General features: G+C 40.9%; 3 protein-coding genes across 9 annotated transcripts in view; all 3 read right to left on the bottom strand.

The window, feature by feature from the left end:
• Nucleotides 1-11,969: 11,969 nt before the first annotated feature.
• Nucleotides 11,970-25,470, bottom strand: LOC111962026 (guided entry of tail-anchored proteins factor CAMLG). Its single transcript, XM_023984775.3, has 4 exons — nt 25,164-25,470; nt 15,633-16,105; nt 15,407-15,472; nt 11,970-12,864 (listed from the first exon to the last, which is right to left on the bottom strand). The coding sequence occupies exons 1-4, from the start codon at nt 25,324-25,326 to the stop codon at nt 12,664-12,666; spliced, it is 903 nt and encodes a 300-aa protein (XP_023840543.1). The 5' UTR covers nt 25,327-25,470; the 3' UTR covers nt 11,970-12,663.
• Nucleotides 25,471-32,670: 7,200 nt separating this feature from the next.
• On the bottom strand, nt 32,671-59,667 carry LOC111962025 (G protein pathway suppressor 2). Of its 6 annotated transcripts, XM_023984774.2 has the most exons (13): nt 56,856-56,978; nt 55,014-55,131; nt 53,988-54,097; nt 53,784-53,896; nt 53,432-53,511; nt 53,211-53,290; nt 52,743-52,920; nt 52,358-52,441; nt 52,093-52,169; nt 51,778-51,873; nt 51,395-51,478; nt 47,965-48,035; nt 43,722-44,064 (listed from the first exon to the last, which is right to left on the bottom strand). In XM_023984774.2, exons 2-12 carry the CDS (start codon nt 55,105-55,107, stop codon nt 48,006-48,008), a joined length of 1,026 nt encoding a protein of 341 aa, XP_023840542.1. In that variant the 5' UTR covers nt 55,108-55,131; nt 56,856-56,978; the 3' UTR covers nt 43,722-44,064; nt 47,965-48,005. The 6 variants fall into 6 exon arrangements, with proteins under 6 accessions (XP_023840541.1, XP_023840542.1, XP_023840539.1 ...); XM_023984773.3 differs by lacking the exons at nt 43,722-44,064; nt 47,965-48,035 and adding an exon at nt 32,671-32,744 and having other exon boundaries at nt 56,856-56,979; XM_023984771.2 differs by lacking the exons at nt 47,965-48,035; nt 56,856-56,978 and adding an exon at nt 59,649-59,667 and having other exon boundaries at nt 43,880-44,064.
• A 10,525-nt stretch (nt 59,668-70,192) lies between these two features.
• The window catches only part of LOC111962024 (CTD nuclear envelope phosphatase 1A), an 8,957-nt gene continuing 7,060 nt past the window's right edge, over nt 70,193-72,089 (bottom strand). For both annotated transcript variants that reach the window (XM_070442919.1, XM_023984767.2), the window contains exons 8-9: nt 71,104-71,188; nt 70,193-70,983 (exon numbers count right to left, since the gene is read on the bottom strand). In XM_070442919.1, the coding sequence (XP_070299020.1) occupies nt 70,923-70,983; nt 71,104-71,188 (146 nt within the window). In that variant the 3' untranslated portion in view covers nt 70,193-70,922. The remainder of the gene's footprint in view (nt 70,984-71,103; nt 71,189-72,089) is intronic.

The following is a 72,089-nucleotide window of genomic DNA, read 5'->3' as shown; positions in this document are numbered from 1 at the left end:
ACATGGGGACAAAGATCGTACTTTTTGGAGAAATGTCCACTGGTCTGATGAAACAAAAACAGAACTGCTTGGCCATAATGACCTTCGTTATGTTTGGAGGAAAAAGGGGGAGGCTTGCAAGCCGAAGAACACCATCCCAACCGTGAAGCACGGGGGTGGCAGCATCATGTTGTGGGGGTGCTTTGCTGCAGGAGGGACTGGTGCACTTCACAAAATAGATGGCATCATGATGAAAGAAAATTGTGTGGATATATTGAAGCAACATCTCAAGACATCAGTCAGGAAGTTAAAGCTTGGTCACAAATGGGTCTTCCATGTTGACATTGACCCCAAGCATACTTCCAAAGTTGTGGTAAAATGGCTTAAGGACAACAAAGTCGAGGTATTGGAGTGGTCATCCCCGAGCCCTGACCTCAATCCTATAGAACATTTGTGGGCAGAACTGAAAAAGCATGTGCGAGCAAGGAGGCCTACAAACCTGACTCAGTTACACCAGATCTATCAGGAGGAATGGGCCAAAATTCCCCCAACTTATTGTGGGACACTTGTGGAGGCAACCCGTAATGTTTGACCCAAGTTAATCAATTTAAAGGCAATGCTAACAAATACTAATTGAGTGGATGTAAACTTCTGACCCACTGGGAATGTGATGAAAGAAATAAAAGCTGAAATAAATAATTCTCTCTACTATTATTCTGACATTTCACATTCTTAAAATAAAGTGGTGATCCTAACTGACCTAAAGATAGAGACTTTTTACTAGGATTAAATATCAGGCATTGTGAAAAACGAAGTTTAAATGTATTTGGCTAAGGTGTATGTAAACTTCAGACTTCAACTGTATGTACTTTATTTTAAGAATGTGAAATGTTCATTCTGCTATGCCGTGCGTAAAACAACTCACGCTGGGGGCGACCGTTAATTGGAACTCGTGTGAAAAGGTTGAGTATGCGGAATAACAAGAGTGTTCTTGCTTTCAGCAAGCCCACTCGTGCAAGACTGCACACTTATTATAACACCTCTATGAGATAACCTTATTTCCTTTCTGCATGAATGCAGCTAAGCCAATCAGGCAGTCTACACAGACAGAACACTTCTGCCAAAATTGAATCATGAATGAATGCGTTTGCGTACCTGGGCCAGACCCTTTTGTGAAATTACACAGTCATGACTAGCTGAGTTCATGTCGCATACACAGAGTCACATTTGCCTAATTTGGCGTGAACAAAACCAAAACACTTAGGAAGACTTCTTAATCCCTGTCCGAGGAATGATTTAACAGCTAGTAAGGTTTTAGATACACAGCTGTAGAGTCTAACTTGTAGCTATCATCATCTTAATTACTCTCATTGTATGTGAAAGTTCTCTGTCCCTTACTTTAAAACAAAACTTTAAAGATGCCTTTAAACAATCTAAATAAACTTACCGACAGAAGAGGCAGGACTTGGTCCTAGGGAGAGAGTCTGACCCCCTTGTCCTACATTCAGGCTAATGTCAGCCGACAGGTGATTGGTTACAGTCATTATCAGTGACTGTCTGTGATATAAGCCACCTTGTCTTCTTTAATGACAAAATTGGGTTGACTTGACAGCAATTATGTTGGCAAAAACTAAGACAGATATGGAAACAGACTACTGACGTTATCTTACCGTGCAACTGGTTTACAGTTTTGCGGAGGAAGTCCCACTCTTCTTCCAAAGCCTCCATCTTGATCTTCATCTTCAGTGTCTGCAATTTTCACCTGTTCAGTTGCATGGTCAGAGGGACTTGATACAGACACTACAATTCAAACAAAGGGCATTCGTCATAACGTCATAAGATGTTCTGCAGAACAGTTGTTTTAAAGATGTCATGAAACAATGCAAACACACTGACCAACAGACGAGGCAGGACTTGGTTGTCCTAGGGAGGGAGTCGGACTACCTTGTCCTAAAGGGAGAAACAAAGAGAACCTTCAGGCTGTCAGCCAACAGATCATTGGTTACAGCAAGGATTCCCAACCACTAGGCCGTGGACCGGCCTGCCCTTTTAATAGTTTAAAGCCTGGCTAATGCACATATCTGTGATACACACAAACAGGTCGGCTAACCATTCTTTCCTCCGCAATATTCAAAACACAAGCAATCAAGATGGATTTAGGGCCTGCTTAGTAACACATGTAAAACATGGTTGAGCCATTTGTCTGTATGGGTCGACCTGTGTTCACTGACCCATAGTCAGTCATGTCTAAACGCAACAGCCCTACTTTTTAATTTTGTTTTCCGTGAACGGCCCTGCATGCTTACAACCTGTGTCGTAGGTTTAGTATGAATGGGTCTGACAGGGGTTAAACAACTTCAAATATACAGGGTAAAACCATGGTTCTTGGTGTGAAAGGGGTACCATTATACCCTCTCTGATTAATTCATTGTTGCAGCACTTCGGAACTGAAATGTGAACTGAAGCTTACTTACAAAGGTTCTACCTACTAGCTAGCGCTTTGCAGTGTCAATATTACAAACTCGTCACATAAACAATATCAAAGAGCCAACAGAGTCTGGTTGAGAGAATGCCAAGAGTGTGCAAAGCTGTCATCAAGGCAGAAATATATTTTGATTTGTTTAACACCGTTTTGGTAACTACATGATTTTGGCTACCAAGCGGCGCTGCATCTCAGTGCTAGAGAAGTCACTACAGACACCCTGGTTTGAATCCAGGCTGTATCACAACCGTCTGTGATTGGGAGTCCCATAGGGTGGCGAACAATTTGGCCCAGCATCGTCCGGGATTGGCCTGTGTAGGCCATCATTGTAAATAAGAATTTGTTCTTAAATGACTTACCTAGTTAAATAAAGGTTATTTAAAAAAATCCATGTGTTATTTCATAGTTTTGATGTCATCATTATTATTCTACAATGTAGAAAATAGTAAAAATAAAGAAAAACCCTGGAATGAGTAGGTGTGTCCAAACTTTTGACTGGTACTGTAGCTGTTATTGCCAGAGGTTTGGACTTGCTTTAATATTGGTCTTTTAACTAATTTACCACCTGGTGATGTCACAGTCAGACCAAAACTCCATCCAACCAAAACAGGCTGAAATATCAGGAAGTCTTTTCAAAAAGCTCTTACTAAAAGGGCATTATCATCATTTTCACAATTTCACAGTATTATTCCAACTTCATAGTGTGGAATACAGTGCCTTGCACATGTATTCAGACCCCTTGAATTTATTTCAATTGCATTGTGTTACAAAGTGCTAATAAAATTGATTCAATTGTCATTTTTTGTCAACAATCTACACAAAATACTCTAATGTCAAAGTAAAAATTCAAAAAGATAAATTGCATAAGTATTCAGTGCCCTGAGTCAACGAATGTTAGAAACACCTTTGGCATCAATCACAGCTGTCTTTTTGGTGAAGTCTATAAGAGCTTTGCACACCTGGATTGTGCAAAAATTTTCAAGCTCTGTCAACACGTTGAGGATCGTGGCTAGACGGAAATGTTTAAGTCTAGCCATAGATTTAAGTCAAACTGTAACTTGGCCACTCAGGAAGTTAACATTTAAAATGGTTAGGGTTGGGGTTAGGTAAGGGTTATGGTTTAGGGTATAGGGATGTCTTAAGGATCCCAGATAGCACTAACCCTAAAATGACTGCCCTCGGTAAGCACAACAAGCTGGTGTGAAAGACCAGTGTCCTGTTGTCATAACTCTCCTAATGACAACGCTAATATTTGTGAAAACTCTTCACATTTGTGTTCTGTGGGTGTCATCGAGTAGGCTGATACCTATGGATCTTCAGTCCATGACTTCCTTAGGTAAGGCTGTACATTGCAGTATGAAAGTTCAATACGCACAATCGGCTGAATGGTGAATTGATTTCCCACAGGTCCCTAACATAAGCTACGGCGCTAAAATTTGTGTAAACACTTAAGAATTGTAATCTGTGGATGTCATGGAGTAGGCTGATACCTTTATTTAACCAGGTAGGTTAAATGGTGGGTGCTGTTATGGTGACCAGTGAGCTGAGATAAGGTGGGGCTTTACCTAGCCTCTACCGCTTCTCTCTCCCGGATCCGGGATCCTCCTCATCAAAAAAGCTGACTAGCATAGCCTAGCCTAACGGGACAGGGATATCATATAATATCATTTTCATGAAATCACAAGTCCAATACAGCAAATGAAAGATAAACAACTTGTGAATCCAGCCATCATTTCCGATTTTTAAAATGTTTTACAGCGAAAACACAATATGTATTTCTATTAGCTAACCACAATAGCCAAACACACAACRGCATATTTTCACCATGTTTCCACCGCATAGGTAGCTTTCACAAAACCGACAAAATAGAGATAAAATTAGTCACTAACCAAGAAACAACTTCATCAGATGACAGTCTTATAACATGTTATACAATACATGTATGTTTTGTTCGAAAATGTGRATATTTGAGGTATAAATCATAGTTTTACATTGCAGCTACCATCAAAAATAGCACCAAAGCAGCCAGAATAATTACAGAGAGCAACGTGAAATACATAAATACTCATCATAAAACATTTATGAAAAATACATGGTGTACAGCAAATGAAAGATAAACATCTTGTGAATCCAGCCAATATTTCCGATTTTTTAAAGTGTTTTACAGCGAAAACACAATACAGAATTATATTAGCTTACCACAATAGCCAAACACACAAACGCATTTATTCACCGCAAAGGTATCTTTCACAAAAACCAGCAAAAGATATAAAATTAATCACTAACCTTTGGACAACTTCATCAGATGACTGTCTTATAACATCATGTTATACAATACAATTATGTTTTGTACGAAAATGTGCATATTTATAGCTACAAATCCTGGTTATACATTGTGAATACGTAGCATCGATTCACCAGAATCTCCAGAGATATTTTGGACACTCACCTAATCTGACCAAAGAACTCATCAAAAACTTGACATAAAAATACTTGTTGTATGGCAAATGAAAGATACACTGGTTCTTAATGCAACCGCTGTGTTAGATTTTAAAAAATAACTTTACCATAACATACAGCTTGCGTTATTGAGAGACAGCGCTCACCAAAACGGCGGAGAATAGAACTCAACATTTAAACAGAAATACGAAATAACATCATAAATGTTTTCTTACTTTTGCTGAGCTTCCATCAGAATGTTGTACAAGGAGTCCTTGGTCCAGAATAAATCGTTGTTTGATTTTAGAATGCCATTTCTTCTGTCGAATTCGCGCCACAATGCTAGCCAAGGTTGCTAACATTCCCATCCTCTCTTGACGCAAAGAACGGAAAACTCCAAAAGTCCCATTAACGTTGAATAAACTGATAAAACTCGGTTGAAAAAACCTACTTTATGATGTTATTATCACATGTATCAAATAAAATCAGAGCCGGAGATATTCGCCGTGTAAACCGAACGCTTTTCAGAAGACAGTGTCGAGCTCCGCCGCGCGCCGTCGAAGACAAAGAAAATTCCGGACCTGTCACTCCAAAAGCTCTCATTCAACCTCAGATCAAGCTAGACACCCCATTCCACCTTCCACTGCCTGTTGACATTCTAGTGGAAGGCGTATGAAGTGCATGCATATCGATAAATAAAAGCCAGTTGAATAGGCAGGCCCTGAAACAGAGCCTCGTTTTCAGATTTTTCACTTCCTGTATGGAAGTTTGCTGCAAAATGAGTTCTGTTTTACTCACAGATATAATTCAAACAGTTTTAGAAACTTCTGAGTGTTTTCTATCCAATAGTAATAATATAATATGCATATTGTATGATCTAGAAAAGAGTACGAGGCCGTTTCATTTGGGCACGATTTTTTCCAAAGTGAAAACAGCGCCCCCGTATTGACAAGAAGCTAGCAAAGGCTTATAGATGACCTGGAGCCAGTGGGTTTGGATTTGGCGGGTTTGGCTTTGGTGACAAAACGGATGGCACTGTGATAGACTACATCCAGTTTGCTGAGTAGAGTGTTGGAGGCTATTTTGTAAATGACATTGCCGAAGTCAAGGATTGGTATGATAGTCAGTTTTACGAGGGTATGTTTGGCAGCATGAGTGAAGGATGCTTTATTGTGAAATAGTAAGCTGATTCTAGATTTAATTTTGGATTGGAGATGCTAGTGAATCTGGAAATCTAGTGAATCTGGAAGGAGAGTTTACAGTCTAACCAGACACCTAGGTATTTGTAGTTGTCCACATATTCTAAGTTAGAACCGTCCAGAGTAGTGATGTTAGACGGGTGGGCGGCTGCGGGCAGCGATCGGTTGAAGAGCATGCATTTAGTTTTATTTGCATTTAAGAGCAGTTGGAGGCCACAGAAGGAGTGTTGTATGGCATTGAAGCTCGTCTGTAGGTTTGTTAAAACTTCTTGCAGATCAGTGAGACGCTAGCGTCCCATTTCGACAATTTCCTGTGAAATTGCAGAGCGCCAAATTCAAATTAAATTACTAGAAATATTACATTTTCATGAAAATACAAGAGCAATACATCAAAATAAAGATTAACTTGTTGTTAATCCAGCCGTCGTGTCAGATTTCAAAAAGGCTTCACGGCGAAAGCAAACCATGCGATTATCTGAGGACAGCGCCCAGCACACAAATGCATAACAAATCATTTTCAACCAGGGAGTTGCGACACGAAAGTCAGAAATAGCGATATAATATATGCCTTACCTTTGAAGATCATCTGTTGGCACTCCAAAAGGTCCCAGTTACATTACAAATGGTCCTTTTGTTCGATAAAGTCCTTCTTTATATCCATAAAAACTCAGTTTAGCTGGCGCGCTTCAGTCAATAATCCACTCGGTTTCCCTCCTTCAAAATGCATACAAAATGAATCCCAAACGTTACCAATAAAGTTATCCAAACAAGTCAATCAACATTTATAATCAAACAATAGGTACCCTAATATACAAATAAATGATCAAATCTAAGACGAAGAATCGTTATTGTCTTTACCGGAGAAAAATACCAAAGAACGTGCTCTCATTCGCTCGTTTGGAAACACTACAGCCAAAATGGGAGCCACCTAGAAAAACTTCAATTTCTGGCTCATTTTTCCAAAAACCAGCCTGAAACTCTTTCTAAAGACTGTTGACATCTAGTGGAAGCCCTAGGAACTGTAATCGGGCACGATTCTGCCCTATTATAAAAGTGCCAGCCATTGAAATCAGTGGTAGGATGATTTTTTTTTGGGGGGGGGGGGGGTTCACCTGCCATTTCAGTTCTGTTATACTCACAGACATTACTTTAACAGTTTTGGAAACGTTAGAGTGTTTTCTAACCAAATCTACCAATTACATGCATATCCTAGCTTCTGGGCCTGAGTAACAGGCAGTTTACTTTGGGTACGCTTTTCATCCGGACGTCAAAATACCGCCCCCTATCCCAAAGAAGTTAATGGTGTCGTCTGCATAGAGGTGGTTCAGAGAATCACAAGCAGCAAGAGCGACATCATTGATGTATACAGAGAAAAGTGTCGGCCGAAGAATTTAACCCTGTGGCACCCCCATAGAGACTGCCAGAGGTCCGGACAACAGGCCCTCCGATTTGACACACTGAACTCTATCTGAGAAGTAGTTGGTGAACCAGGCGAGGCAGTCATTTGAGAAACCAAGGCTGTTGAGTCTGCCGATAAGAATGCGGTGATTGACAGTCGAAAGCCTTGGTCAGGTCGATGAAGACGGCTGCACAGTATTGTCTTTTATCGATGGCGGCTATGATATCGTTTAGGACCTTGAGCGTAGCTGACGTGCACCCATGACCAGCTTGGAAACCAGATTGCATAGCGGAGAAAGTATGGTGGGATTCGAAATGGTCGGTGATCTGTTTGTTGACTTGGCTTTCGAAGACTTTAGAAAGGCAGGGTATGATAGATATAGGTCTGTAACAGTTTGGGTCTAGAGTGTCTCCCCCTTTGAAGAGGGGGATGACCGCGGCAGCTTTGCAATCTTTAGGGGTCTCAGACGATATGAAAGAGAGGTTGAACAGGTTAGTAACAGGGGTTGCAACAATTGCGGCGGATAATTTTAGAAAGAGAGGGTCCAGATTGTCTAGCCCAGCTTATTTGTAGGGGTCCAGATTTTGCAGCTCTTTCAGAACATCAGCTATCTAGATTGGAGAAATGGGGAGGCTTGGGCAAGTTGCTGTGGGGGGTGCAGAGCTGTTGACCGGGATAGGGGTAGCCAGGTGGAAAGCATGGCCAGCCATAGAAACATACTTTTTTTAATTATCGATTTATCGGTGGTGACAGTGTTTCCTAGCGTCAGTGCAATGGGCAGCTGGGAGGAGGTGCTCTTATTCTCCATGGAATTTACAGTGTCCCAAAACTTTTTGGAGTTTGTGCTACAGGATGCACATTTCTGTTTGAAAAAGCTGGCCTTAGCTTTCCTAACTGCCTGTGTATATTGGTTCCTAACTTCCCTGAAAAGTTGCATATCGCYGGGGCTATTCGATGCTAATGCAGTACGCCACAGGATGTTTTTGTGCTGGTCAAGGGCAGTCAAGTCTGGAGAGAATCAAGGGCTAGTAGTGAGCCATTCTACTGCCAATGTTTGTCTATGGAGATTGCATGGCTGTGTGCTCGATGTTATACACCTTTCAGCAACGGGTGTGGCTGAAATAGTCGAATCCACTAATTTGAAGAGGTGTCCACATACTTTTGCTATGTAGTATATCATCCAATTTCATGAAAAACACGTTTTTGACTGTGCAGGACCTTTTAAGGATGTCTCATTGCAATATGTTTCAGGCAGGAATTCCTGATTTTTAGAAATAACATTTGTTTAATAGACTAGTAGTGTAGCCGTCGGGACTCCACCACTCACTTTGTTCCCGGCTCTCCCTGTGCGTCCGGCCCTGTGAACGTAGTCCTCGTAGTGGATGACCAGGATCAGCTGCTTGATGTCCAGCCCCCTGGCTGCCCCAGAAGTGGCCCTGTTCTGAAAGTCATTGATGATGCTGCCTCTGTAATACTGGTCAATACCTACAGGGAAAGAGATAAACAAAAGCTTGTTATCAAAGGACAGGGGTTCAAACCCCTGACATGTCAGAGACAAAATGATTATCGACCACAAACATGCTTTAATTAATAAGATATAATAAGAAAAGAATGGTCTAAGATACAAAATGAGCTCAGCCAGGTGACTTTCAAACCGTGGATTGACAGTATGCATCCCAATACTCAGCATAATGCACTACTATTGACCAGAGAACCGTTTGGGACAGAGACTCAGACTAATGACGCTAGAGCACTACTCATGTGTTTGCATGACATTACCACTGTGCAGAGACATGCAGGGGTAGGAGGCCTTCATCAGATATTTTAGCAGCCTGTCAGCGTGCTCCTGTTTGTCCACAAAGATGATGACTGAACCCTTCTCCTGGTAATGTCCCAGGATCTGCAGCAGCTTCAGGAACTTCTGGTCCTCCTCGATTACCAGCTAGATGTGGCCAACAACAGTCATTTAGCAACTAAGCAATTATACTACGATTTAGGCTTACTGTTTTTATGTTGTTTTCTCTCTTTTTGAATTACTGTGTGTATGAATCATGTAGTAACCAAAAAAGTGTTAAACAAATTAAAATTTGAGATTCTCAGCTCACGATAACAACACCCACACCTAGCACGTGCTCCAGCAGGTATATCTCACTGGTCATCCGCAAAGCCAAAACCTCCTTTGGCTGCCTATCCTTCCAGTTCTCTGCTGCCAATGACTGGAACGAATTGCAAAAATCGCTGAAGCTGGAGACTTTATATTTCCCTCACTAACTTTAAACATCAGCTAWCTGAGCAGCTAACCGATCACTGCAGCTGTACATAGCCCATCTGTAAATAGCCCACCCAATCTACCTACCTCATCCCCATATTGTTTTTATTTACTTTTCTGCTCTTTTGCACACCAGTATTTCTACTTGCACATCACCATCTGCTCATCTATCACAACAGTGTTAATTTGCTAAATTGTAATTACTTCGCTACTATGGCCTATTTATTGCCTTACCTCCTCAATGCCATTTGCACACACTGTATATAGACTTTCTTTTTTTCTATTGTGTTACTGACTGTACGCTTGTGTATTCCATGTGTAACTCTGTGTTGTAGTTTGTGTCACACTGCTTTGCTTTATCTTGGCCAGGTCGCAGTTGTAAATGAGAACTTGTTCTCAACTAGCCTACCTGGTTAAATAAAGGTGAAATAAAAATAAAATAAATAAATGCATGCCGCCGGCATATCTGTGTCAGATGGCTACAGCGTCTGCTATACAGATATAGACATACAGAGGCTAATTCATACATTTTCGATCAGTATATTTTGTATAAATATAAGCATTATATTGATAGATTATAGGAGTAACTCTGGTAGGCCTGAAACAAACTTCCTCACCTCAAGTTCAACTGATGGAGTGAGTTGGAGTGCCGGGATGCAATGCCTTCATATCATAGGCCTGCAGTAGGTAAAGCTTAATAATAGACACCACACCAAACCTCCACAAACTATTCTAAACTTTATTAGGGTCATATCAAAAGTAAGTCAAGCCATTGTTTATAAGGAAAATAAGAGCAAAAGAGCAAATGTAAACCAGGGGAAAAACCACACCACCCTCGCCTGCCCAATAAAAAAAACACCCAATCCTGCACAAAGCAAAAAACATTGTTTTGGACCACCTCCCCTTTGTAAATGTCGATCTGTCCCTTAGACAGCGCTAGCTGCGCAACTAGAGATCCTGGTTKGAGTCCAGGCTCTGTCGCAGCCGGCCGCAACCGGGAGACCCATGGGGCGGCGCAAAATTGGCCCTGCGTCGTCCGGATTATGGGAGGGTTTGGCCGGCAGGGATGTTCTTGTCCCATCGTGCACTAGCGACTCCTGTGGCGGGCTGGGCACAATGCACACTGACACGGTCGCCAGGTGTATGGCGTTTCCTCCGACACATTGGTGCGGCTGGCATCCGGGTTAAGCGGGCGTTGTGTCAAGAAGCGGTGCGGCTTGGCTGGGTTGTGTTTACGGGACTCCGTACGTACGGGAGTTGCAGTGATGAGACAAGACTGCAAATACCAATTGGATACTACAAAATTGGGGATAAAAAAAGGATTAAACAAAAAAGAAAATTAAATGCAGTGATTGCCGAAATGATTCAGCAATCATGATTTGAAAAACACTGTTTCCATCATAATTTGTCACAATAAAGGAAGTTCTACATATGAAAAATCCACCCGTCTAACGGATAATGTTGATCTTTTGAAAATGTCTCCTATATTTGCTGTTTCAATACACGTCGCACTTTTTTGTTGTTGTGTCATTGCTTTTGTCAAATAAACCCGGGTCAATGGAAACCTGCCCACTGATATCACCCCAAATGAACAAGGTCACATATGTACACTTAGCCTACATCTCAGGTCGAATGAAGCAGCATCATTGAGATAGGAGTTTGATGACTGACTGATCTAAAATCAACCAGAGACAATTGTGAAATGCTCCAAGGTTTTATTGGTTTAATACAGCATATTCATTCCAGTATGTTATTACCAGAAGCAACATTAGCTTCTCTGTATCTTTGTGTTGATATCGATTTCAATATTTCACATGAAATAATAAATTATGAATACAGCATTTACACAAAAAAAGATATAAATAATTGCAAAAAATTATGAAAAGGAAACAAGTAAATCTGACAAACGAGAGATCACACCAATGAAGTTACATAGAAAACCTGTCTCAAACTGAATCAATTAATTTGGACGCAATGAGGGATTAACAGATGATGTAACATGCCACAGAGAGAGTTTGAGTGAGGCTGGGATAGCTAGAAAAGCAATACATGACATTTCCACAATCAGAGTTATCCAGCACAGATATATACAAGCTTATAAGATCCCACTGCCCCACATTGAATAGCAGTGACAACACACACTTTCCAAAAAGACAATCCTAAACCAACCTTTTAATTTTTTTACATTTTACCTTTATTTAACTAGGCAAGTCAGTTAAGAACAAATTATTATTCACAATCACGGCCTACCCCGGCCAAACCCTAACGACACTGGMCCAATTGTGCGCCGCCCTTTGGGACTCGCAATCACGGCCGGTTGTGATACAGCCCAGGATCGAACCAGGGTTTGTAATGATGCCTCTAGCACTGAGATGCAGTGCCTTAGKCCGCTGAGCCACTCGGGAGCCCTATCCTTCTCCTAGCCCAGATTAAAAGGTAAATGTAATAAGAGTTTAGACATGTACAGATAAAGTCAACCATGTCTTTAAGCATACAAGGGTGAAAAGATCATAGGCAATATTCAGAAAACCCTGAATGACAAATGAGATAAATCAATTCACTAGAAACAAAACAAAAATTGCAAAGTAACTGGACCCCTTATATAAACACTGTAGAGAGCAAAATAAATGGTAACTTAAAGCAGCTCCTATCGACAAGATGTAGTCGAGGGTCAGAACACAAATGAATGTTATGTTACCTTGTTCAACCTGTTATTTCTGTCTTCTTCCCTTATCTACCTGCGGACATTGCACTTCGACCCCCTCTCCCCTATGGGTTCTACTGATTCGGGAGGGGAAATGGTGTGGAGAAGGAGGTAAGGTAAAGGATCAGTATCAGGGGGTCAGCATAATGTCCACCTCTGTGACACCGCCATAGCACAGGGACTTCCTGTCCATCAGGGAGTCTCAGCCTCTTCTGGACCAACCAACAGCAGGATCTCGTGACTGAGGATGAATGTAAAGAAGTAGACACAGAGGTCAGCGAAGACGTCGCCCATCTTCTTGTAGGTGGCCATGGAGCGGTTGATGACCTCCGCAGGGATACCAGACAACAGGAGCGCGGCAGTCAGCACTGTGGTTTGCATCTTCTTCTCAACCTGGTGGATGATGGAAGGTTTTTACACGTGTATGCATGCACAATACACAGGTTATGACCATATATGCCTGACCCATTTGGTATACACTATATATACAAAAGTATGTGAACACCCCTTTCAAAATGTGTGAATTCGGCTATTTCAGCACACCCGTTGCTGACAGGTGTATAAATCGAGCACACATCAATAGAATCTCCATAGACAAACATTGGCAGTAGAATGGCCTTACTGAAGAGCTCAGTGACTTTCAACGTAGCACCGTCATAGGATGCCACCTTTCCAAGTCAGTTCATCAAATTTCTGCCCGGCTAAAGCGGCCCCGGTCAACTGTAAGTGCTGTTATTGTGAAGTGGAAACGTCTAGGAGCAACAACGGCTCAGCCGCGAAGTGGTAGGCCACACAAGCTCACAGAAAGGAACTGCCGATTGCTGAAGCTCGTAAAAATCATCTGTCCTCGGTTGCAAAACTCACTACAGAGTTCCAAACTGCCTCTGGAAGCAACGTCAGCACACTAACTGTTCGTTGGGAGCTTCATGAAACGTGTTTCCATGGCCGAGCAGCCGCATACAAGCCTAAAATCACCATGCGCAATGCCAAGTATCGGCTGAAGTGGTGTAAAGCTCGCTGCCATTGGATTCTGGAGCAGTGGAACGCATTCTCTGGAGTGATGAATCATGCTTCACCATCTGGCAATCCAACGGATGAATCTGGGTTTGGCGGATGCCAGGAGAACGCTATCTTCCCCAATGCATAGTCACAACTGTAAAGTTTGGTGGAGGAGGAATAATGGTTTGGGGCTGTTTTTCATGGTTCGGACTTGGGAAGGCCTTCTCCTGTTTCAGCATGACAATGCCCCCATGCACGAAGTGAGGTCCACTGTCAAGATCGGTGTGGAAGAACTTGAGCGGCCTGCACAGAGGTATGGGATGAATTGGAACGCCGACTGTGAGCCAGGCCTAATCGCCCAACATTAGTGCCGACCTCACTAATGCTCGTGGCTGAATGGTAGCAAGTCCTTGCAGCAATGTCCAAACTAGAGGTTGACCGATTAATAGGTATGGGCGATTAATTAGGGACGATTTCAAGTTTTCATAACAAATCGGTACTCAACATTTTTGGACGCCGATTATGGCTGATTACATTGCAATCCACAAGGAGACTGCGTGGCGGGCTGACCACCTGTTACGCGAGTGCAGCAAGGAGCCAAGGTAAGTTGCTAGCTAGCATTAAACTTATCTTATAAAAAACAATCTTAACATAATCACTAGTTAACTACACATGGTTGATGATATTAATAGTTGAACTAGCTTGTCCTGTGTTGCATATAATCAATGCAGTGCCTGTTAATTTATCGAATCACAGCCTACTTCGCCAAACGGGTGATGATTTAACAAAAGCGCATTCGTGTCAGGGTATATGCAGCAGTTTGGGCCGCCTGGCTCGTTGCGAACTGTATGAAGACCATTTCTTCCTAACAAAGACCGTAATTCATTTGCCAGAATTTTACATAATTATGACATAAAATTGAAGGGTGTGCAATGTAACAGCAATATTTAGACTTAGGGTTGCCACCCGTTCGATAAAATATGGAACTGTTCCGTATTTCACTGAAAGAATAAATGTTTTGTTTTCGAAATGATAGTTTCTGTATTTTACCATATTAATGACCTACGGCTCATATTTCTGTGTGTTTATTATATTATAATTAAGTCTATGATTTGATATTTGATAGAGCAGTCTGACTGAGCGACGGTAGGCAGCAGTAGGCTCGTAAGCATTCAAACAGCACTGTCCTGCATTTGCCAGAAGCTCTTCGCAATGCTTGAATCACAGCGCTGTTTATGACTTCATGCCTATCAACTCCCAAGATTAGGCTGGCAATCATATAGTGCCTATAAGAACATCCAATAGTCAAAGGTATATGAAATACAAATGGTATAGAGAGAAATAGTCCTATAATAACTACAACCTAAAACTTCTTAACTGGGAAATTGAAGACTCACGTTAAAAGGAACCACCAGCTTTCATATGTTCTCATGTTCTGAGCAAGGAACTTAAACGTTAGCTTTTTTACATTGTATATATTGCACTTTTACTTTCTTCTCCAACACTTTGTTTTTGCATTATTTAAACCAAATTGAACATGTTTCATTATTTATTTGAGACTAAATAGATTTTATTGATGTATTAAGTTAAAATAAAAGTGTTCATTCAGTATTGTTGTAATTGTCATCATTACAAAAATATATATATATAAAAATTGGCCGATTAAATCGGTATCTGCTTTTTTTGGTCCTCCAAAGATCGGTATCGGTGTTGAAAAATCATAATCGGTCGACCTCTAGTCCCAACATGTAGTGGAAAGCCTTCCCAGAAGAGTGGAGGCTGTTATAGCAGCAAAGGGAGACCAACTCCATATTAATGCCCATGATTTTGGAATGAGATGTTCGACGAGCAGATGTCCACATACTTTTGGTCACGTAGTGTAGCTGTGCTTCATTCACTATATATTAATGCCAAAAGGTCAAGCGGTATCTCTTACCTTTGGAAAATATTTGTACAACCCCATGTAGGCCAGTTCGAGGGTGAGGAATGGTGCGAATATGGACTGCAAAAGGGAAGAGTAGCCTAGTTAATAAACTGCTTCAACAAATCCTTACTCTCATATTACCATACGTGCGGCATAATCTAAAACAGAATAAGTCAGTGGTATTAAACAAAATCAAAGCTCTCAAGGGAAGAGACAACACTTTTCCGATCAGACTCACCAGATACTTGCAGACAAAAACCCTGACAAAGAGAGCAAGGAGGACACTGCCGACAAGCCTGAAGAGCCTGAAGGAGTCCAACTCATCTGGGTCTGAGCCGGCTGCATCCTGGGCTTGTTTCTCATTGGCCAGTTGGCCTCMGAGCTTCATGGCGTCATCAAAGCGGGACAGGTACTTCTGCAACCCTCTGCGTGGGGATCCGGAGCGGCTGGGCTCATCGGCCGCCAGCTGGGCCTCTCCGCGTGGCCTCTGACGGACGCCCGGTGTCACATCCTTGTCCACACTGCCACCCAGCACCTCGCTGGTGTCTGGCAGGGGATACCCTCTCCTCTCTGAGAGATCACTGTGGGGGTGGCTGCTGCCTACTGCCTCCGGGAAGAATGGAGATAGTGTGGGGGAGGGGTATGTTGACCACGAGTTGCTCCTGTCCAAGTCCAGATGGAACACGGGTGCCGTGACACTTCTGGACGCTCCTGTTGGGACAAGGTCGGGATTGACATGGCGTTGTCAGTGTAATGGATTAGGCTAACTAGATTTCTCTGCGATATGACCATAGAGATTCTATATATGGATATATTGAATGCAAAATCAGTAAGCTTGTTAGATAATACAGAAGAGCGCTGAATTGTCATGACTGCAGCACATTTCACACTGATGCAAAGGTTTATTTTCTAGCTCACTGCATCATGGTCCAAAGCAATAGCGGTGTGTGGGTAAAATCAACGGGGAAGCCAAGCCAGGAAAAAAGCCTTAATACAACCTGGTTTGTGATAATTGCGTTGGTTGCTCTAGAACAATAAGAAGAAAGTGGCAGAATAAATTTAACCACTCCTTCGTTTAATCATAAAACCGGAGAGCAACACTGCCCTATCAAGCAAAATTGCTTTTATTTACCTTGGTTTCACAGTAACTTTATCCAGTTACTGCTAACATGACCCCCATTTTCTCCAAAACACAATAGAGGCAGGATACTTGTCCACATGATTAAGCATGTATTTAATGTGGCAGAAATGACATTAACTAATTTTCAACCAAATGAGCAGGTACTGCCTTTTTGCTCAGTAGGGCAGAACATGTGTCTGGTGAAGTCCACAAAACATATCGCATGTAACAAACAGTTACATGACCTACAGCATGGTCAAGCAAGCTTTGAGTTTTTGTTGTCCTAGGTTAAAATGCTTGCTCGCTAGCCTAACTTCTTTTCATGGACAACAATGCGCCAGGCGAGCTAGTTAACATTAGCCTACTAAACCTAGCTACACGTTTTACTTCCATCCTCTCAGGCCAGGGGCACAATGTATGAATTTATGGTTGGATCAGAATCGCCAGAATCGCCGTTATAACCATTGGCCAGTATGGAGAACTAAGTCCAAATCTACATACATGGCTAATTTAGGAAAAATAAAATAATAGCTAACTACCCACTCGAGGACAATGACACAATATGCAACAATTCAAGTTTTTTCTGTCAATAAGGTTTGGCTTCTGATGTGATTGGTGTGAATCCAAATCGGCTTCCCTTGACAAGTGTTTTTGGTGCACCAGGAACATTCACAGTTGAGCTCATTGATAGGCTATTATTTTATACTTTTTTATCAAGGGAGGCCAAATGCTTGCTGGCTTCCCTTGCATTCCATGCTATGGGCAGGAACAATGTCATACTCTTTTTGACCAGATAGCATCAGATAGCTGGGCTACACATACAGTACCAGTCAAAAGTTTGGACACACCTTCTCATTCAACGTTTTTTCTTTATTTGTACTATTTCTACATAGTTTTGATGTCTTCACTATTATTCTACTATGAAATAACACATATGGAACCAAAAAAGTGTTAAACAAATCAAAATATTATACATTTGAGATTCTTCAAAGTAGCCACCGTTTGCCTTGATGACAGTTTTGCACACTCTTGGCATTCTCAACCATCTTCATGAGGTAGTCACCTGGAATGCATTTCAATTAACAGGTGTGCCTTGTTAAAAGTTCATTTGTGAAATTTCTTAATGCATTTGAGCCAATCAGTTGTGTTGTGACAAGGTAGGGGTGGTATACAGAAGATAGACCTCTTTGGTAAAAGACCAAGTCCATAGTTTGGCAAGAACAGCTCAGATAAGCAAAGAGAAACGACAGTCCATCATTACTTTAAGACATGAAGGTCAGTCAATACAGACAATTTCAAGAACTGTAAAAGTTTAAAAGTACAACTCATTGGCTCAAATGCAATAAATTCCACAAATTAACATTTAACAAGGCACACCTGTTAATTGAAATGCATTCCAGGTGACTACCTTATGAAACTGGTTGAGAGAATGCCAAGAGTGTGCAAAGCTATCATCAAAGCAAAGCGTGGCTACTTTGAATAATCTCAAATATAAAATATATTTTGATTTATTTAACACTTTTTTGGTTACTACATGATTCCATAGTTGATGTCTTCACTATTATTCTACAATGTAGAAAACAGTAAAAATAAAGAAAAACCCTTGAATGAGTAGGTGTGTCCAAACTTTTGACTGGTACTGTACTGAAACGAGAGGGGCGCCGTTTCGTTCGCTCGGATGCTTTCTCTGGTGAGATACATTCAGCCTCTTGTGAATTGAGAGACAAAATATCAATAATTTAGTATGTCTTTTTTCTTGGTACATTTTTGGGGGAAGCCTGGCTTCCCTTGGCATCCATGAATACACGCCACTGGTTCATAGTAGCTAGTAGATTGTAACAGGGTAATGTGAATTTTTTATCAACCTTCTCAATGAGAGAAGATTTGAAATTGTCAAGATGGCGGCGTAAACATTGTTTGATTACTTCATGGAGCAAAACATTTATTTATTTAATAACAGAATTTTATAAATTCAAACAAACCCCCTGTTACTAGACATGGACATTAGGCAAATTTCCATTGACCTAGATTTAATTCTAAATGCCTACTGCTTGCAAAATCTATAAAATAAAAAAATTGAATAATGTTTCTATACAGGACAAGGATTGTCCTGACTTTCAAGAATGCCTGTTGAATTGCTTCGCCTTGCTTTTATGGCTGGCAAGTTTCACCATCCAATTATTTCAGATCTACAGGAGTGCAAGTTTCACCATATGACAGTTGTGGCAGCTTCACCATGGCACAGACAGTGGCGATACGTTGGAACATGAGAATTATTAGAATATGGCAAATATTGGAAGACAATTGTGCCGAAGGAAATGGCTGGCGTTTTACGATCCCGTAACCAATTGTAATATTGTGTATGTTTTTCCGCAACTTATTTCGTACATAATGTTTCTGCCACCGAAAAGAGCTTCTAGATATCAGGACAGCGATTACTCATCCCGTACTGGAGGGATACTTTTTCTTCAACGAGTCGGACGGGAAGGATTTACTTCAGATGCCCGACAAGGCCCTCATCCCCGTCATTCGCAGGAGAAAGAGACGGCGGTATCGAGAACGAAGGTCCGGGTGCCTTGTAAGGATACGTCGCCAAGAGAGGGTAATCTACCTTTACCATCGGTCCCATTAGCCAACGTACAATCAATCGATAATAAAATAGACAAACTACGATCACGTATATCCTACCAACGGGACATTAAAAACTGTAATATCTTATGTTTCACCGAGTAGTGGCTGAACGACGATACGAATAACATACAGCTGGTGGGTTTTAAGCTTTTTCGGCAGGATAGAACAGCAGCCTCTGGTAAGACAAGGGGTGGCGGTCTATGTATATTTGTAAACAACAGCTGGTGTACGAAATCTAAGGAAGTCTCGAGGTTTTTCTCGCCTGATGTAGAGTATCTCATGATAAGCTGTAGACCACACTATTTATCAAGAGAGTTCTGTATTTTTTTGTAGTTGTCTATATACCACCACAAACCGATGCTGGCACTAAGACTGCACTCAATGAGCTGTATACGGCCATAAGCAAACAGGAAAACGCTTAGCCAGTGGCGGCTCTCCTAGTGGCCAGGGACTTTAATGCAGGGAAACTCAAAATCCGTTTCACCTCATTTCTACCAGCATGTTAAATGTGCAACCAGAGGGAAAAATAAAACTCTAGACCACCTTTACTCCACACACGTGAGGAGTAACCGTGTTTCACCCCCCTCTATACCAGGCGGTGTCAGAGGAAGGCCCTAAGACTCCAGCCACCCTAGTCATGGACTGTCCCCAAGCCATACGACTCTTGAACACGTTACCGGAACAGGCTACCCAGACCCCTCTTTTATGCTGCTGCTACTCTCTGTTAATTATCTATGCATAGTCACTTTAACTCTACCTACATGTACATATTACCTCAATTACCTCTACTAACCGGCGCCCCCACACTTTGACTCTGTACCGGTATAGCCCCTGTATATAGCCTCGCTATCGTTATTTTACTGCTGCTGTTTAATTATGTTACTTTTATTTTGTATTTTTTGTACTTAACAATTTTTCTTAAAACTTCTTGTAAGCATTTCACTGTAAGGTCTACACCTGTTGTATTCGGCGCAAGTGACAAATAAAATTTGATTTGATTTATTAGTCAGTTATTGCATTCTATCCATGCTGGCTCTGGCAGGCTACCAGGGACATGAAACAGAGATGGAAGGGCATACAGGCTGTCGCTAATTTATTCATGCGCAATTTGCCTATATTGGTAATGGAAACACTTCAACCACTACATTTTTATTAGACAATATATTACAAAAAATTGTAAAGGTGTGACTTCATTACGTCCAGGTGTTTTTATAGACACAAGATATTTAAATGGCAACGCACCCTAGCAGGCAAATTTCGCATCTATTTTCTAAGGAAACTTCATATTTGGTCCAACTCAATGAGTTATAAAAACATTTAAATGCACCCCCCTCCCCAATGTAAAAAAAATATTTTCACACAAGCCTCTCCTTGTATTGTAAAATAAATTAAACACCCTCCCCCCTCAGAATTAACTCAAAATAATGTTAAAATCAAATCAAATCAAATTTATTAGTCACATACACATGGTTAGCAGATGTTAATGCGAGTGTAGCGAAATGCTTGTGCTTCTAGTTCCGACAATGCAGTAATAACCAACAGTAATCTAACCTAACAATTCCACACTACTACCTTACACACACACAAGTGTAAAGGGATAAAGAATATGTACATAAAGATATATGAATGAGTGGTGGTACAGAACGGCATGGCAGATGCAGTAGATGGTATAGAGTACGGTATATACGTATGAGATGAAGTACTGTAGGGTATGTAAACAAAAGTGGCATAGTTTAAAGTGGCTAGTGGTACATGTATTGCAATAAAGATGGCAAGATGCCAGTAGATGATATAGAGTACAGTATATACATATGAGATGGTTATGTAGGGTATGTAAACATTGTATTAAGTGGCATGCTTAAAGTGGCTAGTGGTACATTTTTACATAATTTCACATCAATTCCCATTTTAAAGTGGCTGGAGTTGAGTCAGTATGTTGGCAGCGGCCGCTAAATGTTAGTGGTGGCTGTTTAACAGTCTGATGCCTTGAGATAGCTGTTTTTTCAGTCTCTCGGTCCCTGATTTTGATGCACCTGTACTGACCTCGCCTTCTGGATGATAGCGGGGTGAACAGGCAGTGGCTTGGTGGTGTGTTGTCCTTGATGATCTTTATGGCCTTCCGTGACATCGGGTGGTGTAGGTGTCCTGGAGGGGAGTAGTTTGCCCCTGGTGAATGCGTTCTGCAGACCTCACTACCCTCTGGAGAGCCTACGGTTGTGGGCGAGCAGTTGCCGTACCAGGCGGTGATACAGCCCGACAGATGCTCTCGATTGTGCATCTGTAGAAGTTTGTGAGTGCTTTTGGTGACAAGCCGAATTTCTTCAGCCTCCTGAGGTTGAAGAGGCGCTGCTGCGCCTTCTTCACAACGCTGTCTGTGTGGGGTGGACCAATTCAGTTTGTCCGTGATGTGTACACCGAGGAACTTAAAACTTTCCACCTTCTCCACTACTGACCCGTCGATGTGATGGGGGTGCTCCCTCTGCTGTCCTGAAGTCCACAATCATCTCCTTTGTGTTTGTTGACGTTGAGTATGAGGTTATTTTCCTGACACCACACTCCGAGGGCCCTCACCTCCTCCTGTAGGCCGTCTCGTCGTTGTGGTAATCAAGCCTACCACTGTAGTGTCATCCGCAAACTTGATGATTGAGTTGGAGGCGTGCATGGCCACGCAGTCGTGGGTGAACAGGGAGTACAGGAGAGGGCTCAGAACGCACCCTTGTGGGGCCCCAGTGTTGAGGATCAGCGGGGTGGAGATGTTGTTACCTACCCTCACCACCTGGGGGCGCCCGTCAGGAAGTCCAGGACCCAGTTCACAGGGCGGGGTCGAGACCCAGGGTCTCGAGCTTGATGACGAGTTTGGAGGGTACTATGGTGTTAATGCTGAGCTGTAATCGATGAACAGCATTCTCACATGGGTATTCCTCTTGTCCAGATGGTTAGGGCAGTGTGCAGTGTGGTTGCGATTGCGTCGTCTGTGGACCTATTGGGTCGGTAAGCAAATTGGAGTGGGTCTAGGGTGTCCGGTAGGGTGGAGGTGATATGGTCCCTTGATCAGTCTCTCAAAGCACTTCATGATGACGGAAGTGAGTGCTACGGGCGGTAGTCGTTTAGCGCAGTTTACCTTAGCTTTCTTGGGAACAGGAACAATGGTGCCCTCTGAAGCATGTGGGAACAACAGACTGGGATAAGGATGATTGAATATGTCCGTAAACACACCAGCCAGCTGGTCTGCGCATGCTCTGAGGACGCGGCTGGGAATGCCGTCTGGGCCTGCAGCCTTGCGAGGGTTAACACGTTTAAATGTTTTACTCACCTCGGCTGCAGTGAAGGAGAGCCCGCAGGTTTTTGGTAGGGGCCGTGTCAGTGGCACTGTATTGTCCTCAAAGCGGAGCAAAAAAGTTGTTTAGCCTGTCTGGGAGCAAGACATCCTGGTCCTCGACGGGGCTGGTTTTCTTTTGTAATCCGTGATTGACTGTAGACCCTGCCACATACCTCTTGTGTCTGAGCTGTTGAATTTCGACTCGATTTTGTCTCTGTACTGAGACCTAGCCGTGTTGATTGCCTTGCGGAGAGAATAGCTACACTGTTGTATTCGGTCATGCTTCCGGTCACCTTGCCCTGGGTAAAAGCAGTGGGTCGCGCTTCAGTTTCACGCGAATGCTGCCGTCAATCCACGGTTTCTGGTTTGGGAATGTTTTTATCGTTGCTGTGGGTACGACATCGTCAATGCACTTCCTAATGAACTCGCTCACCGAATCAGCATATTCGTCAATATTGTTGTTGACGCGATGCGGAACAATATTCCAATCCGCGTGATCGAAGCAGTCTTGAAGCGTGATTAGATTGGTCGGAGCCGTTGAACAGACCTGAGCGCGGGAGCTTGTTGTTTGAGTTTCTGTTTGTAGGCTGGAATCAACAAAATGGAGTCGTGGTCAGCTTTTCCGAAAGGGGGGCGGGGGAGGGCTATAAGCGTCGCGGAAATTAGTATAACAATGGTCTAGTGGTTTTTCCAGCCCTGGTAGCACAATCGATATGCTGATAGAATTTAGGAGGTTTGTTTTTAGATTAGCCTTGTTAAAATCCCCAGCTACGATGAATGCAGCCTCAGGTGTGTGGTTTCCAGGTTTACAAAGAGTCAGATAAAGTTCGTTCAGGGCCATCGATGGTGTCTGCTTGGGGGGAATGTATACGGCTGTGATTATGATTGACGAGAATTCCCTTGGTAGATAATGCGGTCGACATTTGATTGTGAGGGAGTCTAGATCAGGTGAACAGAACGACTTGAGTTCTGTGTGTTGTTATGATGATCACACCACTTTCTCGTTAATCATAAGCATACCCCCCGCCCCTCTTCTTACCGGAAAGATGTTTGTTTTCTGTCGGCGCGATGCATGAAGAAACCAGCTGGCTGCACCGACTCCGTTAGCGTCCCTTGAGTTAGCCATGTTTCCGTGAAGCAGAGCACGTTGCAATCCCTGATGTCTCTCTGGAATGCTACCCGTGCTCGGATTTCATCAACCTTATTGTCAAGAGACTGGACATTGGCGTAGATGATGCTAGGGAGGCGAGCGCGATGTGCCCGTCTCCGAAGCCTGACCACGAGACCGCCACGTTTTCCCCTTTTTCGGCGTCGCACAGGGTCGCCGGCTGGGATCAGATCCGTTGTATTGGGTGGAAGGCAAAACACTGGATCCGTTTCGGGAAAGTCATATTCCTGGTAGGAACGATGATGAGTTGACGTTAATCGTATATTCAGTAGTTCCTCCCGACTGTATGTAATGAAACCTAAGACTACCCGGGGTACCGATGTAAGAAATAACACGTAAAAAAACAAAATACTGCATATTTTCCAAGGAACACGAAGCGAGGCGGCCATCTCTTTTCGGCGCCGCAACCCTGTAGGGTTAATGACCACAAATAACAATACCTGCTGTAGTGACCCTGTGTTTATAAACATGAATATCAACTTTGCCACTCCAGCATGCTTTTGGGACACAGTCGAAGCCACGCAGGGCTACAGGCAAGAAGGTTGAGGTTTCGCCCACCAACAAGCTCACTCCCCTGTTGCATTACACTACAATCAGAGCTGGCTGCAGACAATGATCAGCTTGGAGGAAATCAGATCTCGACAAACAGAAACCACATCCCTCCTTACCTTGTAGGCTTGCCCAGTATCGAAGGCTTTGTTTGACAATCTCCGAATGTCATTAAACATTTTGGTGTTTTGTCTCTTTCCATTCATCAATTGGCCACTGCACAGTTTGGATTGATTGATTATATTTGTCAGTTAAAAAAAATACATATATTCACAAAGATGTTTTCAAGTGACCGGGATTGCACGATAAATATCGGGGGACTAATTTGTGGTCCCCATTTTTTACGTAAATATATATACAATTACATAGATACAGACACATTACAGACATAGAGACGTAAAAATGCCCAACCTACAGATGAGTATGAGGGGGGAGTTTAAGTACAATTCTTACAAGCTTGTTTGGCTGGTAGCTTATTCTTTAAATGTTTGGGGCTGCTGGTGAACCATGATGTGCAGGCATAATCAAAGTGACACTAGCCTATAGGCTTAGGTGTCCACTGTATGATATTAATAGTTTAATACATATACGGCCTATATAAAGGAAGAGAAGCTTAGGCCTAACATCAGAGATATAGAGATATGCTGGTGGCATGCTACGACACTCACATTAAATTTCGATCTGTCCCTTAGATTTCTGGCTTTCGAGGGAGTTTTTCTAAGCCACTGTGCTTCTGCATTGCTTGCTCTTTTGGGTTTTAGGATGCGTTTCTGTATAAGCACTTTGTGACAACTACCAATGTAAAAAGGGCTTTATAAATAAACGTGATTGATTGATCTAAAAACGCCTATCAGCCAGCTGGCTGAGTAATGGTCTGACTGTCCATTGAAGCGAGCTGCAAGCTAATATAAGCTATCAAGCTAAACAATTTGCTTGTCTCATCAGCCAGCAAACCCTTGACCACCACTTAGGTTTTCCTTACCGTTGTTTTCAGCTTCAGCTTTGGTGAAACCCACAATTCTGTTCATTCTGTCTTCGGAATTCATGAGCAATTTTCGTCTCCGAATTTCTGCTCTTCTTTGCGCAGAAGAAAGACAGGTTTTCTCTTCTGGTGTATTTAGACTAGTGTCATCTGGACACTGCATGGTTTCAGAAATATTACGATTATTTCATATACAAGACACAATATTCTGATCGTGTAGACAAATTCTTAGATTGTTGCACTTTACTGCAGCTGGATACAACAGAATGGGGCCTGCCTGTATTGTCTGTGTAGTGCGCACGTTGATGATCTCATCATCTACGTAAAGCTAAAAGGTTCAAATCGTCTTACACGGAACACGTCTTAACATTTGTAATGATCCTTTTTCACTTGCTTTTTTCAAGTGTCAAAAGTAATTTTAACACGTGTTCTATTACACCTGTCCAGTGCGCATTTACAGGTCATTAGAACGTTTTTTATAGTCATTTTTACATATATTCAATACACCTGTCCAGTCTGTATTTACAGGTGATTAGAACGCTCGTTATGGTCATTTTTATATATATTTTATATATATTCATTACACCTGTCCAGTGTGTATTTACAGGTGATTAGAACGCTCGTAATGGTCATTTTATATATTATTTATATATATTCATTTTACCTGTCCAGTGTGTATTTACAGATGATTAGAACGCTCGTTATAGTCGTTTTACATATATTCATTACACCTGTCCAGTGAGTATTTACAGGTGATTAAACGCTCTTATGGTCATTTTTAACATGTATTCATTACACCTGTCCAGGTGTATTTACAGTGATTAGAACCTCGTTATGGTCATTTTTACATATATTCATTACACCTGTCCAGTGAGTATTTACAGGTGATTAGAATGCTCGTTATGGTCATTTTTACGTGTTCATTACACCTGTCCTGACACCTGGAGACGGGGGCTTAAACCCCCCCCCAAGCGCTGGCCAAGGCCACCAGGGGACCCCACTACATCCAGCCAGCTCCCTGTGCCATGGAGATGAGGGGAAAGGGTTAAGTTAGACCAGCTCCCTGCCCAGGGAATGGGGGGTGAGGGCCGGAGAGTACTGGGGCCGACCCCCAGAGAGGGTGCCTGATCTCCGCCCGCTGCCAAGGCCACAAGGGGGCGCCACTCCATCCAGCCAGCTCCCTGCCCCAAGGAGATGGGGGGAGCGGGGCCAGTGATGGGGCCAATCCCCGGAAGTGTCATAACTCCCGCCCACGGCCACCAGGGAGCGCTACTACATCCAGCCGGCTCCCTGTCCCAGCTATAGAGAAATAGTAATGGCATCTTTTTGTAGGGACTAACTCCGCCATGGTTCGTTCGACAGCCTGGTGTAATGAATGGCGTTTTTGTAGTTTTTTTTTATTATGGCCAAAAACTACTTATTTGGTAAATACAGGCTTAGGAAATGTTATACATTTTGTTCTATGAGATCATCTTCATTAGTTAACGTCACATTTTGTGATTTTTTTAAAGCATTTATGTATTGAAAAAAAGCACATAAAGGCTCCATAATTCATAAAGGTCATGTTAAATGACTGATCTTATCTCATGGAAGAAAACATTAAATATCTCCTAAGGCCATCTTAAAACCTCTTCTCAAGGCTTTTTTTCAGCGTTTTTTGTCATACGTCATATTTCCACCGTTATTACATTTAAATTTTAGTAACTTATCAGATGCTTTGGTAATATTTTGCTAAATACATATAACTCACATCTCTGGGCCATCTTTTAGCATTTTCCTCATAGTGACACACATTTTTTGCCTTTGTTGGTCTAATTACACCAATATCAATACCTTTATGGCATTGAAAAATCTATTCAGTTCCTCCAAATTAAAATAAGTCATGGCCAACTTGAAAATAGGCTGCTGTGACTGATTGTACACTAAATCTATAATGACTCTATTAAACTTTTCCAATGGGTATCCTTGTTCTGTGGGAAATGTGGTGTAGTTATCATCTAGGGTACCATGTGATAATAAAGCACATCCCAAAACTGCCTGTTTTGTCTCTATTGACCCATAAAATGCATACAGCTATGACACCCCCCCATGTCATTAACATTTAAATTATTTCATACCTTATTTTATGTTGTATTATCAAGTTAACATATCAATTGCCTTATTTTGGTACTGGTACTCCTTGTATACGACTCATTATTGATTTTATTGTGTTACTTTTAGTTTTTTATTTCGCAAATATTTGTATTTGTTTTTAACTCTGCCTTGGTGGGAAATGAGCTCGTAAGTAAGCATTTCACAGTAAAGTCTACACTTGTCATACTCTGCGCATGTGACCAATAATCTTTTATTCTGCAACGATTGTTCCCTGATAATACAAAATTACATTTCAGACCCTCTATCCTCTTGACCCAAACAACCAATGCCAGTGATAACCACATGTAGATATGTCACATGCACAGGGTCTCAGGTATAGTTGCAGGGTACTGTGAAATACTTCAGCTCTGAGCTTCAACAGTGCATCTGAGTGAAACAATAAAACATTTAATAATAATAATTTAGCTACCTCCCATAAGTGGTTATCATACCAGAATAAGACCCTCATAATGATTTTCACAAAGGTCCATGTATAAAACTTTGCCACCCCAAAGTGGACAAATAAGTCAAACTAATTTGAGATGCTTACAGTGACTCAAATTAAGAAGAAAATGTTGAACCATGTTTGTCCTTGTCCTGCATTGTGTAGTCCATATTTTGCTTTAAGTGTGCTTTATATGCATTTTCTGCTGTCAATTCAGAATCCATTCCGTTTCTGTATAACGTGAGCAATACAATCAAAGTCTATTGCTATTGATATCAAAAAAAGTGTCCTAGTGGTTAGCTGACTAATTTAATGACTGACTGACTAATAGACTCCCGGTGATGACAACAATACAATTCTAGAGCTCCATTCCAAGAGTATAGTTGATCGTTTTTCACTTTAATTAGCTATCCATCATGTCTCCTTGTCTGAAGATTCAAGCTGTATGTGTGAAAACACATTTTAATGACACTTTCCATCCACCAGATGGGGCTGTTTGTGAGAAAAGTACCTACTTTTCCAAAACCCCATCTGTTAGATAAATAAAGGAAAGCAATAGTCACTCCTTTCCAAACCACAAATGCTGGATTAAAATATGAATTCTAAAAAGGAATTTATAAACTGTTAAGGAGGCAACGAAAGAAGGACCAGGGTGCGCAACATTTGAGAGAAATAAGCTTTTTGTGCGTATGGAAAATGTCTGGGATCTTTTATTTCAGCTCATGAAACATGAGAGCAACACTTTACATGTTGTGTTTATATTTTTGTTCAGTGTATATATATCCATGTGAAAACGTGCTACAAACTGAGACGTCATCGCTCAAATTGATAATCCAATGTTTTGCGAATAGCTGGCTAGCAAATATCTACTATTATCTTAAGGCTACATCTCTGCACCATTTATTTTGTCATTGATAGGCTCTACATTTACCTGCTTATTCCCTGACATTGTCCAAGTTCTGATTTCTCATTAATTCTCCCTTCCTCCTCTGATGTATTCCATATTTCCCACTTCCTCACCAGACGGTAGCAACAAATTATTCATCAACAACTTTTAAAAAATGGTAGTAGACATTTACAGATCATAGTCTAGCCCAAAAATAATGAGACTGTTTCAGCATGTAAAAAGTAACAGTACAAAACATACATCATTTTAGAAAACATTGAAAAAGTCAACATAAAATAACAAGTGTTGTGACTGAATTGATATTTAATAAACGTTTCAAAACAATACATTATACTATAGACCTGCAAAATTACTAACGTCCAGCATAAAAAACATTAGAAACAGAATTTACTGAAATAGTTCTGTATTTATTTCAAAAGATGTAACAATTGTTCATGAAGAAAACATTGTATGACTTGGTGAAGATGTGGGAGAAAGAAGCAGTCTGTTTTCCTCCCCCTCCTTCATCCGTGGTGCTCGTTCAACATAGCATTTGGAGATTCCTGTGAACATCAACAGTCATAAACATGTCATTCTGAACAGCACCATCTTCCTAACAAGAATTTAGACCAGTTGACAATTCAACAAAATTCAGTCTTGTCCATGTTGATGATCGGTACAACATGAGACAGATCGCAAGATAGCAAGCTGTGACTTGTTGCACCACATAGACTTACAGATCTAGTTTTTTCAGGCATCAAGATAAAAACAGCATACAAAAAATGTGGTTCAATTATTTCCAACTCACTACAAGTATGGTACTACGCTGAGAAACATATAGGCAACACTAAGAAGTTCTGTGATTCTTCTCCTATATGGCATAACTAAAACCTGCACAATCTATTTTACAATAGTTCTATTTTGTTTGTTTTTAGTCCTGGTCTTTCTCTATTTCTGATGTCCATAGTTTGATTTCTATTTGTAACTGTGCTATTCTATTTGTAACTGTAAGATTTCTGAACCTATATACATTTATACAGACCCCGTATGTCTTACATTTGTTATCTTGTTGTTATTAGTCTCACCCTTTAGCTCCATTCAACCCCTTCCATCTATCTCTTAACACCATCCATTTTGGATTTCTATTTGCCATATATTTTTCAACTGTGCTGTGATGCTCCACAAAAGTACTGAACCTTTCAATTCGCATAGCTTCTACAGATTGTAAATTAAAGATAAACATTTTTGCTAAAATAATTATTATATTATTGATCGTGTTACTATGACGATTCAAATACCCAGTATTGCTATCTGCAGCATTAGTTCTTGGTAAATGTTGCAATTCTTCAGCAATTCGTGGACCTGTGTGTCACGTTCCTGACCTGTTTTCTGTTAGTTTTTGTATGTGTTAGCTGGTCAGGATGTGAGTTTGGGTGGGCAGTCTATGTTTTCTGTTTCTATGTTGGTTTGGGTACCTAATATGGTTCTCAATTAGAGGCAGGTGGTTTTCATCTCCTCTGATTGAGAATCATATTAAGGTAGGTGGGGTCACATTGTTTGTCGTGGGTGGTTGTCTTCCGTGTCTGTGTCTGCGCACCACACGGGACTGTAGCGTTTGTTCGTTCGTTTGATGTAGTCTGTTCCTGTTCGTGAGTTCTTCGTGTAGTTATGTAAGTTCCATGTTCAGGTCTGTCTACGTCGTTTTGTTATTTTGTAATTTTCCAAGTGTTTTTTCGTCTTCGTCTTCGTCTTCGTCAATATGTCATCACACCTCGCTGCATTTTGGTCGAATTCTTGCTCCTCCTCTTCGGATGAAGAGGAGGAGGAGAACCGTTACAGAACCACCCACCAATCCAGAACCAAGCAGTGTGAGTTCGAGCAGTGGACATGGGAGGACGTGTTAAATGGAAAAGGTTGCTACACATGGGAGGAGATCCGAGCTGGAAGAGATCGCCTTCCATGGGAACAGCTGGAGGCGATTAGGAGAGCGGAGGCAAAGGGAGAGAGAGACCGGATTTATGAAGGTGGAAGCCCGTGAAGAAACCCCAACAAATTCTTGGGGGGAGGCTAAGAGGTAGTGGGCCAAGGGCAGGTAGGAGACCTGCGCCCATTTCTCAGGCTAACCGTGGAGAGCGGGAGTACGGGCAGACACCGTGTTACGCAGTAGAGCGCACGGTGTCTCCTGTACGTGTGCATAGTCCGGTGCGGGTTATTCCACCTCCCCGCACTGGTAGGGCTAGATTGAGCATTGAGCCAAGTGCCATGAAGCCGGCTCTACATATCTGGCCACCAGTGCGTCTCCTTGGGCCGGCTTATATGGCACCAGCCTTACGCATGGTGTCCCCGGTTTGCCTACATAGCCCGGTGCGGGTTATTCCACCTCCCCGCACTGGGCGGGCGACGGGGAGCATTCAACCAGGTAAGGTTGGGCAGGCTCAATGCTCAAGGGAGCCAGTACGCCTGCACGGTCCGGTATTTNGACCCTCTATCCTCTTGACCCAAACAACCAATGCCAGTGATAACCACATGTAGATATGTCACATGCACAGGGTCTCAGGTATAGTTGCAGGGTACTGTGAAATACTTCAGCTCTGAGCTTCAACAGTGCATCTGAGTGAAACAATAAAACATTTAATAATAATAATTTAGCTACCTCCCATAAGTGGTTATCATACCAGAATAAGACCCTCATAATGATTTTCACAAAGGTCCATGTATAAAACTTTGCCACCCCAAAGTGGACAAATAAGTCAAACTAATTTGAGATGCTTACAGTGACTCAAATTAAGAAGAAAATGTTGAACCATGTTTGTCCTTGTCCTGCATTGTGTAGTCCATATTTTGCTTTAAGTGTGCTTTATATGCATTTTCTGCTGTCAATTCAGAATCCATTCCGTTTCTGTATAACGTGAGCAATACAATCAAAGTCTATTGCTATTGATATCAAAAAAAGTGTCCTAGTGGTTAGCTGACTAATTTAATGACTGACTGACTAATAGACTCCCGGTGATGACAACAATACAATTCTAGAGCTCCATTCCAAGAGTATAGTTGATCGTTTTTCACTTTAATTAGCTATCCATCATGTCTCCTTGTCTGAAGATTCAAGCTGTATGTGTGAAAACACATTTTAATGACACTTTCCATCCACCAGATGGGGCTGTTTGTGAGAAAAGTACCTACTTTTCCAAAACCCCATCTGTTAGATAAATAAAGGAAAGCAATAGTCACTCCTTTCCAAACCACAAATGCTGGATTAAAATATGAATTCTAAAAAGGAATTTATAAACTGTTAAGGAGGCAACGAAAGAAGGACCAGGGTGCGCAACATTTGAGAGAAATAAGCTTTTTGTGCGTATGGAAAATGTCTGGGATCTTTTATTTCAGCTCATGAAACATGAGAGCAACACTTTACATGTTGTGTTTATATTTTTGTTCAGTGTATATATATCCATGTGAAAACGTGCTACAAACTGAGACGTCATCGCTCAAATTGATAATCCAATGTTTTGCGAATAGCTGGCTAGCAAATATCTACTATTATCTTAAGGCTACATCTCTGCACCATTTATTTTGTCATTGATAGGCTCTACATTTACCTGCTTATTCCCTGACATTGTCCAAGTTCTGATTTCTCATTAATTCTCCCTTCCTCCTCTGATGTATTCCATATTTCCCACTTCCTCACCAGACGGTAGCAACAAATTATTCATCAACAACTTTTAAAAAATGGTAGTAGACATTTACAGATCATAGTCTAGCCCAAAAATAATGAGACTGTTTCAGCATGTAAAAAGTAACAGTACAAAACATACATCATTTTAGAAAACATTGAAAAAGTCAACATAAAATAACAAGTGTTGTGACTGAATTGATATTTAATAAACGTTTCAAAACAATACATTATACTATAGACCTGCAAAATTACTAACGTCCAGCATAAAAAACATTAGAAACAGAATTTACTGAAATAGTTCTGTATTTATTTCAAAAGATGTAACAATTGTTCATGAAGAAAACATTGTATGACTTGGTGAAGATGTGGGAGAAAGAAGCAGTCTGTTTTCCTCCCCCTCCTTCATCCGTGGTGCTCGTTCAACATAGCATTTGGAGATTCCTGTGAACATCAACAGTCATAAACATGTCATTCTGAACAGCACCATCTTCCTAACAAGAATTTAGACCAGTTGACAATTCAACAAAATTCAGTCTTGTCCATGTTGATGATCGGTACAACATGAGACAGATCGCAAGATAGCAAGCTGTGACTTGTTGCACCACATAGACTTACAGATCTAGTTTTTTCAGGCATCAAGATAAAAACAGCATACAAAAAATGTGGTTCAATTATTTCCAACTCACTACAAGTATGGTACTACGCTGAGAAACATATAGGCAACACTAAGAAGTTCTGTGATTCTTCTCCTATATGGCATAACTAAAACCTGCACAATCTATTTTACAATAGTTCTATTTTGTTTGTTTTTAGTCCTGGTCTTTCTCTATTTCTGATGTCCATAGTTTGATTTCTATTTGTAACTGTGCTATTCTATTTGTAACTGTAAGATTTCTGAACCTATATACATTTATACAGACCCCGTATGTCTTACATTTGTTATCTTGTTGTTATTAGTCTCACCCTTTAGCTCCATTCAACCCCTTCCATCTATCTCTTAACACCATCCATTTTGGATTTCTATTTGCCATATATTTTTCAACTGTGCTGTGATGCTCCACAAAAGTACTGAACCTTTCAATTCGCATAGCTTCTACAGATTGTAAATTAAAGATAAACATTTTTGCTAAAATAATTATTATATTATTGATCGTGTTACTATGACGATTCAAATACCCAGTATTGCTATCTGCAGCATTAGTTCTTGGTAAATGTTGCAATTCTTCAGCAATTCGTGGACCTGTGTGTCACGTTCCTGACCTGTTTTCTGTTAGTTTTTGTATGTGTTAGCTGGTCAGGATGTGAGTTTGGGTGGGCAGTCTATGTTTTCTGTTTCTATGTTGGTTTGGGTACCTAATATGGTTCTCAATTAGAGGCAGGTGGTTTTCATCTCCTCTGATTGAGAATCATATTAAGGTAGGTGGGGTCACATTGTTTGTCGTGGGTGGTTGTCTTCCGTGTCTGTGTCTGCGCACCACACGGGACTGTAGCGTTTGTTCGTTCGTTTGATGTAGTCTGTTCCTGTTCGTGAGTTCTTCGTGTAGTTATGTAAGTTCCATGTTCAGGTCTGTCTACGTCGTTTTGTTATTTTGTAATTTTCCAAGTGTTTTTTCGTGTTCGTCTTCGTCTTTAAATAAATTTCAATATGTCATCACACCTCGCTGCATTTTGGTCGAATCCTTGCTCCTCCTCTTCGGATGAAGAGGACCAAAAACGAGCTACATATAGCTAGCTATTTACATATACTGCATATATATATAATTTATAAATAAACATTTGTTTTCTAAATATAAAGGCTTTTCGAAAAGAGAAAATCAACCATATAATTCCATTTATATTTAAACAGGGAAATTAATACTCTGAAAAACAAACTTCAAAGACATGTGTTTTCTATACTTGCAAACACAACAGGTGAAATAATCAGGTGTAAAAAATGCCTAACATGCTCACAACATGTGAAATAAAGTGCTTTATTCACCTGTTCATGCAAAAAGGACATGCGGAAGAATCACGTGTAAAAATGTACACCAAGCGATTACAACGCTAGAATGTTGTATTTTCAGACACATGGAATTGTGCCACTGCAAACGTTTTGAATGCCTGTGGAATAACTGGCATAATTTTATGCGTTCTTATGCACGGCGCAACGCAGTGCCTGGATACAGCCCTTAGCCGTAGTATATTGGCCATATACCACAAACCCCCAAGGTGCCTTATTGCTATTAAAAACTGGTTTCCAACGTAATAACAGTAATCAAGTAGTATTGCCATTGACCTTCTCCCGGACACTCTTCTTCAACCACTCCCTGTTCTTCACTGCCCCTGGTCCCATATATCCCTGGACTTTGTTACTGATCTTCCTCCGTCAGATGGCAACACAACGATCCTGATTGTGGTGGATACGTTTTCTAAAGCCACCCATTTAATTCCCAAGTTACCCCTCAGCCAAGGAGACGGCTCAGCTCATGGTGCAACACGTCTTCCGGATCCATGAACTTCCAGTCGACAAGGTCCTCAGTTCTCGTCCCAGTTCTGGAAGGCGTTCTGCACCCTCATTGGGTCGTCAGCCAGCCTGTCCTCTGGTTTTCACCCCCATCTAACGGACAGTCGGAGCGAGTCAATCAGGACCTCGAGACGGCTCTTTGTTGCTTCGTCTCCACCAACCCCACCACCTAGAGTCAGCAACTCGTGTGGGTGGAATACGTCTGTAACACCCTTCCCTGCTCGGACACTGGTCTTTCGCCCTTTGAGTGTTCCTTGGGATATCAGTCCCCGCTCTTCCCTGACTAAGAGGAATAAGTCAGCATACCCTCTGCCCAAATTAATCGTCCGCTCTTGCCATGCCTGGAAGAGCCTGAGCAGGGAAGGGTGTTACGGGCGTATTCCACCCACACTTCTTCTGAAGACCACATCCAGGTATCGGCGACAGGCGGATCGTTACCGGACCCCTGCTCCCCGCTATCGGCCCGGGCAGAGGGTATGGCTTTCCATTCTCTAAAATCCTTAGCCCCTCTTCTGTTCGTCTTCTGTTGCCCCGCACCCTCTGTATACATCTCACTTTTCATGTGTCTAGGATTATACCTGTCTCACAGCCCTTTGTCTCCAGTTTCCTTTGTCGCCTTGACCTACCGATTGCATGCCGTCCTGTACCTGCCTGACTCTGATAACGACTCTTTGCCTGTCTTGACTTACCTATTGCATGCCCCTTGTACTATAATAAACTCTGAGACTCTATTCGCCTCCTGTGTCTGCATCTGGGTCTTAGCCTGAGCCTTGATAGGTTGTGTCGGAAACTAAAAGGCTATTGGGATGCTATTTTTAATGCAATATCCAATATAACACAAGTACCTATAACTCCTGACCCACTTATAGCTATCTTGGGGATAACTGCTGGTAGTTCTGGAATAGCAAATGCGGAAGCAAATACAGTGCCTTTGGAAAGTATTCAGACCCATTGACTTTTCCCACATTTTGTTACGTTACAGCCTTATACTAAAACAGATTAAATAAATGTTTCTCATCAATCTACACACAATACCCCATAATGACAAGGCAGAAAACAGGTTTTTGAAATGTTTGCAAATGTATTTAAACTAAAAAAGAGTAAGTATTCAGACCCTTTGTTATGAAACTCGAATTTTAGTTCGGGTGCATCTGGTTTCCATTGATCGTCCTTGAGATGTTTCTAGAAATTGATTGGAGAATAAGTAACGTGGTCTGAATACTTTCCGAATGCACTGTACGTTGGCAAATGTCTGTCTGATTGCCAGAAAACTGATTTTGACCCACTGGAAAATCCCAAACCCACCATTTTACAAACAATGGGTTAATAGCATGTTGCAAAGTCTCACCTTGGAAAAAATGAAATGTACACTGTGGATCCACAACTTTATTTTATAAGACACGGCAACATTTTCTTTATTTTGTTGGCACCGATACTAGTGTTTGATTATGTACCTGAGTTTACATTTGCACTCGTGTGTATATATATATGATGTGAACCTCAATATGAGGATATAAATAAAATAAAATAATTGAGGAACATTTGGGGTGGAAGGGGAGGGAGGAATTTGGACATGATAAAAAAAAACAATCTATTGCTGGTATTTTTTTAAATAATGCTCTGTCATAAGTGACTCCTGTCTTTTTTCTCTTATTTCTTGAATGCTAAGCCATCTTGGAACATATCAGTTGGGCTGCGTTTGGATGGGAGGTTTGTTTTGTTTTGTTTTTTGTTGCTGGTTGGTCGTTTAACCAATCAGATCAGCTCTGAGAAAGATCTTAGGTGAAAATGTCTGGTGTGGTTGGTTGGAGGACCGATTGGTGGAGGGGAAATCAGAATTGGGCTACCTATGAAAACTCATGTTGATATTGTACATTGTTTATAGTGCTTTCGGAAAGTATTCAGACCCCTTGACTTTTTTCAAATGTTACGTTACAGACTTACTCAAATGTATTTAATCGTTTTTTTCCCAAACTACACACAATACTCCATAATTACAAAGCAAATTTACTTAAAAAAAAACATAAATCACATTTACATAAGTATTCAGACCCTTTACTCAGTGCTTTGTTGAAGCACCTTTGGCACCGATTACAGCCTCAAGTCTTTTTTGGGTGTAACGCAACAAGCTCGGCACAGCTGTACCTTGGGATTTTCCCCCATTCTTCTCTACAGATCCTCTCAAGCTCCGTCAGGTTGGATGGGGGGGAATTGCTGCACAGCTATTTTCAGGTCTCTCTAGAGATGTTTGATCGAGTTCAAGTCTGGGAACTGGCTGGGCCACTTAAGGGCATTCAAAGACTTATCCTGAAGCCACTCCTGCATTGCCCAGGCTGTGTGCTTAGGGTCGTTTTCCTGTTGAGCAGGTTTTCATCAAGGACCTCTCAGTACTTTGATCCGTTCATCTTTACCTCGATCCTGACTAGTCTCCCAGTCCCTGCCCGTGAAAAACATCCCCACAGCATGATGCTGCCACCACCATGCTTCACCGTAGGTTTCCTCCAGACGTGACGCTTGGCATTCAGGCCAAAGAGTTCAATCTTGGTTTCATCAGACCAGGGAACCTTGTTTCTCATGGTCTGAGAGTCTTTAGCTCCAAGCAGGCCTTCATGTGCCTTTTACTGAGGAGTGGCTTCCATCTGGCCACTCTATCATAAAGGCATGATTGGTGGAGTGCTACAGAGATTGTTGTCCTACAAGGTTCTCCCATCTCCAAAGAGGAAATCTTGAGCTCTGTCAGTGACCATCAGGTTCTTGGTCACCTCCCTGACCAAGGCCCTTTCTTAGCAGCAATTCGACCACTCTGAACAGTTGATGTTGAGATGTGTCTGTTACTTGAACTCTGAAGCATTTATTTGGGCTGCAATTTCTGAGGCTGGTAACTCTAATGAACTTTGCAGCAGAGGTAACTCTGGGTCTTCCTTTCCTGTGGCAGTCTTCATGAGAGCCAGTTTCATCATAGTGCTTGATGGTTTTTACGACTGCACTTGAGTAAAGTTTCAAAGTTCTTGAAATGTTCCTTATTGACTGACCTTCATATCTTAAACTAATGATGGACTGTCGTTTCTTTTTGCTTATTTGAGCTGTTCTTGCCATAATATGGACTTGGTATTTTACCAAAGAGGGCTATCTTCTGTTTACCCCTCCTACCTTGTCACAACTCAACTGTTTGGCTCAAATGCATTACGAAATAATTAAATTCCTCAAATTAACTTTTAACAAGGCATTTGAAGAAACTTTCAAAGTTTGACATTTTCCGGATGACTGATCTTCATGTCTTAAAGTAATATAGACACAGCACCTGTCAAAAGTTTGGACACACCTACTCATTCAAGAGTTTTTCTTTATTTGAACTATCATTGTCGCATATTAGTGAAGACATCAAAACTATGAAATAACACATATGTAATCATGTAATAACCAAAAAAATGTTAAACAAATCAAAATATATTTTATATTTGAGATTATTCAATGTAGCCACCCTTTGGCTTGATGATAGCTTTGCACACTCTTGGCATTCTCTCAACCAGCTTCATGAGGTAGTCACGTGGAATGCATTTCAATTAACAGGTGTTAATTTGTGTAATTTCGTCCCTTAACTTCTTATGGGCACCGTCCCACCTGGCCAACATCCGGTGAAATTGCAGAGCGCCAAATTCAAAATACAGAAATACCCATAATAAACATTCATGAAATATTGTTATACATCGGCTTAAAGATTAACTTCTTGTTAATACAGCCGCTGTGTCAGATGTCAAAAAGGCTTTACGGCGAAAGCATACCATGCGATTATCTGAGGACAGCGCCTTACAAAAGCATACAAACATTTTACAATCAAGTAAAGGAATTACAAAAGATAGAAATAGCAATATAATTAATCACTTATCTTTGATGATCTTCATATGTTTGCAGTCACAAGAGTCCATGTTACACAAAAAATGTTTGTTTTGTTCGCTAAACGTCACCCTTTATGTTCCAAAAACTCCGTTTTGTTGGCGCGTTTTCTTCAGTAATCCACTGGCTCAAAGGCGGTCACGACATGCAGACGAAAACATCCTAATAGTACCTGTAAAGTTCGTCGAAACATGTCAAACGATGTTTATAATTAATCCTCAGGTTGTCTATTGTCTAAATAACCGATAATATTTCAACCGGACAATAGCGTCTTCAATAGAAAAGAACAACAACGAACGGCGCACAATCGGTCACGCGCTCAAAACAGCTCTGGTTCATTTAGAGTCCACTGAAAGAATGTTCTCATTCTTCCTCGTTTTTCAGAAAAAAAGCCTGAAACAATGTCTAAAGACTGACATCTAGTGGAAGCCATAGGAACTGCAACTTGGGTCCTATCCAAATACATACTGTATAGGCATTCAATAGAAAAGTACCACATCAAAAATATCCCACTTCCTGGATGGATTTTCCTCAGGTTTTCACCTGCCATATCAGTTCTGTTATACTCACAGACAATATTGTAACAGTTTTGGAAACTTAAGAGTATTTTCTATCCAATACTACCATGCATATGCATATCCTAGCTTCTGGGCCTGAGTAACGGGCAGTTTACTTTGGGCACGTTTGTCATCCAAGGAGTGGCATTCAGAAAATAGCCCTATTTGGTAAAAGTCCATATATGGCAAGAACAGCTCAAATAAGCAAAGAGAAACAAGAGTCCATCATTACTTTAAGATAAGGTCAGTCAATATGAAAAATGTCAAGAACTTTTAAAGTTTCTTCAAGTGCATTCGCTAAAACCATCAAGCACTATGTCTGCTGCAGAGGATACATTCATTAGAGTTAACTGCACCTCAGATTGCAGCCCAAATAAATGCTTTACAGAGTTCAAGTAACAGACACATCTCAACACCAACTGTTCAGAGGAGACTTCGTGAATCAGGCCTTCATGGTCGAATTGCTGCAAAGAAACCACTTCTAAAGGACAAAAATAATAAGAAGAGACTTGCTTGGACCAAGAAACACAAGCAATGGACATTAGAACGATGGAAATTTGTCCTTTGGTCTGATGAGTCCATATTAGATTTTTGGTTCCAACCGCTGTGTCTTTGTGAGATGCAGAGTAGGTGAATGGATGATATCTGCATGTGTGGTTCCCACTGTGAAGCATGGAGGAGGAGGTGTGTGGGTGTGATTTGCTGATGACAATGCCTGTGATTTATTTAGAATTCAAGGCACAATTAACCAGCATGGCTACCACAGCATTCTGCAGTGATACGCCATCCCATGTGTTTTGCGCTTAGTGGGACTATCATTTGTTTTTCAACAGGCTGTGTTAGGGCTATTTGACCAAGAAGCAGAGTGATGGAGGGCTGCATCAGATGACGTGACCTCCACAATCACCCAACCTCAACCCAATTGAGATGGTTTGGGATGAGTTCGACCACAGAGTGTTGGAAAAGCAGCCAACAAGTGCTCAGCATATGTGAGAACTCCTTCAAGAAAAAGCATTCCTCATGAAACTAGTTGAGAGAATGCCAAGAGTGTGCAAAGCTGTCATCTAGGCAAATGGTGGCTACTTTGAAGAAGTAAAAATATAAAATATATTTTGATTTGTTTAACACTTTTTTGGTTACTACATGATTAAATGTGTTATTTCATAGTTTTGATGTCTTCACTATTATTCTACAATGTAGAAAATAGTAAAAATTAAGAAAAACCCTTGCATGAGTAGGTGTCCAAAATTTTGACTGGTACTGTATATATTGTTCGTTTTTACCCTGTTATTTAGAACCTGACAGACAACTATGAAAAGCTCAAACCAAGTTTATTCACCCAATGGGTCAGACAGCTGAACAGACAAATACATGTTTCCCCCAGCATAAGTAAACATACCCCAATTTAGGTGAAGTCTCCTCCTTCTCTCTAAACATTACATCTTCATGTCTAGGTAGGAAGTTAAGTGATGCGGGCAATAAACGGTTCCTTCTCCCTTAATGTGACCTGACCTCAGCCCCCATTCCTCACTAAACCACATCTATCCACCCTTATCAGTGCCTGCCAACATGTGATTGTCTTTCCTTTACCCAATACATTCCAACCTTAATTGACTCCACCATATACATCCCTCCTAACAGATAACCATTAACTTCTGGTGTAGAAGTCAGACTATGGCACTCCTCATTTCCATAAGATACCTGATAATTTACAATATTTCAAGTTTAGGAGTCAGAACCCATCGATATGTAGATATAGGCCTATCGTAAATGCGTTTTATTGTAGCGTCATCTTAATTGCAAAAATAACTACAAATATACAACTTTAAAGGGATACTTCGGGATTTTGGCAATGATAGTAGATACACAAGGACTTCCAGTCATTGCTCTAACACTAGTTAGCGTTGGCTCACAAAACTACCTCCAACTTTATTCATAATGGACACAGAAAGTATCCAGAAGTTCATCTGACTCTGGGGAAAGGACCTCGTTGCCAAAATCCTGAAGGATCCCTTTAAGCTACAAAGTAATTTGATAGTGGTAATGAGCTGTCCATTGTTCTGCACAGCAATTGATCAAACAGGACCATGTTACAAAAATAAGTGGTTCTGAACTTGTGTCAATATTACACAGGTAAGCGAACAGTTACAGAGATCAGGAATGTAAACAGGCTCTATAGACCTTGATATCTATATGAGTGAGTATCTATACCACCCCCTGTTGTTATGTTGGGTACCTACTGACCAACAAAGATGACAATGACATGTATTATAAACAAAAAGGTTTAAGGAAATACAGGCAGACAAAACAGCTCACTCAATCAAGTCTGATAGTGTCTAATATTTTTAAAAAGCTTAAAAGGTAGTGGAATAAGGGAATTTCTTAGTGTGGGAAGAATGAAATTCATTACCTTGTATGTGGTACAAATCACATTATTGTGGGAGCACCTCTAAGAGCATAAATTAGGCTGTTTGAGGAGGTTTGAATCCTATGCAACCTGCCTACACGTTGTTGGAAGTACAATAGACCAGCCAATAGACCAACATAGCTACTGTAGGAGGTCAAAGCTATGTGCTGGAAAACCTTGCTAGGGCCGAGGTGAAGCACGCATTGTGGTGCTCATATGAATTTTCTTAATTTTTCAGCTTCAGACCAATGCCTACTTCTCACTTACAATGTAGTTTATTTTTTTATTTAAAATATAATTTAGCAAAATGTTTCTGATTTTTATTCATTGACCATTTATTTTTAGTACTATTTTATGAATTTAATTACTTTTTTGTTGTTGAATTGTCAAGAGGTGAACCTGCAAGTAAGCATTTCATGGCACTTATCATTCGTATATATGACTAATAAACAAACTTGAACTTGATCATTGGTAACCAAGTATATTGTTTAAAAAATTCAGAAGTAGAAAGCAACCGTTTTTTGTAAATCTAATGGAACGCCCTCKAAGACCCCGTTATCTGTGAGGAAAATGTATAAAGAACATTCGCCAATAGCCACATGATGGAATGACAAATATAGTAAAAAAGAAAAGAGTTGACTTAAAAAGGAAGAATCGATCTACCCCTAACAYCAGCCCTGCACCCCCCACAGCAACCAGCCCAAACCTCCCCTATTTCTCCTTCACCCAAATCCAGACAGCTGATGTTCTGAAAGAGCTGGAAAATCTGGACCCCTACAAATCACAATCTAGACAATCTAACGAGAGACCGGATCCTTGAGTCACTCACTGTTGTGCAGTATGCGCCAGGTGATCTAATTACTAAATGTTTGCTAGGAAGATATCTTATAACTATTAGGTTAACTGTCTAAAATGTGCATTTGGTTTGCTAATTTAGTAGCGTGCCACAAACTGTGAGTAGCATTTTTGATTTACTTGTGTAGTTTAGGTCAGAAACTGAACATTTTTGCAATGCGCTCGTTAGCAACTAGTTAGCATTCTCTATGGGATTTTACCTGTACTTGTTAGCATTGCTAATCTTCGGATTACATAGTATCAGTGGGGTTTAAAAACAATGCCGGTATTACAGAATATTCCGGTATGGCACAAGGTCGGCATGAAGGTATGACAATCTGTATACGGCCCAAGTTTATATACAAGAACAAAAAGGAAAAAGCTGAATATAACACTCACACTACAAAAGCAGCTATACATAATTCACAAATCGATACAACACACAGAACTATCCTGGTGCTTTCAACTCTAAGAAAGCCAACTCACTGATTCATTCAAACAAAACACTGGTTTCAGTTTCATCAGTCCTGTAGCAATTTGAAGAGTAAAATCCAGAAGGAAACAGGTGTCGAAACCAAAAACCTATAGGCTATAATTTGATATCCATCTCGACCAACTCTTACATTCTGTTAAATTGAAATAATGAAAAATGACGAGTCACTGAAGAGACCAGGCCATCTTTTCTTATTGTTTTCGCACTCTCCCTTGCCACCTTACCACTAAAAAGTGCATAGTCAATTTCCGACGCGCTTCTCTCCCACAGACTTGCATATATTCAAGACTCTTCAGTATTTGTTTATGCTTTACCTCTTGTGAATGACCTCTGTATAAATAAATGTTTCTATTCCAAGCCCTAATCGCAAATTTCTCTTTCGTTTTTACAAAGATTTAACACATTAACTTCCCTCCCACATGTATCTTGTCACATGTTCCCTTGTAACACATCATACGCTTCCGCATTAAAAAACAAAAACATTCCACGTTTAGTTTTCAAGCACAATTTAATGAAATTCAGTTGTAAACAACTTTTTAATTAAAAAAGTTTAGGAAAATATGGCTTCCACAAATATGTTTGTGAACGGAAYAGGAATGTTCTTCCTTGCAAATGCTCATTTTCTCCATGGACCTTGAGAAGGGTTTACATTGAATCATTTAAAATTAGTTAAGATTAAAATAAGAGTATTTTAAGAGGCTTTTATTATCAGTAAAAAGTGAGGAGCACAGAGCATTTAAGATTGGTTTAATTTGGTAATACATCAACAATGTAAACAGCACCATTGTTCTGAATATACAAATTATGTCATGATTGATTCTACTGAAATACTGATATAGGGGAGAAAAAAAAACATGCTTATATATACTGACAGTAGTCTTTTGGCAGAAGAAACTACATCAATGTACTATGTCAGCAGTTGAAGATAAAACTGTGTGGAGAATGATGCCCTTCAGTAATTGCTGGTGGTGGGTGTGGCTAGTTTACTTGTTGTGGTAGAACCTCTGTCCTGATTGGCTGTGGGAGAGGTAGGCATGCCGAGGGGCGGGTTGAGGAGAGCTCTGAAACGTTGTCTGTAAAATTGAAACAAAAGAGCATGAACAAATCATTTGGAAACATCATACTATAGAAGTAGAATCTAGTTTTCTAAGTATCACTTCCAACTATACATGAGAATATATAATATGAGAATATACTTGAGTCAGTCAAATCAAAAATAGGGTGCCTCTAGCCCAGGGTTATTCAATTACTGCWGGGGGTCCACYAAAATATATAAAATAAGTGGGAAAATATTTTGTTTATTTCAATATTTTAATGAATATTGCTAGCAACAGCAGAGTAAACCGATTTTGATTTACATACCATACAGTAGAAAAGGGGGATATCTTCATATTTATTTCGCAACTCCTAATATTGAGCAAATTACACTCACTGGAGTATCTGACAAAGGCTTTGAAAAAGCACCCGCGAGTACCAGTCGTGGCAAGTGACACTGGCTGCTGGTAAGCTTTCTTGACTTGGACATTCATTTTTGCCAAACCATTGTTAACCTTTGTTTAACCAGCTGCTGTTGGCAAACATGTTTGGAGTAGGGCTGGCACAATTATCGTATAATAGTCATCATAAATCGCTTATTAGAGAAGGGGGGGATTAAACTTTATATTCAAGTAGCTATAGTTTACGCAATGTCAGTTTTTCATTTTTACATGAAGTGGGTAAAGTTGGTTCTGCCCGTTTAAGTATTACTATCTGTTTTTAAAGACAGGGGTGTGAATACGGTGTTCTATTCATTAGGTATGTCGTAGTTTGTTGTGGGCGAAATTACGAGATTGTTATATTACTGTTAATGCATCAAATGGTTGTTTTATGGAGTAGAATAGGGTTTTTAAAACACTCATCTGTACGTGGTCTTCCAAGTTGGGCCTCTGGGGGCTTAATGCCGACAGTGGATTTACCATGCCTTTAGTGATAAGACCTAAAGACCGCATTCCATAACATGAGTTGGTGTTTGTGTGCCGGGCGGTACCAGGGTGGATGGCTCGGGTATGGATATGCCATTTGCGGGCTACCAAAAGTCTAGTTCCGTGGTACTGGGTTGATCACAGTAGGACTGGTGAGGTTAATGTATTGAACGAGAAACTAGAGTGCAGGTGACGCTAGCGAGGGCATCTGGCTTGGTGAAGTTCAAATTATAACGTAATGTTTTGATAAATGAGAAACAGGTATGCCCTAGGGTTACTATTGTTAGAGGCTATTGTGAGTGTTTTGTTTTGGAAACACTAATTAGGCAATATTTTGATAATGGTATGGTCATATAGACAGGGATTGAAATCTAAAAACAACGCTAACCGGTTTTCCTTGTCTGTGTCATTCACCTCTGTCATTTATTTGTGTTCTGTGAATGTGATAGGAGTGTATGTGAGGGTAGAAATAAGTGTTAATCTTACATTTGGATAATAAGATATAGAAATTTGCTAAATAAGATGATTTGAAAATTGGATAAGTCTTGATATAACGTTATCTTGGGGTTCCGTCCATCACTGCCCATCATAGAATATCAAGAGTGGTATTGAGAGAGGGATGTTATTTTAGACAGTAGCAGCAAGTCTATAGTTTCTGGGAGGCTAGACCTTGCCGTGATTTCTGGGAAGCTAGAGAACCATCTAGGATTCCATGACCGGGCAGGGCAGTGTCCGGGAAACTTCTGTTTTTTTCCACTGGGAGAATGTTTGCTGAGCCAATGGATTGGTTGATGTGAGTACCTAAGAATTTCTAACGTTCTATATTGATTCTGTGAAGATATGAAAATATGATGAATTGTATGCGTGTATAATGGATTACTAGAGATTTGATGAAGTAATGGATGGAACTAAACAATAATAATATGCTAACTCGCGCACCCAGACGTAGACGTACGTCAGAGTTGGGAAAATAATAGATCCGTTTTCTGAGTTGGTCCCTTTGATGGATCATTTGATGAAGATGAGGTTTAAGCATTATTAAACTGTCTACAAAGTCAGGGCAATTGTCTCAGAAACTGGATTGGATTGTGTCCACTTTTGGTTAACTTTCCCTAACGATGTAGCTATGAAACGCTGATGGGGTTTTCTCCGTCCAAGTACTACATTTAAAATAAAACTGCCCATATTGCCTGAAAATTTGTTATTTTTTTGTAGTCTAAGAGAAGTTGCATTAATTATCATATAAACCCTTTTCACATAGAGTTAGAGTGAATTAATGTGGCAAATCAACGTAACTTACAACGTAGCACAAAGCCTAACATAGGGTTTTCCGTCAAACTAATTATCATTACGGAGCGAATGTGATGTAATGAAGTAATTTAAATATGTCTCATGAGAAAATAAAATCCACTTTTATTACAAGGCGCACGATCTGGTTTTACATCAGTGGATGTCGATTTCATTTGTTTGACTGCTAGGATGGTAAACAAATCCCTTTTGCGCATGTGAAAATCTCTGCGGAGAAACACTTGGAYGACCTTTCATGCTATTTCTGGTAATTGTGTCTTTATTATGTGCCAAGATGTTAACTTCTTCAGGCTAGGGGGCAGTGTTCGGAAGTTTGGATGAATGAGGTGCCCAAAGTAAACTGCCTGTTACTCAGGCCCAGAAGCTAGGATATGCATAGAATTGGTAGTATTGGATAGAAAACTCTAGTTTCCAAAACTGTTGATTACTATGGCTGTCAATGGGAATATAAAAGGAAGACCTCCCAGATTGCAGTTCCTAGGGCTTCCACTAGATGTCAACAGTCTTTAGAAAGAGTTTTAGGCTTGTTTTTTGAAAAATGAACTATAATTTGTAGTTTTAGTAAGGGCTCCCATTTTGGCTGTAGTGTTTGTTGTGCGTTCCGGTGAGGGCGCGTACTTCGTTATTTATCTCCGGTATTCTCAGTCTTAAATGTTGTTTATTTACATATTAGGGTACCTGAGGATTGATTAGGAATGTTGTTTGATATGTTTGGAAGAAGTTTATTGGTAARTTACGGGATTCATTTGTATGCATTTTGAACGAGGGAAACCGGTGGATTACTGAGTCAAGCGCGCCAATGAAACTTACTTTATGGGGATATAAAGAAGGACTTTATCGAAAAAAAGGACCATTTGTTATGTAGCTGGGACCCTTGTGATTGCAACCAGATGAAGATATTCAAAGGTAAGTGATTTATTTTATCGCTATTTCTGACTTTCGTGACGCCTCTGCTTGGTTGGAAATGTATGTAAAGCTTTTGTGTGCGGGGCGCTGTCCTCAGATAATCGCATGGTGTGCTTTCGCCATAAAGCCTTTTTGAAATCTGACAAAGCGGCTGGATAAACAAGAAGTTAAGCTTTTAAATGATATATGGCACTTGTATTTTCATGAATGTTTAATATTACGATTTTTGTAATTTCAATTTCGCGCTCCGCAATTTCACCGGATGTTGTCGAGGTGAGACGCTAGTGTCCCAATGATCCGTAAGAAGTTAAGACTACAAATCATTTTAATTGGATTATTTGCAGGATTTACTTCATAATTTCAATAGCATTAGGCCTACAAACCTGACTCAGTTACACCAGCCCTGTCAGGAGGAATGGTCCAACATTCACCCAACTTATTGTGGGAAGCTTGTGGAAGGCTACCCGAAATGCTTGACCCAAGATAAACAATTTAAAGGCAATGCTACCAAATACACTCAATTAGTAAATAAACTTCTGACCCAATGGGAATGTGATGAAAGAAATAAAAGCTGAAAGAAATAATTCTCTCTACTATTATTCAGAGATTTCACATTCTTAAAATAGTGGTGATCCTAACTGACCTAAGACAGGGAATTTCTACTAGGATTAAATGTCAGGAATTGTGAAAATCTGAGTTTAAATACATTTGGCTAAGGTGTATGTAAACTTCCGACTTTAACTGTATATGAAGGAGTGTATTGTTGTGTTGTTTGTTCTGTTTTGATACAAATCTCACCAGATTGGGTCTGCTGGATTGTTGGGATTTCTCCCGATGGGTTAGAGGTCTAACTTCCCGATCCTGTGGCTCTGCGATGAGGGGAGCATAAGCCAATTTGAAAAAATAGTTTCAACAGAATGTGTTGTTATTCTTTGACAAGTTTACAACAGTGCCCATAATTGATTTAGACTTGTCTTAAAATGGTTTATTTTGGGGTATCAGGTTGATTGAGGTCTACACACTGCTAAATGTATAGTAATTTAGATTAACAAGGCATTTAGATACAGATCTGTAATAATAATCATGATAATTACCCTATAATTCTAGTATTAAGTTATACTGCATGTTAATATACATGTACATTCTGCCAATGTTGATGTGTGTTAAATTGAGGGTTTTAACTTTGAGTGATAGGACAAATGTCAATCGACGAGCAATATCATTCTAAATTTGGGTTGGATAATTGGGTTTTGATTACGATTTGGAAACTGAATGATTTTTAAAACCGACTGATTGAGATTAGTATGTTAATAACTACGAGTGAAGAAATGAATGTATTATGGATCGATTGTTTTGATTGTTGTGTACTAGCATGCCCAGATCCTGAGATTGAAAGTGTCCCTAAACTAGTTAATCTATAGGTGTTGCCTTATAAATAGTGGAATCATGTTGCTTGTCACGGGTCATGTTCATTAGGCACCAACGCAACACATTTGATTTAAACCGGGATTCACTACCAGGATTGGTCCAACAAGATAACTAAAATTAGCATTTCTGAGATGGAAATAGTTATTTCCACTATGCTGACCAAGGGAAGTATGCTCAGTATCAACATGATGTTTTGTTTCGTACTCATAAAAAAGGTACTCTGATTTAGATTGCTGATCATTTCTTAACAATATTCATGTTTATATCATTCCCAACGAAGGATCATTTTATGTCAAGGTTAAAAGGCTCAATGAACCAATTTACAATAGTATTTTTTGTATTTTACCTTTATTTAACTGGGCAAGTCAGTTAAGAACAAATTCTTATTTTCAACGACGGCCTAGGAACAGTGGGTTAACTGCCTTGTTCAGGAGCAGAATACTAGTGCAAGGAAGTTTTTTTCTATATGTTTTTAGTTGAAAGTTGTTCGATGATCTATTTGTTTTCTACGTGTGAATTAATGTTTTAAAACCATGACATTTACTTTTAGGTTGAGAAAAATTACAAGATGATGTTATAATACTGTTATTGCATCAAATGGTTGTTTTATGGAGTAGAATAGAGTTTTTAGAACACTCATCTGTGCGTGGTCTTCTGAGTTGGGCCTCTGGGGGCTTAATGCTGACAGTGGATTTACCATGCCTTTGGTGATAAAGCCTAAAAACCGCATTCCATAGCATGAGTTGGTGTTTGTGTGCCGGGAGGTACCAGGGTGGGTATGGATAACGATGAGGGGAACCTTCTTTTGGGGGCCAGATCCTGGTTTCCACACAATGAAAAGTCTTTACAGCAGATACTGTCTGCTGTGAATTATTAGTATCTTTCATACAAATCCTAACCTTGTTACCCTTTCCATGCATCTGTTGTTTGTCATGAACATTCAGGAGGATGTACTTTGCTATAAAATGCTGTGGCTCAAATTCGCTCGTTGGGCTCTCAACGAATCATCTAGGGTGGTTCGTTGACCAGCTTCATTATGAATCGATGTTAATAAGTTTTTAATAAAGTAACATCCTGATTGGTGATTGACCTCGTATCTCCTCATTATTGATTAGTATTTCCACGACAAGTTGTATTCATTAGGTATGTCTTTCAAAGATGCAATACAATTTTTTTTTTTTTTTACAAAAATGACTAGCTGTGTTTGAATACTCATACTAACCGCACTAACCATACTATTTATGACGTGAATTGAGTACAAGGTATGCTTATTGGTCATAGTATAGATATAGTTAGTAGGCCAAAAGTTCTTGGACGTCGTACTAAATTTGCAAAAATATGAAGTACACACGCAGAGGACACTATTTCCGCACTTTCGGGCCCATAATGCAGTTCTTCATGAAATGGGCGTGGCTTCACATCATTTCCAGATTTGAAGAAAACATGCAGTCGAAGTACAACCATAGCGGATACAAATTCATTGCTTTAACTAAATATGACAAATGTTAAGAAAATGTGGAGCAACGTAATAAAGTAATGACTTTTCAAATAAGTTACCTTACACGTTATATTGGCTGACAATTTGTTAGCTACGCTGTCCTTACGAACAACATAGCGTACCATTACAGTAGTATGTACTGGTATGTTCTTAGCTAGCTTCCTAACGTTAGTTGGCTACTTATACATCAAACTTGCCAGTATATTAACCATGGGCTAACTAACTAACCAACGTTTACTGACTTCATTATTCCCGTCATTCTTAGCTTACTAAATGGTATAGTAATTGCGCGTGCTGTTGCGCGTTCACAATCGACATTCGGGTGCTTTTGTAAATTCGCTCTGGCTATCTACTCCAATTTCAGAAAACTCTCATCTGAGTGTACCAGACAGTGCAGAATAATGAATTTACGAGCGCTCAACACCCCTTGAATATGGCCGGTGTCAGTAAACGTAGGCAAAAAAGCATAATTAAAATGTTGCCAGCAGCACAGTCACAGCCACAAATGCTCTGGATAACATGAAAACTGCCTAACCAGCTCTGCTAGGGCGAGTGAAATGGTCAGAATGGTCTCATTTGTGTCTGGAAGTAGCTAGCCAACGTTAGCTCCTCGGCCCGAGCGTCCAGTGAGAGCGAACCGCTCTGAATTTACGAACGGACAATCTGAGAACGTTCTGAATTTAGGAGCGCACTCTGGCACTCCAGATAGAATTTAAGAACACACCCGAAGTCGTAAAATGTCTAACTAGTCATTTGTTATGCTAACTAGCTAGCAACAGCATCAACTTCCGGTAGACATGCAAAGAGCTAGTACGCTCAACTGAAAGCATACTGTTCATTTACAGTATACTAAAATCAACTAATAGTACATAGTATGTAGTATACTGTATGGGTATTCGAACACAGCTACCCCTATCTTGGAGTTAACTTTCTAACTAATAGGCTATATTAGAGATTACACTTCTCCAATTATAATGTGGGGAGATCAAAATAATGAAAAGCTATCGACCAAATCTATTCAATTTAACATGTAGATTACTTGTCCTTGCCAGTATTCACAAGACAAGCAATGGGTCACCGGTTTGCCTGGGCAAGAAAAGGTTGAAGACCCTTGCTTTAGTCTAAAATAGTGATGAACACTCTAAACCATATTATTACACGACTGGGGTTGATTTTCATGACGTATTCATTGTATTTCGTCGAGGCCATTATCATTGGCCATTTGATCTATCCGGCAGCACCAAGGCTGTATATAAGGGGTTGGGCTGCTAAGATGTGGGTGATGTCTGATAGGATACTCACTGGGTGAGCCTGCTGTGGAGGTGTTCCATGGGTAAAGCTTCCCGGAGAGGCTGGACGGGGGGGATGGGCATACGGTAAGCCAGACTATTCACACAGAACAGGAGGCGCAGGAAAAGAAGACATGAGGTTATGAATTAACAAAGCTGACTGACTTCGTAACCCTGTGGTGTGTTTCATACCATAGAAGGAAGAGAGCAATGCATAAAGCAGGGTTGTGTTCATTAGGCACAAAACTGAAAAAAAGTGGAGTGAAATGGAGAGGTACTAACTGAACACTTCCAATAAGAAACACTTATTTTGGTTTTTAATTGCAAAACGTTTTGCTGTGTGCCCTAATGAACATGACCCAGGGTAGGTGGGTATAGAGGGTGGGTGGGCTTTACCTTTGCAGCAGGGATTTGCACTGCAAGGGAGGGGGTAGGCAGAAGGCCTGCAGCACAGGCATGAAGAGTCTGAGGGTGCATGGGCCGTAGAGTACTCTGAAGCCACCACAAAAACACAGCAGAAAAAGATTAAAAGGCCAGTTACGTGTGAGTTAACCACAGACGACCCGCTCACAAACTGAAATACAGCACACTGCTTGTGATCAACCTCTTAAATGCATTGTTTAAACACTATGGTTTATAAACACTGTTATATAACCATATCATCCTGTGCCATGCTATTTTGCCAGTCTATATGGGGCCCAATGAACTTACAGAGTCAGTGAAGCCAGACTGTTGATTAGCATGTTCAAGCTGCTTCTGTAGAGGGATCCCAGCACTGGGGATTAATCCTGGGGACAAAAAAAGATAAAATGGTGAACAGAGAAAAATTGAGTAAAGCGAGAGTGTAGTAAAGTCCGCACACCCATCCCAGTGTCATTACGCATAAACCTTACATGAAACATGCCACAATCCCCAAGTGTGAGGCCTGCAACAACCTATAGACATTATTAGACACAGACACACGGATGTAAGGTACCTGGCTGAGAGGTAAAGTGGCTGTGTACAGCGTAGCCCTGCTGCTGGTGAGGCAGGTACTGCATGGCCTGGAACGCTGAGGCACCTGGACAGGGGGGCATTAAGGAGCGGTTTATGAGTGAAGCACGCACACAGACAGCATACACAATAAGCTTCTCATTCTCATAATGACCACAACATGGTCACCTTGGAAAAACAACACAAACAGACTGCTCCCATATCTGTTTGTCAAACATGTTTGGCTTAACAATGACCACAGGAATTGGCAAACCAGAACAAAAAGATCTGGGCCCAAGCTACCAGATACAAATTACGTTATGCTTTCAATGTCACATAGACAACACGTCTCTCAAATAACAATTACATTGAAAATCCAAAGCAGTTACCTCTGAGCTGCGAGCTGGTGGCGTAGCTGACAGGGACATGCTGGCTGGCGGCGAAGGGAGAGGAGTGCTGTGCCTGGGTGAGCTGGCCGTAGGGACCATGGGCTGCCTGGCTGGCTGAATACTGTCCATGCTCGGAGCCCACGGAGCTCATCCCTGGCTGGCTCTGGTAGTGACGCCCCTGTCAAGTAACATACAGGACCCGTTTTCACACACATTCAATGCACTATAAGTCACCTTGGATAAAAGGGTCTGCTAAATTCCATATGCTATTAGTAGATTACATTCAGGCCAGACCTAAATAAGTATAGAACACGTTATAAAATCAGGGCATATTGGGTCCCCATTCGTCAGTCCTCAAGCCACTGAAGACCTAATTATAATCAACAGGAACAAGTGCCTGCTGCATACACTGAGGGGCTTGAGGCCAAATACTGGAAACCCGAGTATTTATGAAATCTGCTCACTCACAGGAAGGACAGGGGACTGGAAGAGCTGTTTACTGCGTTCTCCAAGCAGAGCAGCAGACCGGCCATGACTCACTTGACCTGCTGATCATTGATATAGAGAGGAGGGTAACATGGAGAAGAAGATACAGAGGGAGAGAGCGAGGCTGGTAATGTGCATAGTACAACTAACAGTATGTGTGTATAGACAATTACGCTTGTATTACATCAATCAGTGTGAATTACCTTGCATGCTGAGCAGATGTTGTCCTGAGTGGATAGCCATGCTGGGCTGGTACGTAGCAGATGTCAGGGTTGTCATGTCACTACAAGAAAACATTGGGGAAAGAAAGTAAGATCTTGTCCATAGCCACAATGTTAATGCTAGTTTATCAGCAAATAGGACTGACTTTCATATCAAAAGCCAATAACATACGTAGGTTGCTGGGGAATGTGTTAGCCTGGTGGTCCCAGATCTGTATGTTTGTGCTTTCAACAACAACCATAGATGTTTGCAAAACAGCCCCTGCAGATCTGGGACCACCAGGCTAGGGATAAGTGATTTTTTTAAGACCTCCAGAGCCGGTAAAGCCTTTACCTCTGTTCTTTCCTCCGTCTCTTCTCCTCCTCATGGAGCACTTTCTTCAACTGGAGGAAGAGCTGGTGTTTCTCCTCCTGTAGCCCCTGTAGCTTCTCCCCCATCTTCATGATCTAAGGGAGAGAGAGAGGGACAAAAAGAAAGAGGAGTTAAGGAAGAGGAACCGAAAGAGAGAGTGAGGCACTAAAGAGCTCAATAACTCACCTGCTCTTTCGTCTCATCTAAAGACATTCTCTCCTCCACCTCTTTCTTTCTCTTCCTTTCTTCCTCCTCCTTCTGCTTCTGCTCCATCATTTTGTCTACTTCTTCTTCCTCTGTGACACAAGGTTGGGTGAGAGGGTTACAGAACAGGAAAGGGGGATACCTAGTGTTACGGATACAAGTATTATGTGTGTATCCTGTGTGTTTCTTTTCTCTCCTTCTCCCCTACTCCCCTACAGGTGACAATCATCATTCCCCAATCAGTCATCAATTAGTCACTAATCAGAAGACACCTGCTCCTTTTCCCTTACCCAATCACAGTCCCTTTCCCTTGATTTAAAAACCCTGTCAGTTGTGTTCTCTAGAGCTCAATCTCTCTGTAGATCCATTGTGTGGTTTGCAACTACATGTCACTTTGTTCCTACCTGTGAGTATTGTTTTTTTGGTTATGGTGTTTGAGTGTTTCTTTGATAGTGGGAAAAGGGGGTAACCAGACAGTTCGCACATGGGCATACACTACCCGTAGGTAAACTTTGTTAAATACACTAGTTAGAACTGGGCGGACCACCCACTGTATTTTTGGTTAGTTAGTTGTTGAAATAGGCTAGTCTAGCTTAGGGGTGTTTTTGGATGCTTATTGTTTCATTCCTTGGGTCCAGCTCAGCCCCTTTTCCTGCCCCCCCCCCCCCCCATTACCGTGTGTTTACTAATAAACCCTGAGTTTGACGGTAGATTTAAGTGTCGTGGTTATTTGTTCTCACTGTTTTCACTATTATAATTTGCGTGAGTTGTGTTACGGGTCCCATTACCATCCCCCCCAGATTGTCGGGCCAAAGGGATTTGTAACACCTAGTCAGTTGTACAACTGAATGCATTCAACTGAATGTGTCTTCCGCATTTAACCCAACCCCTCTGAATACAGGGAACAGTGGGTTAACTGCCTTGCCCAGGAGTTGATTTCAGTGTTACCTGCAACTTTGTTTGAGTTTGCAAACTCCCAGTGTCATTGGGTAGAGGGTTCTTTCTTACCTTGTCTCTTGCGGTCTCGCTCGCGCATGATGTGCTTGTGCAGGGCGCGTGCCATGGCATTGGACAGTTTGGGCCTCTCTAGTAGAGCAGGCATGATGGTAGGAATTGGTGGGGCCAGCTAAGAACAGATAATCACCACTGACATATTGTATGTTTACATCCATTTACCTACCACAGTCCTTCATTAATCAAACAACAATACATGAATCAATCATGCTGTTATGATAAAGTCCCTAATAATTAGATCACAACAGCCGAAATGGAGCGAGAGCTTGGAACTAAAAGGTTCTATCTGCAAAAACATGATTGAGAATTGGCTTTAACGTTCTGAATCATCTTTGGTTTCAACAGTTTATGCAATTTTTTTTATATATTATTATTTTGAACTTAACATTAATTAGGGGTATTTGGAGTACTATATAGGTCAAACATTGAACAGAATAAGGCCATGTCAATAACTCAATTTTGACAAATGCTGATAACTTTAAAGTCCCAAACTCTCAAAACTATAACCTACATTATAATAATATATTCAGTTAGCTAACTATGTCCAGAGCCAGCTAAAATATGGCTGACTAGCCAAATACTTAATTTCCCAACTTCGAAGACAACACATCTTCTATATTTCCATGTCTAGTAACAGGGGGTTTGTTTGAATTTAGAAAATACTTGGTTATTAAATAAAGTATTGTTTTGCTCCATGAAATAATCCAACAATGCATACGCCACCATCTTGTCTTAAAATCTTCTCTCATCGATTAAGACAGGTGGGTTGACCACCCCAAAGTGCTGCATGTCATGACACTAACCTGTCTCGATCAACGATAAGATTTGAAATAGACAAGATGGCTGCGTACACATTGTTGGATTACTAAATGGAGCAAAATATTTATTTAATAATAGAGTTTTTTCTCAATTCAAACGAACTCCCTGCAACTAGACATGGAAGTTTAGAAGACGTGTTGTCTTCCAAGTCAGGAATTTAGGTAGCTGAGGAACGCTCAACTGTTCTCTTATATCCAGGCAGAGTTGAGTATTGATGACTGGTCGCGCGATTTACTTGCAACGACTCACCATCTGTCGGTAACGTCACTTGTTAAAATGGCAAATTCTGAAAACGCTTACCTGTACCGCTATGTTTGTCCTGTACAACTGCGGTCCTTCCGCGGGGTGCTGGAATTAATACTTTAAAAGAAACGTATCGCATAGGACCGAGTTTTTCCTAATTTGTGTTTCTTAACTGGAGACGTGGCGGCCTTGACATTTAACGTTCGCTACATAAACTGAGATTCAATTGGCACAAGCGCTAAGGAAAGCGTGGTGGTTGTACAAGATACGTGTTTATTAAAAGTATGAATTTCATCACCCCACGGAAGGACTGCAGTAATACCGGACAAACATAGCGGTACAGGTAGGCCAAAGAGTTTTCCTATCACAAAATCATGATCACATCCTCGATCTACCCTATTTAAGTCTAATAATGACAAACTATGACGTTAGTCAATAATACATTAGTCTAAATTGTATCGCTAGTTAGCTGCCACTGTCTAACAACCCGTTAGCCAGCTAGTTAACGCGTAATATTTCTATGTTACCTTGTAGGTAATCTCACACTAGCAGTTTAGCATTAACTAGCAATATTGATTTGAAAAGTCAGTGATCTGTCTACTTTTAAATGGCATACGCCAAGGCTGACTCTATAGTGAGCTAGCTAAACACATTTGCAAAGCAAATCCCGATTTAGCATCAATAATTCAACGACAGTTTAGCTAGCTAGCTAAACTACAAATACTCGCATATCTAGCAGTCTTGCAATACAATTGCGTGGAATCCTCAACGCACTTTTTCCTTGTCAGAAAATGTCTTTGTTAGGCTGGTTTGCAGGTAAATGTTATAAAAGCCCAATGTTGACACTAGTTGGGTGTGTTCACTAGGAACCCAAACTGAACAAACCGGAAAGGGGTCTTCTATGGTATTGTAGCGGTCCGCAAACACTTCTTCTTTGCGGTTTAACTGCGGTTGGCATCCAATATGTTGCATGACCGCCACCTACTAGACTGGAGTACAACTCCCTTGTACTTTGCTATAAAAAATAAATAAACAAATACCCTCCCATCTCTAACACTACACTCACAAAAAAATATATAAATAAATAGTTAAAATTACACCACCCTACTCCACTATTTAAATATATGTAGTCCTACCTCATGCCACCAACTTGAAAGGATGGGACATCACCACAGGCTCGTACAGGATAACGTTATATATCCTAACATCACTTTGTCTGGCAAAGACTCAACATCAAAACTCAAAAGAACAGACAATGACTCTTCTGTTTCACTACTCTGCCACCCTGTCTGCGTCGCACCAAYCGACGAGCATCACAAACACTGCAGGAATCTTCCACTTCAGTTGGTTAACTATTACATTTACTGCAGTTATCACTCCTTTCAATGGCGCCCTTTCAATGGCGCCCTATTTCCTGAGCGAAACAATTCACATTTCTTGCCCCCATTCGTTTATTGCGGAGCGCATTCTCCCTCTGACCAGCAGAAACACAAACAATTATCACAAGACCACTTCTGGTTACCCTTGCCGATTCCACAGCACTCAACTCTGTTTTCACCCACCCTGAAACCACAAATGGATCAGCCAAAAGGCAAGGGTCCACTTTTTCCAAAAGCTTTACTCCTACTGTCAGACTCATCTTTATCCTGACCCTCGGTACAAGCCTCCACCACACCTACAACCTCTGATAATTCACCCTCATTCACTTCCTCTTCAGCTAACTCTGCTTACACTTTCTACCATTCTTCTTTAACAAACCATCTCTCTTTTTTCCGCCATTTTTAACCAACTCAAGCTCACCCTCTTCCTCCCTCTCTTAAACCTCCACTGCCTCTTTTTCCCTCCATTCCTCCTCCGTATTCCAAGTAAACGTCTCCTTATGATAATACTGCACTTCTCCTGACATACATCTTGTTCTTGCCTTCTCAAGGGGCGCCATTTAAACCGGCTGCCACAATCTCCATWCAATCAGCACGAACCCCTTGTGATGTAGCGCTCAACAGTGTATGCCACTTATAATGCAGCTGCTTCATCTTGATGTTATTCTTTATCAAAAGCTACCGCAACAGTTTTCAATTTCAAACAAACGCGCTCTCAGTCTTCTCCAACGTGCTCCTTCAACATCCAAAACACTCCCGACTTGGTGTATGCCAACTACTGTATGGGGTGAAAACTAACTTTAACGCAGGGAAAAAAACATTAATATTATCCCCATCAAAATTAAGAAAAAACAAACTGTCAGTTTCAAATGTCTTCTCAGATCCCTACACAGGCTCCGGGGCCTGAGACGGGGGGAGCATCTCCCGACAGTATCCCCTGCAATGTTTCAGACGTGTCCTGAAGATGCAATAACCTTTTGGCCACTTTCAKAATGTTATCCAGTTTCTCCAATGTTTTTATTAGTTTGTCCTGTACAATTAATCACCTGTGCAATAAACGCAACAAAATCCACCTTCACCATTAGTATTTCCGGATATTTTATCTGATAAACGACAATACACCACTGCCAGAGCTTCATCTCTACTCTCTCCAACAATTTTCACTGCCTCCGCGTAGGAAACCTGCTTGACAGCCTTGGATCCTCGATACTTTGACCTCCTACACCCTAACAGGGCATTTAGGGAATTCTGGAACATGATTCCATCACAGTTGAAGCATCCCCAGACATTAACACTGAGGTCTCCCAAATCAACATCCTTATTCATGAATCGTACCAACCAGAAACTGCTTTCCGTTTCCAGATTTCGCTTTTTTTAGCTCCATTTTTCTTTATTACCGTCGTCCAGTCTCTCTTACAACTTAATTCGCGTGAAACACAATCAAACATTGCATATGAATATTAAATATCACAATACCATAAAGCCCACCAATATGGAGCCACCCTGGAGGGACCTTCCTGAGTTTGTCCAATAGAAACTCTAGTTTTCCGTTTGGGCGTAAACGGCTTCCGTTATAAAACGTTTTGCAAATGTTTGCTGCGGTCGTCCTCTAATGAATACACCCCTGATACTGTTGGGTGTGAGGTTGGTTAGCTTATGAATGTTGCCCAAATTTGACAATTCCAGAGCCAGAAATCAGCATGTTGTAGTCTTTTGTAGCTAAAGCCAGATATTCCTATCTCTTCAAAAGTATAAATTGTAACTTGGAATCGTATTAACGTCCATTGTGTACATTGCCCGTGCGATGCAGTGCATTCTCTGTAGAATCCCACAAGAAGTGAATGGGAGTCAATTGGGCGCTAGCTCAAAAACCCAGCATGAATTACATAAAACGAAACTCAACATTACAAATATTTTCCGAGATTTTAGATAATTAACATGTTCTTAATATCGTATAGCTTTTAAATTGTGTCATTACAAAATAGGCATGTTTCTCAACTCATACCCAGGAGTGTAGTGCTGTCGGAGTGCGGAAGAGCAGCGCTCCCTCAACCCTTTTCAATTTGAGAATGCACAGAGCTGGTAACCATTTCTGGGAAAGGTATTATCAAAAATTCTAAATAAATTCAATTTAATTACCACAAATTCCATGAAAAACAATAGAATGACAAACCAAATAAATACGTACATTTGAAACCTAGAGATAGTTAAGTGGTTGCTTGTTTCCTGTCTTCTCTCTGGCGGTGGCGAGAATGATGAACTATAGGCTATGTGTGTGCACTGCGTAAACCCGTCGGAGGCTAGATCACTTTGGCCAATCAGAACGTTGAAAAAAAGAAAAAAAAATCCAAATTCACTGTGTCTGGATGTTCATAAAACTCCACGGACCCTCTTGTACAGTGGAACCCAGAACGATCTGTGACCACTTGGTTATGGCGAGACCTTTCTGCTGAGGACTCCCAAACCAGAGTGGCCACCGCAAAGCCCAAGGAGCCTCTGGAAGTTGCTGTAGCCCTGCTTGGGATATTTAGTCTACATTGGCAATTGGTTGAGACACAGGGCCCATTCTATCTTGGTATTGTATGTCAGGGTGGGCAATTGGAAATGTGAATTGCACCTAGTTGGAGTTAATAATGCATTTAGGTTATAGTTTATTGAGATGTATGAATACACCTCACCAAAGCTTGATTTTATGGCTGTTTTAAATTCAATTTCCTACAATTCTACATAGTAATGATTTATGTTCACTACTTGGTCAATTCATTTGATAGCATGTTTAATCTATGCAAATCAATTATATGAATTGATAGTTCATCTCTCTTGTGTTTCTTTAATTCTATAGTAGGGAATATCGGAACCATGTGTTCAAGCTAGTCAAATCAAAGTTTATTTATGATACAGCATAAGCTTAGCTACACAATACAATTGAATGCCTACTTGCAATAAAGCTGTCCTTGCAAACAGTGCAATGATATTAACAGGGGCCCAACTTTCCTTGGGGACAGGAGAGACATGACCTAAAGARTTGATATCATTGGCCACTTTAATAAATGGAACACTAGTCACTTTAATAATGCCACTTTAAGAATGTTTACATATCTCGCATTACTCATCTCATCTCACATGTATATACTGTATCCTTCACTATCTATTGCATCTTAGCCTCTCTGTCACTGCTCATCCATATATTTTATACTTATATATTCTCATCCCATTCCTCTACTAGATTGTGTGTATTAGGTTTTGTGGAATTTGTTAGATATTACCTGTTAGATATTACTGCACTGTCGGATCTAGAAGCATAAGCATTTCGCTACACTCGTAATAACATCTGCTAACCATGTGTATGTAACCAATTACATTTTATTTGAAGTTCCATCTTCAGTTGATGGGTAGGATACCGTCTAGGATCTGGAAATAATGGGCATTTCAATTATTGAACCATTGATTACATTCTTGGATAATATAATGTATAAATGTTCACTAAGGTAATTCTTTGTCATGCCTCATCTAAGCAGGATCAGAAGGTGACAGGAGTCTCAGCAGGGTCAGGCAGCCAGGGAAGACCAGTCTGTGATGGGGTGATCTTTTGAAGATACCACACTTGATTCTCTTTGAAGCAAAAACTGGACAAGCCAGAAGCTTCAAATTTTGAAACTATTTTAAGGCAGTCTGACAAACCTCTAAAGTTGATTTCCAGGCTGGATGAATTCTGACAGTGTTCTTTTATCTCAGCAGGTCTACAGATTCTCACTGTTTGTTTGCTTGGAAATGTTGATACTGAAGACTTATCAGAAGAAACTGTAACCAAGTGTTTATAGTGGCTAAGAAATGCATTGCCATTAATTGGAAGGTTGGTTATCCTCCCACAATGGAATGGCAGAAATGTCAAGTTGTATATCACTAGATTTGATTTATTACAAGATTATGGGTATTTTGTGCAACTTTCATGAGGTATGGGTGCCTTATATGGAATACTGTATGACAAATGGAGTCTGATTTGATAACATTCTATTTTTTTTTGTTGTCAAGCAGTCGCAAATAGATCATTTTTTTCATGGCACACGAGACACCTGTCTGATTTGTGCCCGTCTCAGTGGACTAATACATGGAGAAGGCTGCGGGGATACCACGGTCCAAGAATATGGGATTGTAGCTCAGATGCACAAAGCACGTCTCTCTACAGAATGCGCTRTTGCCATTTTGTGTGTGTTCATTATTTCATAACTTAATTGTGTGCATTGTTTGCTGTGTCTATCAATTCCTCATTACATATATCTCTAGTAGTAGCCTACATTTACTGTTAATTCCCATKATTTCTAATCTACCATGTTTGTTTGGTTACGGTAATTCCCGTTAATGCATTGAATATTTTATTATTACAGACATTTACCGTTCTCATTGTCAAAGTGGACATATATTTTGCAGAACAACCTGTAACGATCTTCGTTGGGAGAAAGAGAGGAGTACCGCAGCGTGGTAAGTGTTCATGATGAATATTTAATGGCACAAACCTGAACACTGAAATACAAAACAAAGTGAACGAACTAAAACCGAAACAGTTCCGTGTGGAACACACAGACACGGAAGACAACCACCCACGAAATACAGGTGAAAAAAAGGCTACCTAAGTATGATTCTCAATCAGAGACAACCAACGACACCTGCCTCTGATTGAGAATCATACCAGGCCAAATGAAAAAACCAACATAGATATCCCACCCAACTCACGCCCTGACCATACTAAAACAAAGAAAGAACTAAGGTCAGAACGTGACAACCTATGATACACTTGTGAGAAACAAGTTTCTGTTTTTCATTCCATTTACTAGTTTTGTCAATTTAGCCATTGTCTTTTGTTCCGAAACGCTCCTGTCAATGTTGAGTAAGGGCACACACCTGATTATGCATAAACTCAAAAAAAGAAACGTCCTCTCACTGTCAACTGCCTTTTATTTTCAGCAAACTTAACATGTGTAAATATTTGTATGAACATAACAAGATTCAACAACTGAGACATAAACTGAACAAGTTCCACAGACATGTGACTAACATAAATTGAATAATGTGTCCCTGAACAAAGCCGGGGTCAAAAGTAACAGTCAGTATCTGGTGTGGCCCACCAGCTGCATTAAGTACTGCAGTGCATCTCCTCTTGGACTGCACCAGATTTGCCAGTTCTTGCTGCGAGATGTTACCCCACTCTTCCACCAAGGCACCTGCAAGTTACCGGACATTTCTGGGGGGGATTTTTTTAATTTAACCAGGTAGGCTAGTTGAGAACAAGTTCTCATTTACAACTGCGACCTGGCCAAAATAAAGCAAAGCAGTGCAACACAAACAACACAGTTACACATGGGTTAAACAAACGTACAGTCAATGACACAATAGAAAGATCTATATACAGGGTGTGCAAATGTAGTAAGATTAGGGAGGTATGGCAATAAATAGGCCATAGTGGTGAAATAATTACAATTTAGCATTAAGACTGGAGTGATAGATGTGCAGAAGATGAATGTGCAAGTAGTGATACTGGGGTGCAAAGGAGAAATAATAACAATATGGGGATGAGGTAGTTGGGTGGGCTATTGACAGATGGGCTGTGTACAGGTGCAATGATCAGTAAGCTGCTGTGACAGCTGATGCTTAAAGTTAGTGAAGGAGATATACGATTCCAGCTTCAGTGATTTTTGTAATTCGTTCCAGTCATTGGCAGCAGAGAACTGGAAGGAAAGGCGGCTAAAGCAGGAGTTGGCTTTGGGGGTGACCAGTGAAATATACCTGCTGGAGCACGTGCTACGGGTGGGTGCTGCTATGGTGACCAGTGAGCTGAGATACCTAGCAAAGACTTATAAATGACCTGGAGCCAGTGGGTTTGGCGACGAATTTGAAGCGAGGGCCAGACAACGAGAGCGTACAGGTCGCAGTGGTGGGTAGTATATGGGGCTTTGGTGACAAAACGGGTGGCGCTGTGATAGACTACATCCAATTCTCTGAGTAGAGTGTTGGATGCTATTTTGTAAATGACATCGCCAAAGTCAAGGATCGGTAGAATAGTCAGTTTTACGAGGGTATATTTGGCAGCATGAGTGAAGGATGCTTTGTTGTGAAATAGGGAGCCGATTTTATTTTGGATTGGAGATGCTTAATATGAGTCTGGAAGGAGAGCTAACAGTCTACCCAGACACCTAGGTATTTGTAGTTGTCCACATACTCCAAGTCAGAACAGTCCAGAGTAGTGATGCTAGACGGGTGGGCGGGTGTAGGCAGCGGTCGGTTGAAGACCATGCATTTAGTTTAACTTGCAGTTGAAGGCCACGGAAGGAGTGTTGTATGCCATTGAAGCTTGTCTGGAGGTTAGTTAACAGAGTGTCCAAAGAAGGGCCAGAAGTATACAGAATGGTGTCGTCTGCGTAGAGGTGGATCAGAGAATCACCAGCAGCAAGAGCGACATCATTGATGTATACAGAGAAGAGAGTCGGTCCCATAATTGAACCCTGTGGCACCCCCATAGAGACTGCCAGACGTCCGGACAACAGGCCCTCCGATTTGACACTGAACTATATCTGAGAAGTAGTTGGCGAACCAGGCGAGGCATTCATTTGAGAAATCAACGCTGTGGAGTCTGCCGATAAGAATGCAGTGACTGACAGAGTCGAAAGCCTTGGCCAGTTTGATGAAGACGGCTGCACAGTATTGTCTTTTATCGATGGCGGTTATGATATCGTTTAGGGAATGGCCCTAGCCCTCACCCTCCGATCCAACAGGTCCCAGACGTGCTCAATGGGATTGAGATCCGGGCTCTTCACTGGCCATGGCAGAACACTGACATTCCTGTCTTTTTCATTAAAAATGGTGTACATTTTTTAGGACTAAAATATTGTAACTTCAACAGTATACACACTGTATATGTCAAGTGTCCATCCAATACGTTGGCTATAGGATTTGAAAATGGATGAAACTATTTCTGTTATTAAAAGGTAGGAATGTGATTTTAGTTTTCTAATGTTTTCTAGTTTTTGATGATGCTTTGCACCAGTAAGTAGCCACGCCCAAGTGAGCTCAAAGAGCATGTCAGCATGATGGGAACATTACCAGAGTGTATAAAGGATGAGTTGAGAATTAACCTACCAGACCAGAAAAGCGTGGAGCGTTAGCTACATGRGGGAAATGGTTGAAACGTTGAACCAACACGATATGAGACCGTGGTCCACATGTTGAAATGGTTAGAAACTCTCAACACGAAGTGAAGAAAATGAACTTACTTGACCAGGACACCGCCAGTCTGCAGCTGGGCGTGTAAAGTGAGTTAGTCAAAGTTTCAATCTACCCAAGGAAGAAAGCAGAAAATCCTCTCAGACAATCACTAGTACAGCTAAGTAGCTGTTCTGAGGATACAGCCCATTGGAGACCAGACAATTAAGAAGAAGGACATTGTGACCTCTGGTGGATAATCAGAGCCTGTACAAGTGGCACACAGGAAAGTCCAACAAAACCCCCTTTCAAGAAGGTTTGGTTTCAACAGAGCTAGAAGACAATAGACGGCATTCAGACACATAAATACATTCATTTCTTACTCCCAATGGTGGCTCCCGAGTGGTGCAGTGGTCTAAGGTACTGCATCTCAGTGCTTGAGGCGTCACTACAGACACCCTAGTTTGGTTCCAGGCTGTATCACAACCGGCCGTGATTGGGAGTCCCATAGTCCCATATAGCGGCGCACAATTGGCCCAGCATCGTTCGGGTTTGGCCGGTATAGGCCATCATGATAAATAACAATTTGTTCTTAAAACTTCTTATGGCTGCAGTCCCGTTAACGGGATCGAAATGACAACAGCCAGTCGAAGTGCAGGGCGCCAAATTCAAAAAACAGAAATCTCATAATTAAAATTCCTCAGACATTCATGTGTCTTATCATTTTAAAGGTAATCTTGTTGTTAATCCCACCAAAGTGTCCGATTTCAAATAGGCTTTTCAGCGAAAGCACTATAAACGATTGTTAGGTCACCACAAAACCACAATAATCACAGCCATTTTTTCCAGCTAAAGATAGCTTCACAAAAACCAGAATAGAGAWKAAATTTATTTTCATCAGATGACACTCATAGGACTTCATGTTACACAATACATGCATGTTTTGTTTGATTAAATTCATATTTATATAAAAAAAATCTGAGTTTACATTGAGGCGACTAGATTCACTAGTGGCAAAAACATCAAGTGACTTTGCATAGCCACATCGTTTCAACAGAAATACTCATAAATATAGATCATAATACAAGTTATACACATGGAATTATAGATATACCTCTCCTTAATGCAACCGCTGTGTCAGATTACAAAAAAACTTTACGGAAAAACAAACCCACGCTATAATCTGAGACGGCGCTCAAAAGTAAAACACCACAGCCGCAAAGATGGCGTCAACATAAACAAGAAATATATATGATAAATATTCCCTTTGATGATCTACATCAGAAAGCACACCAAGAATCCCAGGTCCACAAATGTTTGTTTTGTTCGAAGAAACCTGTTATTTATGTCCAAATACCTTCTTTTGTTAGCGCGTCTGGTTTACATATCCAAACGCTAATTCTGGTCAGCGTTATATCGGACAAAAACTTCAAAAAGTGATATTACCAGTCGAAGAAACATTTCAAACTAAGTACAGAATCAATCATTAGGATGTTTTTAACATATAGCTTCAATAAAGTTCCAACCGGAGTATTCTTTCTTGTCTTTGTGAGCAATGGAACGCAAGTGAGTACCATGAGGAAAAAGCATGATCAGAAAATGGCTGCTTGATGGACACCTGACTGATTCTGCTATCATTCTCTCCCACAACATCATAGAAGTCTCATTATAATTTCTATTGATGGTTGACATCTAGTGGAACCCCTAGGCAGTGCACAATCATTCATATCTCAAGGGGATTTCATTAGGGACTCTGGTGAATACATACAAGCTCAGATTTCTGACTTCCTGTTTTGATTTCAACTCAGGATTTTGCCTGCCAATATGAGTTCTGTTAATCTCACAGACATAATTCAAACAGTTTTAGAAACTTTAGAGTGTTTTCTATCCAATACTAATAATAATATGCAAATATTAGCAACTATGACTGAGGAGCAGGCCGTTTGATATGGGCACCTTTCATCCAAGCTACTCAATACTGCCCCTTCAGCCATAAGAAGTTAACTGACTTGCCTTGTTAAATAAAAAAAATGGGCAGTGGTTCGTGTACAAAGTAAATGGTTACTGTGAGCATAGTTTCCAAATGTAAGATAAGTGTCTTTTTCCCTTTGTCTCTCTCTCCCCTCATGTTATGTTGTAACAAGCCATCATATCTTGTCAGTCCACTTGTCTCATGTAAGTGTGTATGTTTATTCTGTGTTATTATTTAGTTAGTTAGTTAGTAAATAAATGATTTAAACCAATTTGTGTAGCACTGAATAATCAGCAAGGCTGGGGTTCTTGCAGATCCAAGAAGGTTACGATGCTTCAGAATGAGACTGATATGAGGTAATGATTAACAAGTGACTGTTATCGATATACAGTGGCAAGAAAAAGTATGTGAACCCTTTGGAATTACCTGGATTTCTGCATAAATTTGACATAAAAGAAGATCAGATCAAATTTTAAGTCACAACAATAGACAAACACAGTGTGGTTAAACTAATAACACACAATTTTTGGTATTTTTCTTATCTATATTGAATACATAATTTAAACATTCACAGTGTAGGTTGGAAAAAGTATGTGAACCACTAGGCTAATGACTTATACAAAAGCTAATTGGAGACAGGAGTAGTAGTCAAATCAATGAGACGAGATTGGAGATTTTGTTTTTAATGGGGCAGGGCAGCTCTAACCACTCACAAAATTTGAGTTTGCTATTCACAAGAAGCATTGCCTGATGTGAACCATGCCTCAAACAATAGAGATCTCAGAAGACCTAAGATTAAGAATTGTTGCCTTGCGTGAAGCTGGAAAGGGTTACAAAAGTATGTCTAAAAGTCAGTCCACGGTAAGACGAATTGTCTATAAATGGAGAAATTTCAGCACTGTTGCTACTCTCGCTAGGAGTGGAGAAATTGAGAAATTTCAGAACTGTTTCTACTCTCCCTAGGAGTGGCCTTCCTGCAAAGATGACTGCAAGAGCGCAGCGCAGAATGCTCAATGAGGTTAAGAACAATCCTAGTGTCAGCGAAAGACTTACAGAAATCTCTGGAAGATGCTAACATCTCTGTTGACGAGTCTACAATACGTAAAACACTAAACAATGGTGTTTATGGGAGGACACCATGGAAGAAGCCACTGCTGTCCAAAAAAAACATTGTAGTACGTCTGAAGTTCACAAAAGAGCACCTGGATGTTCCACAGCGCTCTGGTAAAATATTCTGTGGACAGATGAAACTAAAGTTGTGTTGTTTGGAAGGAACACACAACAATATGTGTGGAGAAAAAAAGGCACAGCACACCAACATCAAAACCTCATCCCAACTGTAAAGTATGGTGGAGGGAGCATAATGGTTTGGGGCTGTTTTGCTGCCTCAGGGCCTGYACAGCTTGCTATCGTCGCTGGAAAAATGAATTCCCAAGTTTATCAAGACATTTTGCAGGAGAATGTAAGGCTATCTGTCCGCCAATTGAAGCTCAACAGAAGTTAGGTGATTCAACAGGACAATGACCCAAAACACAGAAGTAAATCAACAACAGAATGGCTTGAACAGAAGAAAATACTCCTTCTGGAGTGGCCGAGTCAGTCCTGACCTCAACCTAATTGAGATGCTGTGGCATGACCTCAAGAGAGCAGTTCACACCAGACATCCCAAGAATATTGTGGAACTGAAACAGTTTTGTAAAGAAGAATGGTCCAAAATTCCTCCTGACCGTTGTGCAGGTCTGATCTGCAACTACAGACAACATTTGGTTGAGGTTATTGCTGCCAAAGGAGGGTCAACCTGTTGTTAAATCCAAATGTTCACATACTTTTTCCAACCTGCACTGTGAATGTTTACACGGTGTGTTCAGTAAAGACATGAACATTCATAATTATTTGTGTGTTATTAGTTTAAGCATTGTTGTGACTTAGATGAAGATCATATCAAAATGTTATGACCAATTTATGCAGAAATCCAGGTAATTCTAAAGGGTTCACATACTTTTTATTCCCACTGTATAATTTATATATCTTCTAGAGTTCGCTAGATGGTAACTCGTTAAACAACTTCTGTGGTGCCCCAAATCCTAATGAGTTAATTGTTACATGATTAATTTAATCGAGTAACGATTAAACATAGTTAGTGGATTAAATAACAGTCATCGGATTAATGAAAGTCACGACACAGGCCATGCGTAGCCAATGTGATTTATAGGATTTTTTAAATCAGGATATTTTCCACCTGCAGGCTGCACTGTTTTTATGTGTTGGCTTTATGTAGACTATTTTACATAGTTGGCAATGGTAATACAAGTTACTTTTGGATTTACAACATTAAAACCTATTCAGTCTGTCTACAAACAGGCTCTCAAAGTGTTTGATAGGAAGCCCAATAGCTATCATCACTGTTACATCCTCAGAAAGCATGAGCTCCTGAGTTGGGAAAATCTTGTGCAATACACCGACGCATGTCTTGTATTCAAGATCCTAAATGGCCTGGCTCCCCCTCCACTCAGTATTTTTGTTAAACAGAAAACCAGCAGCAGATCCACAAGGTCTGCCATGAGAGGTGACTAAGGAAAAGCACCTTTAGTAAATCCGCTTTCTCTGTGAGAGCTTCCCATGTCTGGAATACACTGCCATCAGACACACAACTGCACCACATATCACACTTTCATAAAATGCATGAAGACATGGATAAAGGTCAATCAMATTTGTGAATGTAATCCCGAGCTGTGTATTGCCGCTTTCCATGTTGTCTGTTGCTTGTGAGGTGTGGAAATACTTTTTTGCTTTTATGAATTTTGTCTTGCTGCCTTTTGTTCTATGTTGCTCTGTCTGTATGCTACATCCTGCTTGTCCTGTTGCTCTGTCTGTATACTATGTCTTGCTTGTCCTATGTTGCTCTGCGTGTGCTCACTGCTCAATGATTGTCTATATTGTAATTGTTTTTTATAGTGACTGCGGTTGAAAATTAGCCGGCAGGCTAAAACCGTCACTTTTACTGAAACGTTGATTGTGCACTGTCCCTGTAAAAATAAAATAAACTCACTCAAGTAAAAAATAAGTTTCCTCGATTATAAACGGTTTGGGACAGTGTGGGAACTAACCAATGGCAGGTACTAATGGGCGTTGATATCGAGAAACGCCCCAAATAACAGTCTGCAATTACACCGTATTGCAATATCATGGTCAATATCACAGGTTTTGGCAAGTTCACAGGACTAAATGAGAAGGGGTCCCTTTTCAGGAAACACCCCCTGGACACTTGCCCCATTCAAACCCTGCTGTCCTGCTCCAGGTTGGGTGAAAGACCTGTACGTCAGAAAATGTATTTCCACTGACAGGAAAATTCTATCAAATAATTAATAAATGCAGAATAGTCACGAGTCAAACACAGCTGTGTGTGATCATTGCATAGACCGTATGGATCCATGTCAGCCAATATTTTTTTTAAATATTGCTCAAATGTATGTTTCAGAGATTCACCATGGAACGCAGCGAATAAAGCTCACAAAATATAAGCAAGTAAAACATGAGACAACAATCATGAATTAAGGTCAGTGAAATAGTATGATGCCAAGCAATTTATTGGAAACTGATCGAGTTGATGTCTGACCGAAAGAAACCCGCCAAAGGCCTTAGCTTACATTTTTCCAATGGGCCAGGATGTTGGAGTTACATTGAAGGAAATGGGATAAAGTGTACATGGTACATGGTTTAAAGAGAATGGGAGTAGATCAMGCTTGAAAAAGTCCAAGGAAGAAAACATGCTCATGAATACAAAGCTTGATGAAAATAAAACTTAACTTTGCTCTGTGGATGGAGAAGTAGGGTCAAAATCTTACTTCTGTATTAACTACACAACATTCAAGTCATTTTTCGGAAATAAGGAAGGACTGGTTTCTTCATTGTCTCAAAATCAGTATTTCCATAGTCAATAGTTAAAAAGATTTCATATTTCATCAACAACAAAAAAAGTGACTAATGCAAGCATACTCTCACATGTTTACACAAACACACTCAACATGCACTCCCACAATCCAAGGACTTTAAGGCAAGAGTTTCCATTCCGGAAAAATAAAAATAAGTTTYCCCTCTCCACTTTTGTTTTCCTTCCTTATACGTAGCTTCCCCCTCGGGAATTTGTGGTCCCCAGTCTTTGTCCTCACCCTTCTTAAAAGGGGTCACACCACGGAGCTGGGGGAGATGTGGGCTGAGCGGGGGGGTGTTGGTGGATCAACAACCAGCAGAGAAGGCATTCTAAAAAGAGGACGTGGAGCTGCTGAGGCTGGCGAATCACCACAGCCGATGCTGATGGAGGTTTCGACTGAGGACGGACCGGACATCTGAGGTGAACCTGAGATTGAGAGGAGGAGGGAAGAGAAACTAGAGCATTACTATGGAAAACAGACTAATGAGTTACGAGGTATCACTCGTCTTGGCCGCTCATCGCAGGTGTAACATCTTTGAGACATACCTCAGAGCGTCTAGCATGGGTAGCAGGTTCAGAAGAGCCGTGTCGCTTGGGTCGCTGAACCACGACTTGATGGGTATTGCGTTGTCTGCGAGGCAAACACGGAGATGTTATGACAAGAGGATAAGGAGACAGGGCAGATTCATGATGACAGAAGAAAAGCCCCGTTTGAAACTTAGTTTGGAATAATAGTGTGGTAGATGGGAATATATCTAAAGTGTATTTGGCTGTGTGAGTTGCAGCACACGTACAGAGCCTTGCATTCACACACTTTGACTTTTTACACATTGTTATGTTGCAAAGTGGGATGTCAACTGTTATGTCAAAGTGAAAGAAAAATGATACGATTTTTGAAAAACATTTATGAAAAATAAAACACGAATATACAATAGATATACAAAAGGTATGGGGACACCCCTTCAAATTAGCGGATTTGGCTATTTCAGTCACATCCATTGCTGACAGTTGTATAAGATCGAGTACACAGCCATGCAATCTCCATAGACAAACATTGGCAGTAGAATGGCCTCACTGAAGAGCTCAGTGACTTTCAACGTGGCACCATGATGGATGCCACCTTTCCAACAAGTCAGTTCGTCGAATGTCTGCCCTGCTAGAGCTGCCCTGGTCAACTGTAAGTGGTAGGCAACACAAGCTCACAGAACAGGACTATTGAGTCCGAAGCGCGTAGTGTGTAACAAATCGCCTGTCCTCAGTTGCAACACTCACTACAATTCCAAACTGCTTCTGGAAGCAACGTCCGCACAATAACTGTTCGTCAGGAGCTTCATGAAATGGGTTTCCATGGCCGAGCAGCCGCACACAAGCCTAAGATCATCATGTGCAATGCCAAGTGTCAGCTGGACTGGTGTAAAGCTCGTCGCCATCGGACTCTGGAGGAGCGGAAACGCGTTCTCTGGAGTGATGAATCATGCTTCAACATCTGGCAGTCCGACCGGAGAACGCTACCTGCCCAGATACAGTGCCAA

This window comes from Salvelinus sp. IW2-2015, linkage group LG4q.1:29 (genome assembly GCF_002910315.2).
Source record: "Salvelinus sp. IW2-2015 linkage group LG4q.1:29, ASM291031v2, whole genome shotgun sequence".
NCBI lineage: Eukaryota > Metazoa > Chordata > Actinopteri > Salmoniformes > Salmonidae > Salvelinus > Salvelinus sp. IW2-2015.
This window is presented reverse-complemented; position numbering and strand designations above follow the sequence as displayed.

Excerpts from the sequence above, each read along its gene's own strand:
- LOC111962025 (XM_023984771.2), bottom strand. The coding sequence starts at position 55,107 with ATGCCTGCTCTACTAGAGAGGCCCAAACTGTCCAATGCCATGGCACGC. Across the intron at positions 53,512-53,783 it reads AGACGGAGGAAAGAACAGAG|TGACATGACAACCCTGACAT; the intron begins GTAAAGGCTTTA and ends GTTTTCTTGTAG. Across the intron at positions 52,442-52,742 it reads CACCAGCTCGCAGCTCAGAG|GTGCCTCAGCGTTCCAGGCC; the intron begins GTAACTGCTTTG and ends CCCCCTGTCCAG.